The sequence below is a fragment of the Rhopalosiphum padi genome, chromosome 1 (genome assembly GCF_020882245.1).
Source record: "Rhopalosiphum padi isolate XX-2018 chromosome 1, ASM2088224v1, whole genome shotgun sequence".
Lineage (NCBI taxonomy): Eukaryota > Metazoa > Arthropoda > Insecta > Hemiptera > Aphididae > Rhopalosiphum > Rhopalosiphum padi.
Window position 1 is genome coordinate 27,326,570 of NC_083597.1, and position 60,948 is coordinate 27,387,517.

The 60,948-nt window shown below is 27.2% G+C and overlaps 3 protein-coding genes and 1 long non-coding RNA gene across 4 annotated transcripts; 1 reads left to right on the plus strand and 3 right to left on the minus strand.

Annotated features, from left to right (window-relative positions):
- Positions 1-7,000: 7,000 nt before the first annotated feature.
- Positions 7,001-14,105, minus strand: LOC132917973 (uncharacterized). Its single transcript, XM_060978997.1, has 3 exons — positions 13,873-14,105; positions 8,560-8,788; positions 7,001-7,467 (listed from the first exon to the last, which is right to left on the minus strand). The coding sequence occupies exons 1-3, from the start codon at positions 14,011-14,013 to the stop codon at positions 7,103-7,105; spliced, it is 735 nt and encodes a 244-aa protein (XP_060834980.1). The 5' UTR covers positions 14,014-14,105; the 3' UTR covers positions 7,001-7,102.
- An 8,432-nt stretch (positions 14,106-22,537) lies between these two features.
- Positions 22,538-44,437, minus strand: LOC132917035 (anosmin-1). Its single transcript, XM_060977551.1, has 7 exons — positions 44,051-44,437; positions 35,834-36,038; positions 33,852-34,172; positions 30,709-30,899; positions 25,052-25,181; positions 23,945-24,141; positions 22,538-23,593 (listed from the first exon to the last, which is right to left on the minus strand). Exons 1-7 carry the CDS (start codon positions 44,240-44,242, stop codon positions 23,468-23,470), a joined length of 1,362 nt encoding a protein of 453 aa, XP_060833534.1. The 5' UTR covers positions 44,243-44,437; the 3' UTR covers positions 22,538-23,467.
- On the plus strand, positions 25,307-28,864 carry LOC132917036 (UPF0746 protein DDB_G0281095-like). Its single transcript, XM_060977553.1, has 2 exons — positions 25,307-25,445; positions 28,185-28,864. The coding sequence occupies exons 1-2, from the start codon at positions 25,404-25,406 to the stop codon at positions 28,812-28,814; spliced, it is 672 nt and encodes a 223-aa protein (XP_060833536.1). The 5' UTR covers positions 25,307-25,403; the 3' UTR covers positions 28,815-28,864.
- Positions 27,147-28,191, minus strand: LOC132917037 (uncharacterized). Its single transcript, XR_009660237.1, has 2 exons — positions 27,957-28,191; positions 27,147-27,893 (listed from the first exon to the last, which is right to left on the minus strand). It is a non-coding gene; the product is annotated as an uncharacterized LOC132917037 (long non-coding RNA).
- Positions 44,438-60,948: the final 16,511 nt, after the last annotated feature.

Here is a 60,948-nt window from a genome sequence, read left to right on the forward strand (position 1 = left end):
TTGTATTTATAAGGCCTAACATCAAATCCTAAATATTGTGTTTGCAAAATTATATCATATAATGTAATATAATAATATAAAAATATTTGGGGGCCCCCTTAAAAAAAAATAAAATCCTAAATCCACCACTGAATAAAGTAATGGTGGTTAAGTGATGTATCATCTAGATTAGGTAGATTGTTTATGTGGTTTTCGGTACTACCTATTTAATATTATTTTTATTTAACTTTAATAACATAATAATATATTGTAGGTATTTAAATAATTAATTAATTAATACCTATTATGTGTATATAATACATATAGGTATATTGTGTGCGGAGTTACGGTGTTTAGACAAACTTTTATGCGGAATTAAGGCGATATATTATTATAATAAATGGCCACGATGCGTGTGCAGTTACAGTACAGAAAAAAATTCGAATGCAGCATAAAATTGTGAAAATATTAAGCGGTCAAGAAATTTGTTTTTCACAAACGTACGATTGCGAGAAAAATAAAGTTTACACGTAATGATATTCGTTATTTTTCGTATTAGATACTTAAAAATAATTTTATATATATAAGTATAAGAATATAATATTTTTCAGAAACCTATTAATGGATAACAAACGTGTATTTATAACATAATATATGGTTCCCACATACAATTTTGAATTAAAAATAGTCAATCTATTAATATTCTTCAAAGTTCAAAATATGGTGATATATTATATTTTCAACAACATTTTTCGAGCTTCTATACAAAATTTTATTTTTATACTATATTTAATCGTATTTTATAATAGCTATCGATCGACAGCTATAATGGTTTTAACAAAATTGTACATCCATATTGCTTTGAATTAAAACATGAAATATTATAGCTGGTATAATAATAGTATAATATGTGAAATCAGTTTAACGATTAGCTATTTTATAGTTTTAGAATTCAACATTATAGACGAAAACTGTTTTGAAGATTAACCTTATTACCTAATATACCTATTAAAACTTAAAATATATAAAAAGTCGACAAAACCATAAAAATAAAAATTTATACAATATGTATGGTTAGTTTACTAACTATAGGTAACTTTATAATTTGCGTGTAAACAACGTCACAAGTTCATATATAATTGTAATTTACGTCTGCTTAAAAAACGACTAGAAACGTCCCCATATCGTTAAAATATTCGAAACTATGTAAGACTGGAAGTATATGGTATATATTATACAAATCGAAGTAATAAAATAAATTGATTTTCCGTTGATTTTATTAAGTCTTATTGAATATGTGTAATTCATTGCAGATCGCCTCTGTCCATTCTTCTGCAGCTGCCGATAGTTCCCAAAACGAAATCGTTGCGATCGCTACAATCATAAAATATTATCATTTAGTTACATACATCGTAATAATAATGGTTAATCATAAATTCATAACACAGTAGGTACACTGCAGTTACATGCATATGTGCAATCTAGCTGGGAATGGTTACTCCCTAGTATTTTATAGGAGAGATGGCAATGATATAGTTTTACCCCTGTCTTTAAGCTCTAATTTATTGTATTACATTACAAGAGATAAGATTTTTTTTTTAAGTATAATGCTTGAGCTTGATTATTTTTCTCTGTTCGTTTTATGGATTTACCTATAATCACTAACAAGTTATTAAGACATTTAAATTGTATAGGTTATCAATACAGCTATACTTAAAGTAATATAGTCGATATAATAACGCTACTAATTTAATATTTTTTCATTAAATTTAATAATTTTATACAACTTGAAGTACCTACTGCTCTATATTATATACCCAGTGTTGACGTATGTTTTGATTTATTATCGATAAATTATTTGAAAGGTAGAAATTATATGTTCACTTCTTTCCCACTATATTTTCGACATAATAGGTACGTACAAAATATTTATCATAGAGATGTGAATTTTATATTAAAATATGTTGACGGATTATCAAATGATTTTACCGGTAGACTTCTATTATAAATTGATTAATGTCTATGAAATGTTGTCACAGTTTTTTATAATTAATACATTTTTTTAATTAACAAATAAATTTAATAACTAGATTTTATATTGTTTCATTAAAGTATTTTGTTTACATATTTATATAAATAATAAAACATAATTACAATAAACTAAAATTTAATAACCTGTTAAGGGTATATAATATAAGACATTAGGCTATTTTTTTCTAATAATAGAATATACAATTTTATATTACAAATATTTAAATAATAATAATAATAATAATCATAAATTAAAAATAACAGTTTACTATATCTGATCCAGTATACTGAATAGCGTAGCCTGTGACAAATGAAATGCCAACGGATTTTCTGTTTCTTAAACTTCGTTAAGAGAATGCCACAATCATATATGCTGTCTCCGTCTTACAATCATACAACATAGTAAATTTGCGTTCAAAGAACCCACTATGTATTGTTAGATTTATTACGTAAAATATTACGAATTTAAAATGCTCATCTCCAGCGTAACAATTAAAATATTGAATAAATCCAATGCTTAGTCACTGATAATGTTCTAACCTTTAACTTTGATAATACTTCAATTCATTCTAATATTAAAGATAACAACACATATAATGGATTCTGCTGAACGCAAATTTGATATGTTGAAGTTTTGATGGAGACAACACAAACGGATGTGGTGTCCTCTCAAGAGGGCCTGTACGTGACCTGTTTTTGCTTAAAACACGCCTTATAAGAAAAATTATCACGCCTCGTAAAGTGATCCAATTTTGATAATTTTGTTTTTTGGGTTAAAGAAATGGGCGTCACCGTTTTCCGCCAAAATCGACCTATCCATTTACCGCCAGTATAATAATATATAATTCCATTTTCAGTCACCACAAATTTCAGTTTTTATATTTTGGTAACCCCTTATTGTAAGAAATAAAAAATTATATTATATAATATAGATCACGTAGATAATATTTTCAGAATCATACTTTTTCTCCAGTAATTTTGACAATAATTTAAGTATTACTTGAATATGTTTTTTTTTAAAAATATTTTACAATATCCTATTTATACAATAAAAAAGTATTTATTTAATGTATTTAATTAATAATCGATTACCTACTTATTTTTTTTATCTCTTGTTAGTTGTTACTCCTTTAAAGTCTTTAAACTGTATGTATAGTAAATATATATATATATATATAAATTATAATTGATCTTGTACCGCGACGCTGTCCATGACAGTATTTATCTTGTCAGTTGTCTCTTAAACTTTATTAAATTTAAGCTACACATATTATTATTAACACATTCGTAAGTACATTTTTGACCTAACTAAATGTTATCATATCTCCCACTCCCAAACAAAAGTTACGCCACCGGTTACACGTTATCATTATCATTGACGTGTCCGTGTGTGTATCATTATTTTATTACATTATATTATTGTTTCCTCTCGCGAATATAGTTATTATCGGTCACGACAACGAAGACGACGACGTGCGCGCGTGTGTGAAAAAAAATCACGACGTGTGCAGCGGTATAGTGCCCATATAATATAATAATAATAATAAAAATGATATGTAATATTATATACGCGCGCAGCATCGCGCACCGGGCCGTACTGTTGTATTAAATATTCTGACGTTAACGTCGATCGACTGCGAGAGCTTGCTGTATAGCGCGTACGATCGTTTTTATTTTCCCCTTATTAATTAATTAACGTATCCGGCAACGGAACGGATACGAGTGCGATGAATGACGATAATAATATTATTATACACAACAACAACGAAAATAATAATAATAATAATAACACGCGGTCGTGTAGCGATATAATTATTATCATCGTTATAATAATAATAATAACACCAACGTAGTATATAGGTGGGTACCCGTGTAAAAGTACAAAAAATAAAACGTTTTTAATTATTGTGAGTTGGCCTTCTCTCCCGCACTGGCGGCGGCAATAATAATGTTCGTATGATGATAAATAATAATATAACAATATATATGATACACGGGTATGTATTTCTATGCTATACGTACATATACGGCGATCGCACGCGTTATTATATTGTTATTAGGTGCATGCAGTAGTTATATACGTGGAACGTGGACTCGTGCGTAACGCACCTTCCTCCGAGTATAATAATATATAGGTACCTGTACGTATCGACGATCAAATGGACCGCGCACAGCCTCGGTCGAGTCGTCTCCCTCGTTTGACGCCGCCGCCGCCGCCGCCGCCGCTTATGTCGCAGTTCCGGTCTCGGACGCTCGAGCGTACCTATATATTAAATTATATATTATAATATATTGAGCACCGCCGAATCGATACGTAAATATTTTGTACATACCGATATTTGTATTGAAACCTTTAAATTCCGAAGACTCTCGTTCGTTGAAATATGTTGACCGCTATTCGGAGGTGTTAGTTGTTCAGAGTCGATATTACTTATAAATATAATACAATTTTATATATCGAGTGGTCGCCATCGTATATGTCTTTCTCGTCGATTATATACTTTTTCACAAGTTTAGTTTTCTTTTATTATAATCTTTGATTTTGTAGACAGTTCACTGTAGTCGCGGGATGGGCACGTTTATTTATCATACGTACTTAAGTCGGGCGATCATTTTCACATGATTTTAAATCGTTAAAACAACATTTTTCTAAAAAAAAAAAAAAATAATAATATTTTTCTATTCTTTATCATCGCATTTTTTTAATTTAAATTTTTTTAATATTAACGTTTATTTTTAGTTCCTTATTCCAAAATACAATATTAATCGGAGTTCTTCGATGTATTTAAAATTTAGAGGAGTGGAGTGGACCGATACAGCAGCGAGGTACCCCGCAAAACGTTACGTCTGTCATCGTTATACAAGTGTCTTATCACTACGTTAAATGACCATTGAGTATATAACTACACTGTTATAAACTTCAAAGGAACTAATATATATATAATTTTTATTTTTCTGCATCGGATCAATGACGGAAGATGTCGTGTAAGATTGTGGAGGAGGGAGTCGTCGGCTACAGGGCCATTATACGTACACAGGCACTGCGATATAACGCATAAATATAATACATACGTCAGTGCGTCGTGTGCGCGAGTGTAGGTTATGTGATGTGTAATGACAAAACGAAAGGGATAATAAGCAGGATTAATGCGATTTCGGCAATGGACTCGCGGGCTGGTTCCCACGTGTCCCCGTCGGCCGTCTACGCGGCGGGTCGCTTGGCGGATGAGCGACGGGTGTTCGGAGAGGGGGTGCGGGGAGCGAGGGAAAGCACCTTGGGCAGGAGGGGCGGTCAGTCTGCATTCCAACGGGCAGGTCGGCCCCGTAACCTACTTATTATCTTCTTCTCGCATATCTATGTGTGTGTATATATGTGTGTATGCGTGTGTGTGTGTGTGTGTGTGTGTGTGTATATACTTGTAGTTGTACATAAGTACCTGCAGCAGCAGCAGCAGCAGCAGCAGCGGCAGCGGCAGCAACAGCTATATAATGTATATACCCGCGCGCGCGCATTATACGCGCTCCGGGCTTAATCGCCTCCCCTCTGTGTACTTTTTATTTCTCTGTAGCACACACACACACACACACACACTCATAAGTCATCGTCGTAAGTGGAACCCCGTTTTATGGGAACTGGATAGAATTTTATACACGTATAATACGTGTGAGTGAGTGTGTACGCGAGCCGCCACTCGCAGTGGTGTCGGAAGCGAAAGGAAGCCACCGCCGACAGGGGCTAACCGAATAACTACTTCCTCCTCTTCGTCCTCTATCGTGTGTGGTGTGTGCGCGTATGTATAACAACACGCCATTTGCGTACGAAAAAATGTTATGGAAAGTAAAAAAAAAAAATAAAAAACCTAGTATTAATGATCCATTGATATTATTATACGCACACATACACGCGCGCGCACGCTTGTCGGGACCACACGTAATATATATGTGTTGTATATACACAAACAGGTAGGTACAAGTATATAAGTTTATAATACGCACTGGTTTAGTTCACTTTGCGCGTACGTTATTAGCATGCCATTGATTAGCGTTGTGTGTGTGTGTGTGTGTGTATTATATATATAAAATATAATGTGTACAGATCAAACAAACGAGATCGCCGCGCGCGTTCGTGGTCCTCGCCTCTTCGGTGTAAAATAATTACTATCATTATAATAATATCGTATAGGTACATCCGTCGTTTTTTCGATAAAACCGTCGACCAGATTTCTCATTATTCTATAGTTTATATAATATTATTGTGTCGGTATATGTTTCGATCGGAAACGCCGAAAAAAGTCATTTCATCATATTATCATATTATATTATCGACTTCAAACATTATATGATATTATATCGTTATAAATAATATATTATTATGTGTTATATGTCATTACAAACAATACAATATTATAAGTAAGTCAAAATACTCAGTCGCCAAAAAGAAAAGCGCGAGCAACTATTTTATTCGTAGAGATTGTATTCATAATAAAATATTATATTGTTTGTATTGCTGTGACAAGAGTCCATTGTTATTAAACGCAAACCAACGAAATCTATATATTAAATTTTAATATTCAAATAGTTTGTACTTATGTATATAAGTAATGTTTCAAACGGTCTAATTATTTTCATTACAATAAAAAGACGCACGTCATAAATAATTCAAATTTTTGGGCTAGTAAGTGAAAACTAAAAGTAATAATGTGTTTGCATTTGAAAGAATGTATAATTGCACGTTGAGGTTAGCCTAACCTATATACCTACCTACCTACCTACCTCATATTATTAATAAAATATGCAACTATACCTATTATACAGCAGTATACTACTGAGGCCGTAAAAAATATTCTCGTCGCGGAGAAACGAAGAGTTTGAAAAGTATAAGTTTTCGACCGCTGTAAATTATAATATTGTTATTGTGTCGACGCGGTTAACTGTAAAAAAATATCAACAAAACGCAAGTTTTTGAATATAAATAAATAATATGCAAATGTCTAGACATAATAATTATGTGTATCGATCACGTTTTATGTATAATTAATTTTACTAAAATATATCGATATATTAATATGTTAACAGTATACAGTATCAGTAATTATTGGTTATTGGTATCGATTTCGATTTGCTGCTTATTGATTCGGTCGTTGTGCAACATAGGATGCTTGAAAATGTTACTCCCAGACCCGGTCTTCTTGTCGCCGGCCGTTTTCGTACCGTAGTACAACGGGATGACGGCAGGACTGCAATCGTCCTGAACCATAGGGAATGTGTACTCGAGCTGGACGCCGTACTTGGGCAATTTATCGTGCACGTAACTGCGCACGTTTACCGGCACCGTCCTGTCCCTGGACAACAGGATGCTAGACAAGTACCGCGGGCTGGACGGTTTCTCGGCGCAGTGCAAAAGCACCGCCCACGTGTCCTTACAGTCCAGCACGAACGTGTTGTAAACGCCTTCGTCTAAAAAATCACAAAATGGTCGCGTTTAATTTAATTTTTTTCAACTTGATTCGTCTGCGATTGAGCATAACAAAAGTATACTTAGACGTAAATATGTATAGCAGTTTAATAGTTTATTATTCAAGTTCATTATATTGAGTGTAAGCACTGCAAGTGAAGCGCAATTAAGATAACAATTGTTCTAAGTGAACTTTAGTCATCACAAAAATGTATTATTTATTTTTAATAATTAAATACTAATACGAGATTTCACCTATGATATTTGAAATAACATATTGTTATGCTAAAACGTGATTAACAATTTATGGTGAATATGATAAAATTTTACAATATCACAAATTTAATTTTAATATGAAAGCATATAAGAAAAATGCAGGTTGCTTAATTACTTAGGTGTTTTTAGGTGATTTTTGTGGTGGCTGAACTCTAGCCTATTGGAACATATGAGTAGATAATCGCAGAACATAGAACATGCAGAACTAAAGAATAAGAAAATGTTTTAAAATTGATCAAATATTATAATGTGGGAAATTAGGTAGAATCAATTTGTTCCTGAAAAATTTCATCAAGAAATTTCATTATGTCATTATACATTTACAATAATAAAAGGTTTTCAGTTCAAACGCTTCAAAAATTAGATAATTGTCATGAAGTGATTGATATTATATTCCTTGAACGAACTCAAAAAACCTTGAAAATGTGCGATATACGTATTAAAATTGATTTGGGGTAACAACTGTATAACTTACATCCAAAATAAAAATAATTATGAATTAATGCAAATTAATTCTTATAATTATTGGCTATGCTGTTTCTACGACATTTTTGATTAGAATCGATAAAAACAATTAATAATTGGTTCTCGGTGTCTATTGTTATGTAACATAAATTAAATAAAATATAACTTAAAGTTTCGACTAAATTTTAACTTTGCAAAGTTATGCAACTCACGAATAGGTAAAACTGTAGTGTACGTATATACTATTATTATGTAACACTATAATATGTTATAGACGGACGCACGTATTTTAAAACAAACTATTATGATATCATATAATATATTATGTTATGTGATATCACAATGTGCCATACATGGTGTTTCCATGTGAACCCAATGACCGGGATGTTCGAAGCTTGGTATATTCCACGTGATGTTGCCGGTCAGCATCTCGTTGTCTGGGTCGTCCGCATAGCTGTACGTAAAGTCCATGGAAATCTCCGGCGTGTCCGGCGATAGATTGAATGTCGATCTCATGCATCTATAGATCTCCACCTCTTCCGAACTTGCGTAGTACTCTATCACGTTCCACGCGCCTTTAATCTGAAAATCGTATTTCGTTTCACTTATTACAGGTATATTATTATTAATTTATCATGCATATTTTGACATAATATGCCAATATGCGGTATATCGATGTACCGGTGTTTATTTTCTGATTATTTTAGACCACCTATAATACTTGTACATATATAGATGTACAATAATAATGATCGTATCATAGATAACTACGCATGTATGTATGCCTTTTAAAGGTAGTGTTTAAGTCATTTTAGGTCTGAGATATTTCACAAAAACGTGCAACTTTGAATTTTTTATCACAAATATTGATGATAATAATGCATTGAGTGTTGTTTTCGGCATATTTAAGTTTATAATAGTATATAGTGTGTTACTGTAATGTAATTTATTACTCTGTATTTACCTATGCATAATATTGTACTATTTAAACATTTTTGTATATTTTTTGTACATGTAAAACAATTTTAAATACTTTTATAATATTAATGTAAACAATCACGCGTGACTTTGGGGTAGAAGACTTCTCGCATTCGCATGTTTGTTTTGCACTATATCACAAAAAAGACCGACTAAATACAAATTTATTTCATATTACAACAAATCCAAATTTGTAATATTTAGATTCCTTTTTGTTTTTTGAGGCATATTTCTTTATTTTTGGGCTTTTATGCTTATTTTTTTTTTTTTAAACAATATTAATTATTAAAAAAAATATTATTATATAATTTGAATTTTGAAGGCACTTACACAATGCACATTGCCGCGTGTATCTACACAATTACGCCGCGTACAAAATTAATTGAAATCAATTAAATTCAGTAATCGATCAATATAATTGACTATTATCTAATTAAAATGTAAGTTAGTTTCATTTAGATAAAATATTTTTTTTATTTGAGAATATCTAGTACTAAATATATCTAAATTAGATAATTATATAATCTTATTTTAAATGCTTTTTATTTTATTAATATTTATCAATTAAAGTTTTTTACAAAAAGGTAAGTGCATATTTTAGCTCTACCTGTAAAGTTGTAACAAATGTACGAAAAAATAAAGCTTATTTAAAAAAACAAAATCTTATTAAAACATAGAAATAGTTCACGAAACATTTCAAACACTAATTATTTAGGTAATGGTAGCATGGTACATGTACTTTTTTCCATATGCGGTAACCAAATTGGCGAAGTATATATAAGAGTGTAAGCATTTGCGTAAAATAATAAGATCATTGAATAAGACATTATTTTAAGTGAAATTTAAGCTTCCTACTCTTCCAAGATTGAAATATTTAGTTACGCCTATGAGTGTATGATGTCGATGTGTGTGTACCTATGTGGTAGGAATGAGGGGGGGGTACTACAATTATTTCGAAATTTCTCACTTAGGTATCTCTAAATGGTTTTTCAATCAATGTTGAATTAAGAATATTGCAGTTCATATGAAAACTATACACCTATAAATAACTTGCATGCATATTTATTATTATTATTTAAAACCACAATTTGTTAGAGCGGATTGAGGAAAAAATAAGAAGAGGGTTGAAAGATGTATGTATATTAAAATATGTAGTGGTCAGTGGAATAATTTCCCACAGTCCCATTTCGACCCATGTGTAGTGTGTACTATATGTATACGACGATAACATTTGACTGCACAGTGCACCGCCATATAATCAGTAACAGCTGTATGAACATTTGAATATCGAATTACGTATTAAACTGGTACACACACACACAAAAAAACGTTTAACACAAACGTTCATCAAATGTGATATATATTTTGAATTCACTTACATAATATTATATCGTACATTTGTTTTAAATAATTTTCTAATACGATTTTTTAATATAACACAAACCACATGTGCGGAAACTTATTTAATACCTATACATTATACCATATTATTATCTAATTTGGTTTCCTTACTATACTTATAATACTTTAAAATTATAATAAATTGATAACTGTTGACTGATAACTAAAGTCCGTATTTAAATACCCTGTGAAATTTCTTTTCAACACAATAATGACCTTAATAAAATGATCGAAATTCTTTTTATAGGCACGAAAATGCGTAATTGTTAGAGAAACTTACGTTTTAACTTTCGGCATTTTGACCCTTCTTTATCTTAGATAAACTAACAATAAAACATAAAATAAATACCAAAATTATAGGCACGCACAATAAATGCACTGTATAGGAATACTGGAAATATATGCGATTGCGATGTATTTACAAACTACAAAATTTTGTACTTAGAATGCATTGTTCTAGAACATCCAAAAATAATACGCTTTGCATAATAATCTGGTCTTGACTGATAACACTATCATCTATTATTTAATATTTATATTTATGGTATCATTTTATTATTTATTAGCCTCATTTCTCTTATTGTATAATTATTATAGATAAACGATATACCCAATAAAAATCATACAGATATACACAGTGATTATTTTAACAATAAACACTTATAGCTTCAAAAACTATTAAAGTTTTGTGCACTAATATAAATAAGTCATTACAAAATAATACTTTTTAATTTTTTGTATTATAGTAGTTTGGTAGTATGCATTTTTAATTCTATATTTATATTGAGTTCTGAGAATATAAAATGGAAGAATTATGTTTGTGGTTTTAACTTTCGCATATAATAATAGTTTTAAAATAAGTAGAGAGCATAATAAATATGTTAGGTATATTGTAAAAATTGCGTGTCTATATTTTTTAAAAACTTTTCCCAACTGTTCTATTTTTATATGTATAATTTACCCATATTATTATTATTATTAATATTTAATTAATAAGTTCATTATTGTATTTTATATACATAATAGTTAACATTTTATCATTTTCGTTAATATTACATTAAATAAAACAATTTAAAAAAAGTTTTTTTGATTATAAGCAGAACGATGAGTACATTGATATACATTGATGTGTGTGTGTGTTTTTGTGTATGTGTAATTTAAGTAATTATACTACTTAGTATAAGTTTTATATGTAGTCGATAAAATGCTTTAATGTTCAACACTGAGGTTAATTTTAGTAAAAAATTAAATCTTGTTTCTACCTTAAAGAGTTCAAAATTAAAAATGCCTAGTACTTTTTTTTATAGATAATTTAGAAAAATAAACAAAAAATTAAGTAAAAACAAACAAGAATTTTCACATGTTTATTTCTTTATTGTATTGTAATTATTCAAAAATGAATAATCGTAGAAACTTTAAAATGTCACCAATTTCTTTATATGATCATTTTTAATTATGTATATGGTATAATTTTCGAATTTTTTTATAAATGTTGATTAAAAATTATTTGCTTGGTAGAAATGTTTATAAATGTACTACAAAGCTCCTCATAAATTGTTAAATTCAGTTTAAAATTATCAAACATTTATTTTTATATATATTTTTTTTTATAAGAATTTTAATATTTTTTTATAGTTAGAAATTCATAAAAAAAATGTTCTATTTATAATTTATATCTAACATTTGAAAAATGAATACAAAATTCTTTATACATTTTTAAACCTGTATTTGGAAAAATGTTCTATTGGCAAGTCAAATTAATTTAAATGACCATTTGAGTTTGAAATTTTTATGACAATAGATTTCACCCTTATAAGTACTATTTCTTTCCTATTTCTTTCCTAATGATTTTTGTTTTATTTTGTTATTTAAAAAAAAATAATCCTAAATATTTGAATATTTAACTAAATGTTTATTCCATTATTTTATATACATATATGGTATAATTTTTTAAATATGAAGTAAGCTATTGGCATGAGTATTCATTGATTTTTTTTCTATAAATTTCAATTAAAAAAATGTTTGATGGTTAAAAATTTTTAAGCATTTAATATTAGATCTCACATAAATTATATTATTAAAAATACAAAACACAATTTTTTTTTTATACATAAATATTTGAAGTTCAAATTTTTACAAAATTTATTAATTACAAAATTACAATTAACGAGTATTTTGTAGTAAAGAATTTATGAAATCTTTAATTTTTATAGCTAAGGTTTAAAACTTTGAAAGCTTAATATAATATTCCTCATAAGTATTTTATTATACTGAAGCTAAAAATTATTTTTTATATGCAGTTGAAGAAATTTAATTTTAAATAAAATTTCTTATTTTTATAATAATTAACGATGTTAATTATTTTGTCATAAATAAAAAATATTATTCACGGGAACTTACAGCTTTGGTGTATATTATATTATTATGCGCTATGAAATTTTCGATTTATTTTAAGATATTATCTATTCATATTATGAATTTATTTTTACTTTTTAACGGTATTTACAAAAAATATGTTATTACTTATTACATTTTGAGTTATTTAAGCTGGATATGATGTTTTTAAATACATATTATGTTTATGGTAATATTAAATATCAATAATATAATAAATGCAATATTTTCGGAAAATATTATATCAACCTACAGTAATACTAAAAGTAATATAAATACCTATTTAATAGTATATCAAATATATATCCTATATTAATAGCTATATAAAAAACATATTATAAAATATACTAGTGTATAGGCTGACACTAGTCTTAACAGAACACAACTCCACTTAGAATCGTTTTTCATACAACATCATTCAATTCAAATGTAATAATGACCCATTCGACGCCTAATGTACAGAGCGATACCTACTTGCTTACCTTTTTTTATTTGTTTTTTATACCGTAACAACAGTCTATAGTTTTAATAAAATAAAATATTTTAAAGTCCTCTTCACTATGTCACTAGTATAATAATCTTAAACCTAATTAAAAGTTAATATCGAATAAAATCTTGCACATAATAATATATTATTCTAAATACGCACATATATTGTGTAATTTACAGTAAAAAAAATATATTATGAAACAATGTTTTTTTATTTTTTTTAATAAATAGGCACTATAAGACAGATTTACTATATTATTTAATGTTAAATGTTCAACGAATATTACTATCATCGGATAATACTTTACTGTACTTTGATACATTTTATTTTATATTATAATATTGTATATTTATTAGTGATGAATGGGAATACTATCATTTATCATATATTATATAGTTCTCACTGCGTCTAGATCACAATTGCTCCTGGCCCTGACTTCTGGACACTTCATCTCGTCATTTTTCGACAGCTTATAACACAACGTCGAGTGGCTAAAACCGACAATAATACAGAATAAAACTTTTACCACTTTAAAACACGCCATAATAATATTATACAGCGATGAATAAAATGCACTTATTAAATTGTATAATTCGTGAATAAACTGGTTCAACAACGCGGAACGTGTCGCTTTGGTGGTACATATTTTTTTATCAGTTATCTCCCGATATCCGGTATTCAAATGCGTACAATAATAGTAAATAATAACGTCGGGTCGATAAAAACAAATATTTATCACTATGTCCACATAAAAATGTCGACATTTCGTGTAGGTAAGCGATCAAAGTTTTCAGTCGCACAGATTGTAATATGTCATAATTTTTCAACAACACTTCTGAAAATGTATAGATACACGTTGACCTAGTTTTCGCGGTGCCTTAAAATAAGAACTGGAAACGAACAGGATGAAATTAATGGTATTTGTCTATGAATATTATTGGTGTGTATGTGTATGTTATTTTTTCGGGAGGCCTCTTTAAAAAAAAAACTGGTTCTGCGTTGATCATTAATTGGAATACTCGTTTAGAACACGGGGACGGCTGTGATATTTTTTTTTTTTTATTTAAAGTTTATTCCAGCTCATTGATATCGTAGTCAGCCAACAGGTTAGGTTAAATGTCCATTAGTATTAATATCTTGCTATTATTTAGTATATTATTATTACTTGCCAGTTGCCAGTAATGCACGCTGCATCCCTATATTACTACTGGGATTCGTGGTACAAATAAAATAATATCGAATTTCGTAATATTATATACGTTTAAGTACAGATGTTTGACGATAAGCTGCGCTGATTTAGGCTCAAAGAAGAACTACAGTCAACGTGACAGCATATGTGTGTGACTCGGAGAAAGCTCAGGAACGTTTTAAACACATGTGTGTGTGTGTGTGTGTGTATACACGAGAAGTTTTATTATGTGAAGGCAGTCCCCGAATAATATAATGTGATATATACGAACATAGTATAGTGGACAAGAGGTCACCACAGAGATGTAGACAAGTAGTCTCATCAATTCGAGTTTGTTACGGAATAATAAATATAATAATATAATAATTGATGTTGGTGGTAACCACGACGAAGGTTCGATAATTTATTAATATTATTATTGTAAAATTATAATAATATTTTTATAGTTATATTAATCATTTCATATTTTTATGAATTATGGAAATGTATGCTGATCACTTCCGGAAATACTGTTTAATAATTTAAACCTCATAATATTAAGTTGAGCGTCAATGTATACTATTTTTTTATCATCAAGACGACAATAACATAAATGTTTTAATTGAAATTAATTTTTAGATATCTAATTATTGTCATACGATAACACTATTATTTAAAATAATGGGATTAATCAATAATTCTAAAATTCTAAGAAATATACTATGTCGATTTTTAAGAAACAGTTGATTTAGACGTGAAAAATGTCTATACCTATACAATATTCGATGACATAAAAATTCACATTAGTAGTTAATTATGGTAATTATAGTATATTATCATTGATTTTAATTGCATAGATGCAAATTGAACTGACATTAATGAGATAAGCATAAACTATGGATTTTGTATTCCGAAGTGAGTTCCTATAGTACATAGTAGATAGGTACGAATTAATATCTACCTAATATTATATCTAAAATAGCATGTAATTAATAATGATTAAGTCAGTAGATACTAAGGTTGTCTCATGCTATGTTTCAACAGTTTTTTAAATTATATTACGAAAATCAAAAGTAACAATGTTTTTATTAGCTTGTAAATTGTTTACATGAAATGTAAATAATACCTTGAATACTATATACCTATATACAATAAATATGTTTTACTTAAAAAGATTTTTTTTGCAACTTATAAAATTTAAATCAACATAATATATTTTACTTATTATTGTTCACTCGACATTGATATATCAGATTAATTTCTTAAATTAATATTAATAGATATTATCAATACGCTTGTCTGTTTAGTGTTTACAAAGTTAAACAAAAATATTTTAATAGTATTTTGATTTAAAATATTTTTCAATCTATAAATATAAAATGTAAACATTTTCGTTGGGTAGGTAATACTAGGGAAACAATTCATTCATATAATATCATATAAGTCTCATTAATAAGCCCATTTGAACTTGCTCGTACTTAAAAAATTATTATTATTATTATTTTAAAAATTGATCTGTGTAGTGTCTTGCTTCTGTTATGACTTGTTAATATGGAAACTATATAAATAATGAAGTAAAAACAGTTTCAATAAGAACTATATTTAAATATTTTATAATTTTTTAGTTTATTTTATTTTTGAGAAAACAAACTTAATTTTATTTATATTAATTAATTTAGTACCCTATTTTTTAGTGGATGGACTCTTTTTTGCATTCTTTATAATATTAAATATCTTAAAAAATATTTTATTTTATTATTTAATTAACTAATATCTGTATAAAAGGAGTCATACAACAATACATTGTAATATCAGATCTATGCTTTCTAAATAATTCTTGCCATTTTTAATAATAAATAAAAAAGAAAAATAAAGAACTTTTTAAAAGTACGGCTATACCTGGACTCGATACTAACCAAGTAATAAAAAAATATTGAATTTTGTATTATTATCATGTTGATGACAAAGTTAATTTTGTATAGTTAAGCAACCAATAAATATATATTTTATATTTATTATAAATATTAAAAAAGTATAAAAACTACAAAACTATTAATTTATCGTAATACATCAATACCATATATATTATATTAAATATAAATATTTTTTCATTTAAGTTGCCTAGACGTATTTTAAGGGAAGTGGCCAAACTACTACAATTATGTCCTACTTTCTCAATGATTCTACTAAGGATGCAAGAATGTTCCGAGTAATTTATCCTCTTTCTTTTTTACTAAAATTGTATTTAAACTAAATTACATGTTAACAACAACTAGATTAAAATATTTTTTTAATAAGATCAGTTTAATTAATTACTACAGTTGCTTAATGTGTTTCACAGTACTCCTTATTTGTTTATTAAAATTTAACTGCTTGTCGTTTATGAGGTGTTGTTATTAATCTAAAATGCATCACTAAAAATCACAGCCGTATTTTTATAAAAAAAAATAAGACATTTATTTTTATTATAATAAAGGTTATCAGGATTATTTAGGTATCAATAAAAAAATTCGCATAGCATTATCGTAATAATAACTATATTTATATATCTATTAGTCATTTAAAGGATACAATAATATTAGTAAGTTAGTAATAAATTAATATTTAGAATAAAATAGTTAATAAAATAAAAGATAAGTACATGGCACTATGGTAGATATAATAAAACTTGTAGAAAATATTCTTACACAGTTTTAATTTAAAATTCAAAAGGATTATTTTGGTTTAGTATTTTACACATGATTGCTAAATAATGCTTAAAATTTATCCAATTCTTCCAATAATCTGGTTTTATGCACCTTATAAGAATAAAATTAGGATTATAGATAATAAAAATATTAAATATATATGTGTGTGTATATGGTATACTAGAATGGATAGGTTAGGAACAAAAATTAAATTAATTAAAATTAATTTTGATATTAAATTGATCAACTAGATATTGATAAATCAGGTCTTTTGTAAATTATTTATTAATATACTAGTAGTTATTTTAACAAAAATAAATATAACTATAGTTGCTAACTAAAAGCGATGTAAATTTGACATGAGTAAGTCCTATACGGTTATAGGTAAAAACGATTTTAGTAAAAAAAAATGGACCTACAAATTTAAAAATAACTGTTGCAAGCAAACTGAAATCGGTAAAATCGCGTTTTCTTTAAATTACCCACAGGCCAAAATAATTTCAAAATTAATTTTTTGACTTGGTGGTGTTCCACGATATTTATAGTTCTGGGTGGCAACTAGTTGCGTTCCGTGGTAAAAATTTCTTTCGAATTGCAGCCCAGGTTTTTTTTAGCGCATATGCGAATTTCGGCCCAAATTTTATTAATCAAACATTGTTTAAATATACAATTTCATATTACCAATTTTATTTTTTTTAACATTTCTGGAAACGAAATTTATATGTCCATCGATTACATATAAACTACGATTTTTCGCTCTATACATTTTGTTTTCATTTCATTAGCCGTTAGAAAAAAAGTAAAACACAATACAAATTAGAACTGAGATCTGTAAGCGGTGAAACGTTCTCGGTGGTAGAAAAGCGACGACTAAGATGTTCTTGGCATTTTGGTATCTACGTTGTACTGGCGTTATTAAACAGTCAACAAGTTATCAGTTGAGATGGAATATTATCTCGATATAATGTTATAAACCTATAGTATTATGACTGCTGACTGTAGTTATTATAGAATGGGGAACGATAATAATATATAGGATATGCAGACGTGGACAAAAATTAATCGTACCGCAATTCCGATTAGACCTTTTTTCCTATGTATCTTAGGGATGCAACTAGTATGCAGCCAAAGTTCTAGACACGCCCAAAAACAAATGACAACTATAGAAATGTTATCATATATTTTATAATATATATATATAGTGCTATCGAATTACGATTCTTCGAAGAATATTTATTTTTTTTATTATAAATATGTTTTAAAAGCAGCCAACAGATGTAAACAATGATGTTTAGATATGTTTGTCGTATTCTCATAGTATACGATTATAATTTAAGTAGGCAAATCAAAACATATTTTAGCCGATTATAACACAAATTATTTAGGTATTTCATTTTAGACTCATTAAGTGTGTACCATCTACGAATAGAAACAATGTATAAGCGTTTCTATATAAATATCGAGTGATTTTCCTTTAATTGTTTCCGTTTTTTTTTTATTCATTAACTAAACGTTGTGTCTAAAATTGATTACTAAAAGAAATATTACAATATTATAACTACCTACATTTTATTTTAAAGCACTAAAATATTCTAAGGAAAAGTGAATTCTTTTTAGTTCATCGTGATTATAGAAACATTCATAACATACATTTTTTATTCATGAATGTGGACCATAGGTAATAGTTATAATATAAACATATATAATAATATATACAGTGGCATGATTATCGAAGATAAACAACTCTGTTTAGTTAATATTCTATCTCTCTCGATCGGTTTAAAATTGTTTATAATTTATAACTCCACATTATATTTTCTTTAATTTAAAAGAACATATTTTACAATGAATAAATATAAAAATATCCACATAAAATATTACACATTTACACGATATACCCATAGTATGAATTCGAATTTGGTTACCGTAGAGTTATTAGTTTTTATCGTCGGTTATAATAAAATACCATCTAAAAACTATATACCCTAGTTATTGAGGAATTAAATTAAACTAATACAAAACATTTTTAATCCCATGTATTTCATACACACCTACAACGCACTATTTTTCTAAACGTAAATAAATCGATCTTATAGCGCGATCATTTGGTTGTTATTAAATTGTATAAAGTTTATGCAACTTACATAATAAATACGTATAACATAAACATACTTACAAGAAAATTAAAATTAAAAACATTGACGGTTTAAAATAATAAAATTATATGAATTGTCGAGGTTAACGTATCTATCATAACGCTGCAGGTATACCTGATTTAGATAAGAATCCAAATAGTAAATAACAAATAGTATATAATTTTTATATCTAAAAAAAATATTTTTCATAACATTGGAAGAAAACTAGGTTATTTAAAGACTAATAAAAAATTATAATTAACTATTCAATTGAAAATCTTAATTTGTAGCCTTTTAGTCATTACTTAACTTATAGAAAATTAATCATGTAATAATTAAAGTTATATCTTATTTTTTTTCTTTTACTTTATCTTATTTTATCTATTTTGTTCTCTTTTATATATCGATTTTAAGTTGTAAACAAGTAACTCATTTTCTCCACCACAAGCTATGCTTATTGGGGTAAATTAATTAAAATGTATTGTATTGTAAATTGTATTTTAATTTGATTTTCTTAATAAAAAAAATAATAAAATAATGTTAAATTCATACAAATTCTAGAGGAACCCATGAAGCTGTATTTGTAATCGTATGTCATAAAAACCACAACCTTTAGGTAAATCTAATACATAGGGTTTTGTAAATTTATCTACAGTCTAATAACATATTATACATACCATATACGTGAACTTGATATTTAAAATAATATTAAAATACTGACATGTATCATGAATTCATGACTATTCCATGACCATTATATACAACTATACAATTATAAGGTATACTATTTATTAATATTATATTATTTATGAAATGTTAATGATTTTAGATTTTGAGCGGAGTAATATAGTGTATATTACATAATATGAGTGTATTTTTTTTCATATTGTTCATAAATCTTCAACTTTAAATGTGGTGTCTGGTAGGAAATTGGATCTACTTGGTACTTTGGGGGAGAGGTCAAAAGTTAGTTATAATATGACTAAAGAAATTTAAAATACTTTATAAAATAATCAGAACTAATTGAATCGTTGTGATATTGTGGTTCAAAAATGTATAATAGTAGAGACCTTTAAATTTTTACCAAATATTTATACTATCATTTTCTACATGAGAAATGACTTTAAAAAAAGTTTGTATCTTTTTGTAAAAATACATTTTCAATTTTAGACATTTTATTTAGTTATTCTTCGCTTTGTTATATATGATTATTATTATTTTTTTTGTAAATAAAATACTAAAATAGCTTTACAATTTAATACAATATTCGTCATAACTTACTCTTACAGAAATTAAAAAAAAATATATTGTCATAATTTTTTTATTAGCGCGTGTTCAAATGTTGACAAAATTATCACGGAGATTTAAAAATTATTTTACAATTAAAAGTTCATACCTATTTTGATTTGATTTGATAATATATCAAGAAAATCCACACGATTTTGTTTTTGCTGGAATTAAAAAAAACTTAGCATGCAGCCTCGTATATTTTTGATGAATGATTAAAGTTAAAAATTCGCTGACATTGAATATTCACACGTAAAATAACAAATTAAAAGTATTTTGTCATTTTGTTGTAGTTAAAAAAAAAAATGATTGTACATTTAAAACAATACACCGTAGTTTCTCAACCTTTTAAGTGTCGCGACTCGCGACCCTCAAAATAAGTATAAAATATGGTACTTACATATATATTATTATTATTATAAATAATTATAAATAATAATATTTTAATATATTAGGTAGTGTAATCACTGTAATCTATTGTACTAGAATTATAAATAGAAAAATATATAAAATATCTTTAGAAACTTATGACAATGCATCTACGCTTAGAACCGTTTTTCATCTATAATAATAATATATCACTGCACTCAAATTTAAATTAGCCGTTACCAAATTAAGAGGTATACTGTGAGTTGTTATTTTAATGAATACCTACCTACGTTGTGATAGTATATACATATTAATTACTATAATATTTTATTTAATATTTATAATAACTATCAATTTTCACGGAATATCTACCATCTACGTAGGCAATTATTAATAATTATCATATAAATATTAAGAACATTGTAAAAAAGATCAGAGTTTAATTATTATTGTGATCCATAGTATTATGTAAACAAGCGTATAGCTTAAAGTGCTTGAACCATTCAAAGGTTTCTTACGGAATAAAACGAAAATAATAATATCAATATTATTTTGCATAGTATGTAATTGCTCTCTAGTAGATAAATATCCAACTACAACATGAAACTTGTTTTATTTTCACTTTTTTATTACTAGGTTACAGCATGTATAGGAGTATTAAAGTATTTGATTCAGTGACATATAAATTTAATAATATGATATATTTAAATACTAAAGCAATCAACTATGACTAATGTGGTGTTTAAGTTATTATGTTATTTTTTTTAGTTTACATTTAGAGCAAATTAGAAAATGAGTAAAATTTCGGTACATGTTAATTGTAGAAGTTTTATTTGGAGAGTTTTCTAAACAATGATCAAAGTAAAAAAAAGTATTGATCTTTTATGCAGTTGTTTTTACAAAAACGTAATCTTTGTTTTTGATAACACATTTCTGCTACTAAAAAGCTCCAAAAGTTTTAGCTTTAATTTCGTTTCACTAGCACAATACTATATACCTAATTATTTTCCTCTTACAAGAAAATGAACATGAATTAACGATCTTCGCAAATTATGAAATAAACAATAATAGCTATGTAACATTTAACAATTCAACTAACATATTATATTCTAATTGTGCAACAAAAATTATCTAGTTGTTTAAGTTTTTATTGATGATAACACTCATACTTTTTAAAAATAAATTAAATTGCATATTTTTCACATTATACTTTTTTTTTTATTGTTTATGTAATACATTTTCTTTGAATAGAACAGTATACAGTAGTACACCAAGAATACAAATGTATAATAATTGAAACAACAAATATTTATTATAATATATATAATGTATATTTTCCTTAGGGAAAAATTACCTTAAAAAAAGTATTTAAAAAGAAAACAATTTTAATTCATTGCTACAATATTAAATTATATCATTTCGACGTGATGATGATAGTTTTAGTAATTTAAAAAAAAAATAATATTATAATATTTCAAAGGATTTTTTTTAACGAGTGTGAATCGGTTTTATAATTTGTATTCAAATTTAAAATACATATTGCGATTGAGTAAAAAATACTCAACGATATTAGTAATAATTATATATAATATACATTATACATACAAGGTACACGTAAATGTCTAGGTAAAAAATACAAATACAATAAAATAAACAAATTAACTTATAAAAAAACATAGTTGAACATAGTTACAAACAATTTACTGAGTACAAAATAAAATACAAAAGTTGATGGGATTATTGTCTTTACAGTGTATTTAACTGGTAATTAGATGTACGATCTTCAATTGTCAATATTGTCTCCCGTAGAATAAAATAAAATATGATTGAATTATAATTATTATTATATTTTGTGATTATCACAAAAACAAACATCGTGTCTGCCAAAATCATACATTGTACATTGAAATTTTAAATAAAGAGTGACGTGTACTTAAGAACTGTAGGTATTACATCAAATCAGCTATTTACAGCCCCGCAAGTATAGTTAAACCTTCGTAGTAGGAACCTAAACGTTCATTTAAATACAAATTAATGTTCAATGTACTACTACTAGTACCTATATAGTATATACTTTGTATTGATCATAGTAGTTAAAAATAAAATAATAAATTAAACAGTAGGGGCCTACTGTAATAATAATAATAATAATAGGTAGTCTTAAAAATTTTCAATTATAATTTCACCAAAAGTATTAATTATATAATCTTAAAGATTCAAAACATTATTAATGATTAATGTTATATAATATATAATTATACGAGTTTTCACATGCAAGAATATAGCTACTTCAATATTCTTATTTTTCTAGAAAGTATAAATATAGTAACATTTATATAAGTATTTCAATTTTTAAAGCTTCAATACAGTAGGTGTAAAATTAAATGAACCCACGTATTTGGATCCATTGAATGTAGTTGAAACTATTATTACATATTCGCATTGTGGTTTTAATGAAAATAAATCAAAGTATGGCACCTAAAACAATATTACACGAAAATGAATTATTATAAATATAACCAATTAACATTTTATACTATTGTATTTCAAAATAAGAAATCATGAATAAAAATATATATTTCTACTACTTTCTATTACTGTAACAATTAATTTAATGGTAATTATACAATATTGCACATTTATATAAATATGTCTTATTTGTAATTTTTTATACTAACAATACTTTAGATAATTATAATTCTAAAGATAAAGTAAATGTATTATACAAAAGATATATATTTGATGATAATTAATATACCTATATTGGCTATATATTTATATTAATAATTAATATCAGTAGTGTCTAACTTAAAAAAATAAATTACTTACCGGAGTTCTTACTCTTAACGGTTTACTCTCGTCATTGCAATCTTTTGAAGACCACGACAATGTGTAGTGGAATTTTTTTAATGCCAAAGTAACTGGTCTCCAAGATAATCTAGCATTAATTAAATTGCGTTTGTCAGGATTTCCAATAACCACAATTTTAAGTCCTGTGATTTGTTTAGGATTTAATAATTTTTTTCCTGAAACAATAAATCAAAAAATGTTTGTTTTTATTCTTTAATTATATCATTTTTTAATTTTATTATACTTTATATGTATATAATATATAATAATTATTTAGTTTAATTAAAGCCCAACTTCCTATTATGTGTATTAAGAACTTGATATAAATTTAAAATATTCATTGAGAATTGAGAAATAAATAATATAATGTTGTATAAAACTATTAGTTCCTAATTTTTAGTTGGAATTCGACAAATTATTACAAGCATATAAAAAATGATATATTTTTTTGAAATTTTAGCAGGAAAATATCTAAGATCTAATAATAAAATGCATTTTTGTTTTAAGTCATTGATGAATATTCTTAAATAAATGATTTTATCAATAGTTACGCACACTTAAACCATTACTAAAATGTAGGTACACAATAAAGTTCAAGTAGCTGTTATTAAAATAAACAGCATTCTTATTGTTAAACTTGAATGAAAAAAATAATATAGAAATTATTAAAAATATTGTTTAGAAGATAGTTAGTATACTAAAGGTAATTGGTTTTAATGAAACTGAGTAATATTTATGCTTTGTAAGCCCCTAAGTATGTATTAATTAGTAATAACGTAAGTTACAAGTGAATTCAACGAGAAAAAATATTTGTTTAATGTCATCTTAATATTTTAATAATCATCAATTTAATGTTATTACATCAAATGTGTATATTAATTGTCAGTACTCTAAAACAAATTTTAGTTACGAGTTCTAGCATATAATAAATTATGGTTTAATATCAAAGCTAATAATATAAAGAGTATAGTATAAAAATTGAATAAAGTATTGGACAATAAAGAAATATTCATAATATTATACAAACACATTTTATTTAAGTGTATAATATGGTTAAATAGGTACATATATTACGTTTTCATTCACCTTTGGTTTTCAGGGTTGTTGAAGCCTTTTGACCAGCGAATCTTTTTCTTCCGAATTCGCTAATGGCTTGCACTTGAAGAAAATATTCGGAATTCGAGTTCAGCTTTTTGATTGTAAACCTCAAAATATCCTAGCCAGAGGGGGAAAAAAGTATATAATAATGTTTTTCATATACAGATAAATGACGTCATCGTGCGACAAAATAATAGTTGCGAAACACCTATCTTGTTACGTGGTCCATTAGGATAAGTCGAGGGTAGTTCTATTGTTATATATTGTTAAATGTAATACTGTTCTATTTATAGTGGAGGTATAGTTCGCAAGACTTCAGTTCATTCATTTCATTCGAACGATGCATGTTGTCTTGGGCAGTATTTCGATTTGGACATTATACGTAAGTACTTAAATTTTTTTAGGTAAATTTATGTAGATTGATTTTTTAAATTTCTTCTCATTCAAAACTAAATTTCAACAATTACTAAATAACAAAAATTAACCTCGAGCAAATCGTTACAATATAAATAAGTTCCGTTTGTTAAATTTAAAAGTGATCTTAAATTTCCAAAATGTAGTAATTTTTAAACAATAATTTAAAAACGAAATCTAAATACGACTAATACGAGTATGCATTTATTTTTTATAGCGAACAAAATATTGTATGAATTTCATGAATTTAAAAATATATTTGATATAATGGCATAGACTGTATAGTGTATACTGTTCTATACTCCAAGCTCTGTATTAATGATATATTCAAAATATGTATTTAACATTTTGAATATTTAATAAACAATTTATAATTTATATATTTATATATACATTTATATATATTTATTTATATATTTATAATTTTGATAAATATAATTAAGTAATCCTGGATTTAATTTAACATTGAAACTACCTTATGCAAATAATTAACAAACGAAAAAAAGAAAATTTCTATGATACGAAAACCAGAATTTTTACCGGCAAATAATTATACTTTCTGATTAACTATTGTCTATACTCTATTACAGCGGTGACCAACCTTTTTTAACTAGGGTCATAAAAAAATTAAAAAATTCTCGGCAGGCCAAGAGTTTAAACTTTTTCTTTGAATTGAATGTTATATTTTATTTTAAGCACATCTTAATATAGGTATATTAATAAATGTAATTATTTACTATATATTGCTTGTTATAAAATTAAATATAAATATTAAGTAAAAATATACGTAATATGATAAAACATAGGAAATGTTTTACAAATGTTACATTTTTAGAATACATATTTTTTTTAATTTTAATTACTTTGACGGGCCGAGTAATAAATGATCGCGAGCCATACTTGGTCACCACTACTCTATAATATCAATAAATTATGTTTTGAATAAACGTAGAAAATAGACCTTACATTATGCAATAGCGAACATTTTTCCAAAAAGTTCCTCGTTCCCTAATAAACAAACTTTATTTTTTACAATTAAACGTACGCAATAGCTTGAAACAAACAAATATCCGTAATAAATATAAATGTTCAACCATTAATTTTCTATTTTTTATTTAAAGGGTAGGTATAACTAAGTATCTATCTAAAACAAAGTACTACACATCCCGCTCATTTGATGTCTTAGTTTATTTCTAATTTCAACATTTTATTGAAAATCTGTTCAATTATTTGTGTAATCAAGCCATGGACGGGAAATATATAAAATATAAAAGTCAATAAGGTACCTAGAGATTTTGTTAGTTACTAAGAGAAATCAGCTAAATATATTTTTGGGGAGTTTTAATTAATTTTATATTTTAACACCATTTTTTTTTTATAGTTTTGCTATATCACATCATTCACATCAAAAGTTGATAACAACAAGCGAACGTATAAATAAGGTTATTTATTTTTCGTTTTTTCAATGAAATTTTCGGCCGTCTAACTCTGAAGACTAGTAGAGCGTTATATAAATATAATGTGTAGGATTGTATAATATAAGACGGTAGATGCCTGTGGGTGGTAACGTCCTAATAAGACCCATCACGATATAATGATCGTATTTTCGATAATACTACCGAATACTCGTCTGTCGTCAGGCATGCATTAAATTCAATACGGTGAGATATTCCTTAAATCATTTATAATAGTTCCATGTATCTTATGATTTATAAAAGGTTGAAAACAATTTAAAATCAGACTTATATTTATACCCATTAAAGACATTTTCTATTTAGGAACACAATTTGTACATTCGTACAATATTTATAATATTATAATATCATATAAGTACGTTCAATATTGTTATATTGCTTAATGCGTTTGATAAGAATAATTTATAATCAAAATAATATTAACACTAAAATAATTACTGTAATACAAAAACGAGAATTAATAACTTTTTTCATTGATATTTTAATTTTAAAAATCGAATATTATTGTAGTTTCTGTAAAGCATCATGTTTGATGATCCGGTAAATTGTATTATTTTTAATTTACGACATGCAATAATTAGTTTATTAAATAATTATTATAAAATAAATTCTACCTCATTTAAATTAAGTTTGGTACTTACTGAAATCTCTATTTATCATTATGGTATAAGACAATAATAATGTTCTTTATTTTTCATACGCCAAAATCTACTTAATCTCTAAAATTTTGCAAATTTGTTGACATTGTTATAACTATTATTATAATATATTATTATTATGTGAATGCGAATGGACAAAATATTCACTAAATCTACCACTGCCAGTCACAAACGCATCTATTCCACCGTGATCACTATCCGATTTTCTTTTTTTCTCGACGATCTTCAGATTTATACCATTCCTTTCGCTTCCCAATTTGCAGCGATTTGTTATCGCTATATCTGAAATACGGGCTGTCGTCATAAAATTTTTCTTTTTAAATTTATCTGCATCTTATTCCTCACCACGTTTGCTTTTATACTCCGTCCTTTTTTATTCCCCATTTTTTCATACTACCAGCTGTTCTTTCATTTTATTTTCGGTTAGGTTATTAAGTAATTTCCATTTCAACCATATGGTAGATGACTCTCAGGTGGTGAGCTTTCTTATTCGTGTCCTCCCCTAGCTCTGAATTATGTAATCTTTACCCCCTCCCCCTATCACAATATTAATGCAATGATGTTTTTTGCCAGGCGTTGGTGTCATGCGTGTCAGTCTCATGTCTGTCGATGGCAAAAAAAGTGAGATGGGAATTGGTATACGACCCGATGCCGAACGACGAGTCGTTCGAACGGTTCTCCGCCGCCGACCACCACGCAACCGTCAATGTGATTCAGCAGCAGGACGACCAGCAGCGGCAGCGAGACGAGCAGCAACAGCAGCAGCAGTTGTGGCGTCACCGAGACGAGCAGCAGCAGCAGCAGCTGTGGCGGCACAGGGACGAGCAGCAGAAACGGCACCACCACCGCCAGCTGCAGCAACAAAAGCGGGATGAATGGCAGCAGCGCCGCAGCAGCAGCAATAGCGGTGATTCGCGGTACGTCGATAGCGTGTCAGTGGCGGCGTCCGAAGTTTGCAACTGCACGCAAAGGACAACGATTCACCGGCTAACCCAAAACCACTACCCCAAAGAACTCCTGTCGGTCACATGCAGCGGAAACTGGTGCAAGACGGCCTCGTACCTGGTGCCGGTGTTGTTGAAATCGAACACGCAGCCAGTCGAAAACCAAGAAGACTTGCCGGACGAGTTGCAGCAGAATGTCAATCACTGGAAGTTTGACCCCGTAAGCATCCCGGTTGCCTGTTATTGTTCAATTAAATAAATGATATTTTTGCCTTTGACCTATATTATACCTACATTATAATAGACCAAGACGTGTAATACGATATTTTTACCATTTCGTTTTATCCTGCATCACCCACCTCCTCGTACTAATTTAACCTCCGTCTGGTGCTCTAAGTACATTTTACAATAGACAAAGGTGGGCGAATAAATGAAAATAATTGATTCAAGTAACAAGTTAAGCGAATGCAAGGTTGTTAAATTAAAAGAAGTTAATATTAACAAACAATACATTTTACTTTACTCAGTTTAAAAAAAGTTGTTCTACATTTTTAACAAGAACATGAATTATATGAAAATAGTCCATACATGTCATGTATAAACTCTTAAGACATAATAAACAATTTTATGGAACTTTAATCACCGTCATCATTTATTGGAATAATATATCATAATATTTTATGCGTAAGATTACGATTTCAGCTTAATTTTAAGTTTTTTTTTCAATTTTTAGAATCTTGTCAGCGGTCGTATCGACCACTGAAAGTTCGACTTCGTAAGAATCCCCGTAGCCTGCTTTTATTTTATTAAATAAAAACAATTTTTTATTTTGTTTGTTTGCCTTTGACCTATATTATACCCATAATATAATATTATATATACCCAATATATAATTATACCTATAATATACCAAGATGTATAACACGATATTTACGTCGTTACGTTTTATTATGCATGTATATATATATTTAGATGTTTCTTAGATGGAGTGAATCAAGATGGTGGTTCCAACATGCACATCGTCGTGAAAGTTTGAACCCCGTCGCAGACGAAATCTCTCTGAGCAGGGATAACTAAATAGTAACTGAGACTTCCCTCCCAAAAAAAAGAAAATACCCCAAGTAATGCGAAAACGCCTAAATGGGTGCCTAACAAAATAGTCTGTCCAACAGAATATCAAATAAAGTCTTCGGGTAGCCTGATAAAAAGCCATACCATATTAATGAATACCTATATGGTCACATTTGAGTATATTTATGATAAAAAAAAAGTGGGCAAGTAGGTGACCGCTTTGCTATACAGTATAGTGTTGAGTGTACCTCGTCTTTGAGTAGGTCACTGTAATGGATGCGTTAAATTTGGATTCATCAATAAATCGTTGCATACTAAAAACAATTTTGATCGGAGCTATTACTAAATATTAAATTTTTTTGTACATTTATATTGCTTCTATACATCTATATTGTTCAAAATTGTTTAAATATTTTTGAAATACCAATTGTGTATAGTGAAATACAATAATATACGTAAAATGTAAATATTTCAAGTATATGCATACTAGTATACTCGTATAGTCATACAAGTATATTACGTATACGAACAATAATAGGCCGTGTACCTGGTCTCGCGTAAATCTGTTTGTAGTTCACTCTGTGGTGGAGGGGTTTGCAGGTTTGATGAATTACGTGTGTAATGGATGTGTATGCGTGTGTACATATGTACTTAAACCAATAAATAAGATAAAACAACTTAACAACTAAATAAATGATTACAGTATTTTACTGTACATCGTTGTATAATATAAAAGGTTGAATTTCAAATAGTACACAATAATATGGAATAAATCACAGCAACACGTCAAGTAACGTAATATTGTCTCTATGTATTACGTAACAAATCAGAAAAGTTCACTCAGTGAGCGCGCTAATTAAACGCATCTTGCAAATACAACGCACAGTAAACTATAATATCCCATGTATGATTTTAAAATAATTTGTTAACCTTTACATTTTAAATACTCCAGCCCACTTCACCACCTCCTCTACCTGGCCGCGCGACTCAATTGTTAAAACCTTAGAAGTGTACCACGACAAGCCGGTGATATACGGTGTACAATATCGCAATAATATTATATTTTGTGTTTGTGAACTCACTGCCGGGACCACATTCCGTTTGTGGTAAACGTGCGGTCCGTCTCGTACGCTGATGAACACTTTGTACTTTCGCACGGGCAGAACGGATTCGGCGGGCGGCTTCCACGACAGCACACACTGCTGGTACTCCTTGTTGGTCCATTTCAACGATGACACCGTCAAGTCCTGCGGCGGCCCGGGCGGATCGACGTCTGCACCGAAACGAATACAACATATTATAATATGTATATAATATCATAGCCGGTAATATACGACACACACATTACTACATCACGACAATATACGAATAGCAAATAAGTAACATTGGTAACAATATAAGTATAATTATAGACGAACACAGTGGCGACGCTAAGGGTGTGTACAGACGTGCCATTGCCTTACCTGAAAATATCTGGCCCGTAAACTGACCCGCACTGAAATTTTATGAAAATTGAAAATTTTAAAATGTACATCAAAATCTATTTGTTATTAAATATTCTTCGTTGTCTTTTATTAGTGTAGATACGAGGAGAAATATATAAATGCATAATATGCAAACACAATAAGTAATGGCATCGATGATTTACGTGATGTGATTGTTAGTGTTATTAGGAGGAAAACATTAAAGTAAATTAAATTTATACTTCAATGTTTAATGTAAGTTAAACCATAAAAGTTAACGTGTTCAAATGTATAACTTACATTAAACATTGAAATATAAATTTAATTTACATTGATGTAGCTAGCATTTTATTTTATGGAGAAGGTTCTAAAGTGATAATCATATTTTTTTAAACTTTTTGAATGAATGAAATAATGTATTATTTATTAATCTAACAAAAATGTAGTTAGGGTCTAAAATCTAGAGCCCATAGATTTCTTCTCTGGGTACGATTTTGACAGGGAGTGTGAAGGAAAAATTGTACACCTTATTATTAATGTATAATATATAGTATACGTATTGTATTGGCCCTACACTAAAATTATGTGCCTCAAGTTGGTCCAACTATGTATAAAATTCTGGCGCCGCCACTTGTCGAACACGTTTAATAAATTCCAGTAAATAGCTTGGTTGTATTATAATATTATGTCCGTTCTGTTATCGTGCGATTTATGATCTGAAAAATGTTACAGTATTTAAAAAAATATATATATTTCAATATATTTTTCTCTATAGTAATATTAATTTATTATTTTATTCAAAATTATTCAATGTGGACAACCCGGCAATGGAACTTATAGGTATTATAGTTTTTGATATCAATTTAATAGAAAATATTATTATATTATATTATTGTTGGTATAATTTAAATGTTAACATTTTATTTTTAAGGTTGAATACAAAATTTTTTTTCTGGCACAGTTGCCGTGGCAGCTAAATAATGATAGCTACAATAAATTAGGTATAGAAATAATAAATACAATATAAAAAAATATGTGCCTAACATAGTATTGCACATATTATAAAGTATTCTGCGCTGCAACACATAAAAAAAATCTAATGAATCAATAATAAAACATTAGTATAGATTTTTAAATGTTACGGCGTTTTATCTATAATATTATTTTCACATTAATTTTAAAACGATAATAATTGTTATTGATATCGAATAATATAAGTTACATTAATACATTCTGTGAGACATGAGTAATATATTTTTTTAAACATTAAAGACATAATTTGTTAGTATATCACACCAATACAAACAAGAAAAAAACAAAATATACCAAGCCAAATTTTGCAATTCGGTATAACAATTAACAACATATAAATATATTATTTCAGTACACGCGCATCGAGAATTTATGTCGATATAAGCATCATGTGAGTACTGCACGTGTAAATGAAAAAACTGTGCATTTTTTTTCCAGTTCTTTTTTTAGAAGGCGCACGTGTTTTCAATAAAGTTATGTATAATAATATACTGTGGGTACAACACGTATTACAATTAATCGATGTAATAATTATTATATGAAACCCGTGATACAAAATGATGATGTTTGAATATCACGTTAAATATTAATGATCGGATAAGATTAAAAGTGGGCGTAATAGAGACTATAAGAAATGCACTCGGATCTAAAACCAAGTGTTGGTCGGTTAAACGGATCTTAATTATTGAGGAATGTTTTGATTTTATTCATTTAGTATGATATCAATATGTTATAACTTGTAAACACTTATAAAACACTACATTAGTAATATTAATATATTATTCTATCTACAAACATATTATTATTAGTAGAAGTTCCAACTTAATCATTTGAAAACTTCAAATTTTTTTGAAATCAACAAAAATCTATCAGTTTTAACTTCTCCAACGATGCTATACGCTTAATCTTTGTCACTCCTTACTTTTAAATATGTATATTGTTTACGTTTAAGATTAGTGCCGTGCATAAACGAAATAAATTAAAATCATTCCGAGGGACAGTCAGTCGTTAACTTTTTTTTAACTCGAATGAATTAAGAATTGGAACTCTGAACAGCGGACAAAATTCTAACACCGGCATCCTGGATTTAGAGATTTCACCAAAAGCTAAATTTACTTAGATTCCTTATCGGGATAAGCTTACCTTATCTGTATTAAATCTAGATAAATTCCAAATTTTTTTAAAGCTACCATTTAACATAAAAATAATAGCTATCTATACATAAATTTGCTTGATTATCCAAATTATTTAACAATTATAATTTATAAATATTTATAATAATTATTGTTATTATTATTTTTTTTTGTATAATTATTCTTAGTAATACTTCATTTAAGCTAAACTAATATTGGTAATATTAATATGTTATCTATGCATAGCAAAAATAAAATATAAAATGTTATTAATACATTATTAACTGTTATTAAAACATTAAAAATAATGTTGTTTATTGTGTTTATCAAGAATAATTAGATGTAAAAACTAAAAATGAATGAAATTTAATTTCTATTTTGGTAATATATTTAATATTATTTCATTATTATCAACATCTAGATAATTTAAGAGTTTATTTATATCTCCCTATTTGTAAATATAAAAAAAGCTATCTGAGCCCAACCCAGTGTTCACTATAATATAATAATCTTAATATATAAATATATATATATATATATATAGCCGGGTAATTCAACTAGTAATAAATATGTGGTTATACCCACAATTGTACTTACGCGATCCGATGTCGATAAAAAACGGCTCGGAAGGTAGAGAGTAACCGCTGGTTCCGTTCTCATTGATAGCCGCTACGCGGAACTGGAACCATCGTCCCGGCAAGTGCAGCTGCCTGAACTGTTCACGTATCCTGTCGCTCCTGGTTACCATTGCCCACCTAGTCATACGTTCTGGTACGTACGTCACGCCCACGTGGTGCCGTTCCTGAACCAAATACGTGACGTGACCTACGGTTGTGTCCGGGGACGGCGCAGACCACTCGACCGCCAGCGCCTTACCATAGTCCGATACTGCAACGATTTTTGGCACATCTGGTAAACCTGTGGGCCATATAAATAGTGTGTGATTATGAAAGTGCACCAGGTACACGCTATATAGTTAGTTATATTAGTATATTAAAACGACTAGATAGCAATAGAGTTAAACCAAATTCAAAAAATTGGACAAACATTTTATAATTTAAAAAAAAAATCTCGAATAACGATTAGCGAAATGACAAAATAAAATGTTGTTCGCCCATAAATTTACTCTAAAATAATATGTACTTCTCTAATAGTCGGATACTGGTGTCCGTTAGATCCTATAATATGTGTATAGGAACCAGTCCTTTAAAAGAGGTCCTTAAATACATTGTAGTAAATCATTGTTAAATTCGTGCAATACGCTCAAAATTCATTATATTTATCACCGTCCCAAAATACGATAATAAATTATTATGTACCTAATAATGTCATAGGAGTGACCGGTTTTTTTTATTTTCGATGCACTCATACGACACGTTAACTCGAGTATAGAAGTAGATTATACATGTGCAAAATGCAAATACATCAAGACCGAAATCACCGTGTCTGTAGCAAACCCGTAAAAATAGAAAACGAATAATCGTATCGGTGCCAAAAACGATATAATATTTTACGATAAATTTTACGGTATATTATTATACTATATACAGGGTGGTTACAATTTTTCCACACATGGAATGCATGAAGCCATGAAAGTAAGATTAGGTTAGGTGGTCCTGTAGTCTGTACATAACGATAATAGTAGAAATGAAAATAATATTAAAACAGTTTTGACTATTAGCCACTCAAAAGTTTTAGCAGAGGGGGGATTCTTGTTACTCAAAATTTCGAGGTATCAAAAACCTTAACATTTTAATAAAATGGAACATCGACTGCGTTTTTGCATAATATGGAGTTTTTACGATATTTACATTTTTTAGCAAGTTATAAATATGTATAATAGTAGGTACAATTGAAAAGAGCTATAAAGGTAAATTGGGTCTGCGATAATATGTGTACATTTTTAAAGTATTAAAATGTGAATACCCTAAAATCCCTGTGTAAAATCAAAGATAATATTTATACCTTCAATAACTTTGATAATAATCGATCATTCACTATATTATAAAATAAGTTTAATATACAAAATTGGAAGTGTTGAACACAAATTTACTATGTTGTACATTCGTAAGACGGAGATAACACGTGCGAGTGTAGCGTCCTCTTAATACCGTCAGTCTTTTTTTCTTTTTTTTTTGTGCCGTTGTAACGCATTTAACACTAAAGACTGTTACACGGTACCTACACGGATGAACTAACAAACGAATAGAAAACAGACGGCAAATAACTATAACTATAGTAGGTACTTTGCTGTAAATGGGGTTTAATTTAACGAATCAGATAACGTCTTGGTCATTTGCCATGCGACAAACTAAAATATAATGTTGCTAGGAAAATTCAAAACATCTAAAACTTGACCGATTAATTTTTGAATCAATGAGAGCTTATATTTTAAACTTTATCATACCGTATCATAATATAGTGTTATGGCAATATTATTTGAAAGGAAATTTTATTTAATCGATATATCGATAATTTTGAGTCATCAAGGTTCGAGTTACCGAGAATCGACTGCACAGTATTATTATAATAGCGTGTGGTGTATCATAAACATATAATAACATAGGTAGGTAATGTACCTGGACGGTGGTCAGCTAAGCCGACGGGCGGCTGGCATGTTATTCCGCAACTGTGCCGGCAGCACTTGTACTCGGCGTGACAAAAGTCGTCGGAACTGCATTGCTCCAGACACGGTCGGTCCAGCGAGGCGACGCTGTCAAGGTCGCCGACCGGACACTCGCCCGGCTTATTAATCCATCGTTCGTTCAGACAACCGCTATAACACTGCAAACAAAATCAAAACAAAACAATAAAAACAAAATATTTTAAACCGCGATTATTATTGGATACCTACCACGCTTACCTATTGCGACACTCGTAAAATGTTATATGCTAGGTTAATATTATTATTGTTGAGTAAAGGTTAGGATGTATATAACATTACCTATACACATACGGAAAACAGCGCAGTGTCAGCAATATATTATGCTTTAAAATGTAATTTAATATATTATATACAGAATGGGCCATACCACACCTCGCAGTATACACATTACTAATACCTTATTAATGTAACACACATTTTCTGACTTGAAATTAAAATTTGAATTATTTGCTTAGTGTTCAGAGTTTTGAAAAAAAATGGACGCTATACTTCTTGTTCTTTGATTTTGACATTTTTTTTATTTATTTTTATTTTAAATTATCACAATAATATGGTGTATGTAAAAATCGATACGATGAACTTATAAACTCGTAGATCATATAGTACGCACAGGATATGTCACGGTAATTTGCATCTACTGTGGAGTCAAACTTTTAAATTTTTATTTATATTTTTTTAAATATTGAATTATGGCGAACCCTGTAGCAGCGTATTAACTGAAATCGACTGACACCTATATGCCTATCCATATAGTCCACGTGGAAACCTAAAAATCAATCACTCTGTACACAAAGCGCATCATTGTGGTACATACATTAACACATACCACCTATATATATACACACACACACGTATAAATATATACAATATACTTATTTTAATGGACACGACGGACGATGTAAAAACGACTCAGGGGCGTCAGCGGCTAATAATGCGGTTGTGGCGAAGCCCGTTCCGTTTTTTTTTTTTTTTTTTTATAACCCCGTCGTTGTAATCGCGGAGACTATTAACTATATATTATATACAATATACATATATTTATCATTATTTATTCGTATACTCTTTAATACACCAATAACACCAGACGCATATTTTACATGCCACCGCGATTTTTTTTCGTTGTTATTTCTACTTTTTTCCCCGTCAATATAATAACACGCGACAACATTATAGTGTACGTTTATAAAAAATACCAATACATATAATGCCGCGTGCATAGACTAAAATGTACAATCAATCGATTTTATTTACTAAAAGATAGACACAAAAAAATTATGAAAAATATAACCACCGTGGAAGTGTGTGCATATATATATAAAACATACGTGTTGTGCTAAGCATTATTATTTATTATACACGGGTACCTATATAATAATCGTATATTATACATACTACAAAGTAATATACAGAGTGATTCAGCAAGCAGCTAACCCCCTTTTTCTTCTTCAATACCGCAGTTATTTAAAATATAATTTTTGGATTTTTTAAATAAATTTAAAGATGTCATATTTTAAAATTTTTGAGATTTTTTATTGGTTGGGTTAGATATCTTCCCTCTCTTAAAAACAGAAATTATTTTAGATCACTTTCATGAAAATGTAGACGTATTAAAATCAAAATTTGAACGAGTAGTTTTTGACTCATTTAATTTTGTTTATTAAGGTTAATAGGTATTTTTTATATTTTGCTTAGTGGTATCACAATTGAAGTCGGAACCATGATACTTTGGAATAATAGTTCTATAATAATGAATTTGTATTAGAGCTATGGCAATTTGGAAATGTAAGTAATTTATAATAATCTATTAATATTTATCGTTAATAAAAATGGTCCAAATACAATAAATACTATAGATCCGATATAACATTTATTTTATATTTTTGTAAAATTGTTTTGAAAACTAGCCACAAAATAATACATAGTAAAAAAGGGGGATTCTTATTTAAAACCCAGAATTTTGTATCGCCACAATACACTCTTTAAAATATAGGTACTTAAAATATCCAAAAAAATTGAATAATTTCATTATTAAATGAAAAAATGAGGGTGAGTCTGTTTAGTGAATATCTCTGTATAGTTACATACATCCACGAAGACGACGAATACTACATTATATTATAACGACAAACATATTGTGCTGACACAACATATTATTATTATATATATATAAATACACGGGATAATTTTTTTTATTATTATGAGCCAGCGATTTTGCTAAAGATTTTAATAGTGAATTGGTTTTTGGTTTTTTTAGCCTGCATTATTATTTTATATCTATATAATATGCACATTAAATCGTTCAAGATTTCTGGTTACTCACCAAGGTTTCTTATTTTTTGTCATTGTGATTTTTTTAAATGGCAACCTACGATTTTATATTGACGTACTGTACTATTTATAATAGTCCCTAATATAATATAAATATAATATAATATTTTAAACATAATTGTATATTTTACTAATAATATTATACAAGTTAATTATAGTCAAAATCCTGTTAACAAAACGATATAAATATATAAAAACATTTATGTAACTCTATATGACTATATAATAATTAAAATATAATATGTACCTACAAATTGCCTTGGCAGCAATTATTAATTAAAATTTTAAACTAGGTACCGCAAAATTAAATTAATTGTCAAATCTATATTTCTATGACGTTACATGATATCTTTTTAACGAATAATTTGTCAACTCTAATTTCTAAATAAAGATAATGTGTTAATGATGAGTGTTAACACTTTATCAATTGATAAAATAAATGAAATTTGACTATGAAAAAATTAAATTATTGTCAATCATGGTTATCATATATACTACGTATTATTAATTTTATTTTTATTTTTACTATGTTATTATATCAATTCTAGATATAATCCTCTAAACTTAAACTGAATCACAATCTGAGAATTTTTAACTCTCATAAATTAAAAAATTATCTATATTATTTTAATTTTACAATTTTTCAATAACAAATTGTATAATGTATGTGTTTTTAAATTTGTATGACCATTATCCGTCAACTCAAACTTTCACCGATCATATAAATTCAAAGATAAGAAATCATATAAAACGGTAACAACAATTTTGTTATTCTCTACAACTAATACAATATTTACAATTAAAAAATAATATCATAATTTATTTTTAATAGACAAAAATTTAGTATAAACATTGGTTTATCGATGGCTTAATCCAATAAAAATAACTATTTCTGAATATTTTAGATAGGTAAATCATAACTGTTTTATAACAATGAATTAATATTTTGAAAATATAAATAAACCCAATATAAACAGTACAGAGTTTACGAAATATACTTTTATTTACAAACACGAATCAGTGTTTTTTTTAATCTAATATACTTTTAAAAACAATTTAATTTGATTTTAGAATTTGTATTTTGTGAATAATTAGAAACTTATTTTTCCTAAACTTTTTTTTATCAACTACCTACATCACATTTTTCAAATATTGTTCGTAGTTCGTAATTAATTAAATTGATAAATAAATTATTTGATCAATAATTTACAATCAAATTGATCAATTCAATATTTTAAAATTATAAATGTATATGGTTATCACTTATCAACAACTTTCATATATCATTATATTATGCTGGACATTATTTAAATGTATGTTTTCATAACATATCATTATATTTAGACATAGAACTCAAATGTATACAATCCCACAAAACAACCTATTATAATAATACACAAAACACAGATCACTCCCTATTGTAATAAGCTTTTTTTTTTTAATGTCAAATTACTGCACTTCATTTCACAACAATTATATTATGGTGCATGGTCATTGCATATATTAATTGGCTCGTATATTAGCTATTAGGTATAGCATATTTTAGTTCTGGACAAGTTAACTAAAGTGTCTTAACTATCTATTCCTTTAACACTAAGGTACGTTAATATTTAACAAAGTAAGTTAAGTTTAGTGTTAAAAGATAATTTCGATTTCAACATCGACTTTAATTTTAATATACAATAATTATACAAATCGCTTACACACAAATAATTTTTTATTATGTTATTAGAAAAATATAATAGTAAATATTGTAATGAGTAGGTATACAAAAATCTGGAGGTACCAGGTAAACTAGTTATATATTTTTTTTCTCAATAATTGTTACCCCTATAACTGTTCTTATTATATTCTAATATTCTATGGATTTTCAATAATTGTACTATTATTATAAATTATTATTTATTAATCTTGTACCACTATACAATATTCACTATATCTATTAATTATTTACTTGTTACCTATAAATTATTTTTATCATTATTATAGAAACCAGAAATAGTGCGAAACAGTGAAACTCTTCGACAGTACAATTTAGTAAAATTGGTTCTTGTTTAGAAAACATGTGAAACAATATAATTTATAAATCATATTTCTGATTATTTGTTTTTAGTAAAAAAAAAAATTACAAAAGACTTAATTAACCCGGAAGTTTACTTCATATCACGTAATATTAAAACAAAGTAATTTGTTTCAAACTTATTTAAAAGTAACTTAACTTTAACTTTTTACTCATTAATGCACAGCTTTGACGTATTTATATTTTATACCAATCTTAATAAATTATTTTTCCTCTAAAAAAAATCAAATAAAAAATGCACTTTACCTGGTAAAATTATAAATATCTACAACTTAACTCAGAAATCACAATTACAATTTAACCTGACCAATTTCTTTCAAAAAAATATAAAATTCTAATAATATTTTCTAAATTAAAATTCAAAATTAATATTAGCTTTTAATTATTGTTTTAGCCTATTTACTCAAAAAGCAATTACATTTTTTTTTGTTAAAAATTGTTATTTACAATTATTAGAAGTATGATTATAATAATATAACATAATATACATTATACTAATTGCTATTTATATTAGGTTATTTTAAATTTTGAAAAAAATAAATACATTTGTATTTCGTTTTCCGAATAACAATTAAATCATAATTTATAATACCACTAGTCAACATTATATACTAAGGTTAGGTTAGGTTTCATTCGAAAACAGCACAATATATAAATACCTATGTGTGTTTATTTTCGTTGTGGTTTAATGCTAATGAACCGATTTCCAAATAAATTCTTTTGTTATTCGAAATCCAAGAGCTATTGTATGTTATTTTACAAAAATGATACATTCCGCTGAAATTCCATGTTGTTATATTATGTTCATACATCACTTCATACTGCAATGTTTTTGATAGTTTGTTTGCGGTATACATTTATTTTCGAATAAAAACGCTATGTGTTTTACTATATTTCTAGTGTTGTCATTTTACGTAAAATTATATGGTTTTTCTATAAAAATGTACAGGTGTTTCGTTTTGAAGAAAAAAAGTTATGGTCACGTTAGGTATTATTGATACAGATATCGGACTTCAGAGAGAGAGAGGACGTATTGTAATAGTATATTTTATAATGCAGTCCAGTCTACAAGTATTGCTTACAAATAAAATTTTACGTAAAACCCAAATCTGTAATTATATGACGTAGTTACCTACCTTGAGTTTTGAAATTGTTTGACATCACATCATAATATAATGGGTATATTATAAAATGTACCTACTTTAATTATTCATTATACAGACTTGTTAATGCACAAATAATACCTCGCATAAGATGTAATATTTTGAACCGTTATGACAAGCAAGTAAGCAACAGAACCAATATGATAATACGACAGAAAATTTATAAATTATTTTAATGTATCAAACTACAATCAAAACTCATTAGAGAAACTATAATAATTATTTTCGTCATGCGGTACACAAGTTAGTACTTAGTATTATAGTTAGCTACTTCACTATATCAAACAAGTGATATTAGTTTAAAAAGAACACAATTCTATACCCTTTTTAATGCCTACCCATTTAAGATAATATATTATATAGAGAAGTTTAATATATATTTCCAGTGACCTTTTAATTAATTTATTAATGCGTATACAGTAGCTAATGAAACATTAATTTTATATCCAATTTATGTCAACTGATCAGTGATGACAATATTTAAAGAAGAAACAAGGTTATTTATTTTTTTTTAGGTTCACCTTTTACAAACACTTATAAATCGTGGCAAAATAAAATATAATTTATATAGAGTATATGGACATAGTAATCAAATATAATGAATCAAAACATTCAAAACACAAAAACATGATAATATTATTCTTATTTCTTATTAATTTTCTATGTAATATTTGGAATATGCGTCAAATTTTCAAAACTAAAAATAAGATTCGAGAAAAGCAAAGATCAGCTGCTAACGAATTTCTTGTCAAGAAAAAAAAACATTATAACCTCTTTGGTGAAAACCCTGACAAAGGACAACTATAAATATCCTTCATTTCTTTAACATCGAATTCAATCGTTTGAATCGTATAAATCGTATATATTATATAGAATATAATAATATTGTAACAAATCGACGAGAAAGACTGTGGATAGTGGATACATAGGTGCAGTTGTTTTGTTTTCTGAAATTGCTATGATATGCAATGAATAATATAAATAAGTTATTATTACACCGTTATGGATATATGTAAGCAGGCACACTAGAAACCGATCGCATTGCTCACGAGTCATTTCGATAAGTGTTATTCCGTAGCAAGTGATGGGATGGAGCACTATGGGTGTTTGGTGTATTAAACGGCGCAAAAAAGAAATAATACATATCTAATACAGTGCTGCAGGGTTGGCCGTTGGGTAAGTTTATTTTAATTAGTAATTAAGTAATTTACTCGTTACTCAAATTAAATTATAATGAAATTATTTTACTTTTTAATTAGAAAAGTAATTACGTTAATTTTACGTTAAACAAAAAAAACTATTAATAACCGTCATTCAACGAACGTTAGTGGAATTAGTACGTAAGTATAATTTCAAAAATATTTTTAAAAATAAATTAAACATGAATAAAATAAAATATAAATATAAAATGTTTAAGATGAGAATATCTTATCTTTAAAGTGCATAATAAATCAATAAATTCACTCTAATTTTAAAAATAACAGGTTCAAATGGATTACTGTGAATTTAGAATTTGGAGTTGTACGTTTATAAGACGAAGACAACACATCATGTGGGTCCCTTTAAGAGGATGCTACACCCGCATAAGTTGGCTCTGTCTTTCAAATATACAACACGGCAAATTTGCTTTCAGTATAGAACCGATTTTGTGTAGATTATTGAAGTGAATTTACTAATAAAAAGACTTAAAGATAAAAAGATTATTTGTTACCTTTCGTCGGTGTTTTACGATATTTTAATTATCAAGTGAATAATAGTATTACCTATTACTAAAATATAAAAATGCTCATAACTTGCTTAAAAATTAAAATATCGTAAACACCGATGACAGATAACAGATAATGTTCTTGCCTTTAAGTTTGTTAATTCGCTCTAATAATTAAGTTAACAACACAACATTTGTTCTACTGTTAGCAAATTTGCTATGTTGTACCTTTATAAGATGGATACATGCGGGTGTAACATTCTCTTAATAAAGTAATTAATAAATATAAAACCATAATAATTTCACATGACACATTAATATAATTCCGTTTATTTAATAAACTTTTTTCGTAATTTACAGCGCAATTCCAGGCCGTTGAAAACTCAATTATAGTGTGTTAAAATTAAATATATTATTTATTTATGATGTAAACCCAATACCCGTATCATATTATATTAGTATGGTCGAATAAAGCCATCCGGACGACCCCAATCGTATACCTATTGGCTATCAGTTATTCGGTACCCGTAACCGATGGTCGCTATACCTCTACCTCTGAATAATCATATTTTTATTTTTTAAATTTATTGATGAAATCAATGGTAATACTTATAAACGCTGCAAACCCAGCTTCATAGCCATATCGTCTGCCGTGTCTCGTCGCGTCCAAATGTCGAGTTTGGTCTGATTTGTAAAATTTTCCGGGAGATAATGGTTAGTGAATTGTATACACGGTATACCACGATTAAAATGACCAATCGCGGGATACGATAAAAGGCACACGGCATGACAGACGAAGTAGCTGTTAATCTGTCTTAATTGTACGTCAGCGTTGGTGTGTGTGTGTATACGTACTTTGGGCTGTTCGGCGGCGATCTGACGATAACATTTGGCAAAACAACGTGCGTCGCGCATAGGATCACCAATGGATGCAGCTATTGCATCAGTGGCGGCTGCATAAGTGGCGACGGCAGTGGCAAAGATCGCGGTCGATAAGACGAGGTACCACTGCAACGAGACGGAAGACGATCGTGCGCGGCACTTCATGATGATGGCGTAGTCAAAGTTCAGGCGCTATAGTTCGATGCGTTTCTGTCGCGGTCCAAACTGGTGTGCGCGTGCATCGGCGGTGTGCGATACACGGCGGCTGCAGCCAATAACCATTCGCGACGGCGACGGATGCGTTAGCGTGTGTCGTCGGCAGGTATTCCAGACAACAACACCACCACTACTGCCACCACCACCACCGCCGCCACCAACGCCGCCAACGCCGCCGATGCCGAAGACGGCCGACCGATCATCCAACCCACCCACCCACCAATCCGCATCGTTATTATATTTGCGTGCGTGTGCGAGTGCACTTGCTGAATACTGCTTCAAGCGCGGGTGGCGGTGTCGGCTGCAGAGATTACGGCAACAATAGTATACAGGGTGAATCATTAAACGTGCTCAATTCCATTTTTTTCATTTAATGACGAATTTTTCTTTATGAAATTTTGAAATATTCCTATTTATGGACCATCTTTTTTTAAATGAAAGCCCCTCGTTTTCCTGTAAATTATTTATTGGATAGTATTTAGAAAATTTTAAAGTAACTAATATTGAATCTAGAGGTTATTAAACACAGACCATCTTTACCAAAAGTTATAAATATTTATAGATTAAAATTAATTACTAACATTTTTAAATTACCATTGCTCCTATACGTCTTATATATCCCTTTCTAACACATTATCATAGACCTATTATCCTTGAATTTACTAGGTAAGTAGGCAGGTACATAAAAAGTATTAGAAAAAAAAATTATCCACTCAATAATTTACAATAAAAAGGGGAGGGTACTCATTCGAAAAACAAATTTAATTTGTATAACACACTCTTTAATTAGTACAAAGAATCTCAAGAATTTAAAATGTAGTCTTTAAGTGTGTTTAAAAACTCATACAATTAAAATTCGAATAAATTCATTATTAAATGAAAAATGGGGTTGATTGTTGAGAATGCTTATCGAATCACTCTGTATATTATGGTTATTTTTATAGTTTATGGTACCGACGGTATTATAGTCTCGTGCCTGTTATTTATGTGAACGAGCATTTTTTTTATTTTTTCAATATACCTCCTAATAATATATTATTGTATATTTCGTGTATAATAATATTAAACATAAATTAATGTATTGCACACGTAATATTATTATTACCTATGTATAACGCACCACCACCACCACCACTGCCGCTGGCCGACCACATATTATTATTATCAAAATATTATATGGCGCGCCGCTGCTCAACAAAACATTTTTTCGTGTAAACGGCGTCGTTTGGTTTGATTTTTTTAAGTATTGGTTATCTATTTTAATAATTAATAATTTAACGTCGTAGGACATCGTCCATAAAACGATGAGAAACACGCAACCGCGGAGACACGACAAATGCGCAATAATAATGTGTTCGTGTTTTCTATAATAATAATGACCGTATTATACTACATAGCGACCGTGTTTTGTATTCGGTGCACCACAATAATGATTATTATATATTTAAGACCTACACATTATTATTTTTCTCATATATTATAGGTATATAGAGAGGTATAAAACACGTATTTTATCTCGAGCCAAATCTCGTGTGTGTTTTCGATGTACATATAGGTTTGATTGCTGATGGCGAAAAAAAATTGAAAAATAAATAGAGTTGTGTCGAAAATTATGTACACGACGCGCCTGAAGAAAAACTCAACGATATATAACATATTATAAATATAGGAGGCACGCACCCATAACACATAAGTACGTTATTTTTGTGGATCCACGCAAACCCAATATCAAAATACATGAAGCGTATTTAGAGCAATAGTATAGATATATTATACACGTATATTATAATAAAAGGCCGGCTGCAATAATTATGAATCGGGTAAAAAATTTGTATAGGTTTATCAAAAAATAAACGATTGAACATAACTATAAGTATATGCGACCGTCAGAATTCAATGCAATAATATTTTAAATATATATATAATATATAAACGTATTGTATAATATATACTGATACACTGCCTACTACAGCAGCGGTGCCTCGAGGTATTTTATATCTACCTACCTAGTATGTATACTATTGAACGCCGCCACTCCTTCTCAAACTATAGAAAAACAAATTCGGAATTTTTAATAACGTACCTACAACACATACACAAAAAGAGATACTATATCGTGCCCTCGAGCAGGGTGTATGAACAGTTTCTCCATATTTATATAATATAAGGTTCCTTTGTTTGCAGCAATACCCTTAATTCGCATCCGATATATTTCCGTCTTTGAATGAATCGGATAGGAATATAACAGGACGAGATACATTCATCTCGACTTTTTATGTACATGTGTACATGGGTACAACCATAAAATTAACCAATCTGGCAATCTATATCTATTCGTACGCCTCCTTAAAAATATTTTATTTATTGATTTTACTATAATTGTATACAGTGTGGTTTACCAAGTATGCTCTGCTCTGTTTTATATTTATTTAAATTCTTCTTTTTGGAATTTTCAAATATACCATTACATAAAGACCATATTTTCAAATTATTGAGATTTTTTTACCTCTTAATAAGTGTTATGTGGCGATACAAACTTTTATTTCTCAAATGAAAATCCCCTTTTTACTGTAAATTGTTTAGTGCTTTTTTTTTAAACGTTAATATACTCGAATTAGATTTCAAACAAGTAGTTTTTCAGCTATTAAAATTCTTATATTGAAGATAAAAGTTCTTAAAAATATAAAATAAAGATTTACAATTGGATCTAACATTATAATTTGATCATTTTTTTTTTTAATGTTAATAAATTAATATGAATTACTACAATTCATCATAGCTCCCATATAACCTAATATTTTTAGTATACAAAGTTAAATAATACAAAAAGTACTAGTTTAAATTTTAATTTAAATACGTCAAAATGTTCAGAAAAATTATCTGCTAAATTATTAACTATAGAAAAACAAAGCTTTCATTTGAAAACAGAAGTTCGTATCTCCACAGAACACTTCTTAAGTAGTATAAAAAGTCTTGAAGTATAGTTGAAAATTCCAAAAATTAAATGTTGAATAACTGCATTGTCTGCATTAATGGAGAAAAAGGGTGAGCATGATTGGTGAACCAGCCTGTACATCATTATAGAATAAGCTTAAATATTCTTAGTCTTAAAAAAATAGAATTATACAGTATGTACTAAAAATAACTTCTGGGAAAATCAAACGGGACACGTGTACCAGGTACCTATAATCAATCTACTATAATAATATTAGTAAAATAAATGTATTTAATAGCTATATCAAAAAACGTATTATGAAATATACTTAGTGATATAAGCTGACAAACGGTCTCCATTTAGAATTGTTTTTCAAATACAATTCTACATCATTTAATTCAAATTTAACACATCCATTATAGTGATAAACTCGACACTTAACGTACAATAGAGTGGTTCCAAGTTACCCATAAATTGAATTGAATTTTTAAGTAATATATTATATCATTAAATCTTATATTTTATACATTAGTTTGGGTATGAAATTTGATAAGATAAGAGCTTTAGTAAAAATATGTAGATTGGGATGACTGTAAAATTAATATTTTAAATAACTATGTAGGATTCACAAACATTTGTAGTTTTATTTATATTTGCACTTTGATCAGTCCACAAATAAGGCAGAAGCTGCATTTTCGCTAATTTAATTTTCAACAGTTTAATTAAAAAACTTAATTATTCTGTTGTCGGATCGTATGATAAAATTATTTTAAATATTAATAAATGAATCGAATTGACACATTCAATTATAATAGTAATTTTAGAAATTTTAACGGATGTCATCATAACGATAATGTCAATGTATTTAATGTGGAAAAGTCTTAAAATTGGCAGAATTTCCACTTATTCATCAAAAGTAACAAAATAAAACTAATGAAGTTTACATTGAACTTTTTCATTACCTTTTTATGTAACCTCTGGCGGAGTTTACAATCACCCGTCAAACGCACGACAATCATCTCTTTTATTGAAAAATTAAATGAAAATAAAGAACAAAAATAATAAATATAATTTTTAATAATTGGTACCTTCTACCTAATGTGGTCTTAAAATTATACAAAAAAACTTGTATAAAATGTTTTTTATAAGTTTTTTAAACATCTCACATATAATACTCTATTCAATATTTTCAGTTGAATTAATACTTTGAGTTTGACATATCTGCTGTATAACATAATATATTATAGATAAGTACATAATATTTTGTTCAAACACATAAAAATTTAAACATCTGTAGAACATATAATAACATACATTTTCATATTATATTATGAACAAATTTTTTTTTTATATTTATAGGTAAAGTTAACTAATAAGTAATAATAATAATATTATTTATATTAAGACTTAAGAGTACCTACGCTATACTCCCATTTGTTGTTTCCGTTTTACAATGCGTAACACAACAAATCTATGGTCTGCAGCAGTTCACGTTTAACTTCACTAACTTTAATATTAGAGTGAATTGACCGACTATAAAACTTAATGTTGTTCGTATGTTGGTTTTTACTAAAACTCAATTTTGCATTTTCTTTTGCCTAAAAAAATAGTGTAGTTTAAAAATGCTCATAACTCACTTAAAATTTAAATTATCGTAACCTACATATGAATACATATAAAGTTTTCTAAATTTCATAATAGGTCATAAGACGTGAACTGCTGAGCATAGATTTGCTATGTTACACACTTGTAAGACGGAGACAATAAATACAGATATAGCGTCCTCTTAAGATGAACAATTCATGTATGAACAACTTGAATTATATATTATTTAAACGCCCTGTTTCTCCCGCATATGACAAGATAAATAAATCATTAATAATCTAGATAGGTATATTTTTATCTTTTATATAATCCAGGTCAATAGGAAAAAACTAATAAGTCATCTAAGATAAATAATTAAATCATCTTGATAAAATTTAAAATTCAAATATTTATATTATTAATGATATTGTAGTGCATAAGGTAAATAGGTTCAACTGTTCAAGTACTTAAAACCGGTGTCCGGTGGTACAAAATAATAGTGACTTTCAGGATGACATTAGAAATAGGATTATAATATGTAGATGAAAAGAAGTGTCAGGTATTTTGTGTGACAATAGAGAATTCCGTCGAGATAAAAGGTAGATTCTATAAAAGAGTTGTAAGGCCGGCCGTGTTGCGTGGATCGGAATTTTGGTGAATGGACAATAAAACAGGCGATTGTAGCAGAGATGAGAATGCAATATGATGGATCTGTGAAGTGACACTAAGGGATTGTGGCTGACGGCTGTATCACCAACTGTAAACAAAATGGTTCGGTCATCTTTTAAGAAGTTCCTCTCCTCATAATGGTTTATATAAAAATTAATGGGTGAAGTAAGAAGAACGTAATAATACATACATTTATAAACTAAATCCCTTCAAAAAAAAAGATTTGTTTGTTATATTTATATTTATATTTATTCTTCAAGAAGATACTTTATATTGTTTAAATTCAAAAATCATTTATTTTTTATTTATGACACATGTGAAAAACAAACCTTGGTAAGATTTCATTGTATAATATATTTTATTTTAGACCCAAAGAATTTTGTACATACAAAATGAATAGTATATAATTCTTATAAATTAAGTCACTTAAAAAAAACTATTAACATTTTTTCGTAATTTTAAGGTAAAAAAAAATATGACAAAATAATGTTATATATTTTAAGATTTTACTTTTAAATCATAGAATACATTTCTTATTTCATATTCTTATGAAAAATATTTTTTGGTGTAACTAAATTCAATTTACCTATAAAATTCATAATTTGAACAAGTAGTCTTAATTAGATATAACTTAAAAATATATAAATTTAAATAAATTATAGCTGATTAACTACTTGTTCAAAATTTAGTTTTGTATATTATATCTTCTTCTTTAGTCACAGCCTTTAAGACCATACTGTTAAAGATAAACTTTGCCACCTATCTCCCTGTCCTCCGCTGCTTCTCTCCAATTGGTACCAGGCTCCATCCTTTCAACTTCTCTCTTCACAGTATCTTACCATCTCAGCTTAGGTCTACCTAAGCCCTAAGGGTCTTTTTCCCGTAGGGTTTTCTTCAATCACCCGTTTGTCTAAAGTACTCTGTTTGCGCCAAGCATGGCCTGCCCAACTTAGTCTTCGTTTGGCAATATCTCTCTAATTATATCCGGCCTCTGGAAAAGTCTTTGGAGTTCCTCATCCTCATTATGTAGTTTTCTCCATTCGTGGGTTTGGCTGTCAAAGACTGGGCCGTAAATTGTCCATAGAACTTTTCTTTCGAATCTTATTAGTCTCGATTCTTCTGTTTTTCTCAACGCTCACGTTTCCGAGCCGTATAGAACAATTCGTCTTAATAGTGTCATATACATATTTATTTTTAGGATTTTAGATAGGGCTTTCGATTTCAATACTTTTTCTGATCCATAATATTCTTTATTAGCTTGTTAATACTAAAAATAAAATACTCTTCTTCATAAATATAAAAATTGTATGCTGTCATTCTAAAAAATAAAAGGAGGGAATTATGCTTTACTGTAGTCTGTAAGTACCTACAGTAGATATTGAGTGTATCTAGTCATAAAGTAATTTACTATAATGTATACAGGGGCGGCTTCAGAGATTTGGTTGTGGGGGCTAAATTATAATCATAATATCATACTATAGCATATTTATGTTATATTATAGTTTATTTATATTTCCTAGTATAGACAATAGGTCTACACACTTATAAAAGGTTCTATAATAGTCGATCGTATAATATGTTCTTTTTTATGATTTTGTTTTTAACAACACATAACTCTTTAGAAATATGGTCTTGGTAAGGGGGCAAAAATGAAAATTTTGAATACCTACAGTTATATGTTTTTAAATTACAACGAAATAACAAAACATTTTAATAACAGTTTATTTTGCGTAATTGTTCCAGTTTTTCCCGGTTATTAAGAAAGATGGTTATTTGAAATTTTTAATTTTGACAACCCAAAAATATCTAGTTATTTTATCTAAGTTGAAAATCGAAGCATTTTTTCTACTAAAAACCATATATATTACATACATACACAAAAAACACACATTATTGTAAAAGCAATACATTAATTGGGGTCTAAAAAAAAAAAAAAAAAAAATGATAGAAATAATGAAACTAATTTTTTTTTAAAATATTATTTTTTATATCTTACAATTTGGTAAAAAAACATTTTAAAAATGTTGATAAGTTTACTAAATAATAAATGTCTTGAATTAAAAAATATTCTTATATAGGTAATATTATAATATATGGAAATACAAACATTTTACAATAATAAATCGCATTCAAATATTCAAAAATATTTATTAGTAATTATCTACTAAAATTAATAATATTTATATACTAACTACATCCTACGCATATATTATACATATACGTAAATATTATTTTTTAGTATTCATTTTAATATATAGTATATGCATACACATTTATAAATGTTTTTATATCTACAATGCATTATATTAAAAATCTAGGTATTTAATATTTTTTCGTTAAAATGCATAATTATATATATAATATATATATATATTATAATTTATTATACATACATATTATAGCCAATTATATAAGTAAACATTTATAAATATAATACATTATACACGCATACACTTATAACATGTAAATAATAAATAAAAACAATTTCAATAATTTCAATAATAAATTTATTATTATGTAAATAATCTATATTTGTTTAAATACTTTTTATATTTTAAACCATTAAGTATGAATATTTATAACCTACCGATTGAATTGATATGCTATAAATTATATCTATTAACTACATAATATATAACCTACACTTACTATAAGAACTAACATACATAGTACAAGTACATTAGTACCTACTTAATTACAAAATAACCGTATAATCATATAATTTCAAAATATTTCATAAAGTAAATAGTAATACAAAAATAAATTAAAGACTTTATTTGTCAATTTTAATTTTAATTAAATATAGGTGGTATTTTAGATAAGCTTTAAAATTAATGTCCCAGCCTACTAATGCTCTTTATATTATTATATTATTATGTATTAACTATACATTATTGTAAAAAATGTGTTAATAATTAATTAATCATTCCAATAGTTCTTGAAAAAAAATTTAAAAAAAAAAACAAACTAGTTTACCTTATAAACAAAGAAATTTAAAAACTTGTATTATATATTTTATTAATAATACCATATTTTATATTATATTTATTTACATTACTCCTAAAACTAATATAGATATGTAACTTAATTTACAAAACATTTATTTTGGTATCAGTAAGGCGTAACTAAACTTCTTTAAGTATACATTTAATGAATCAATGCTAATAATATAAAATGATAAATCTTTTACTCATTTTTAAATTGAAAAATATTCAAATATATTAGAACTATTAAAGTAAATTAATAATCTAAGTAAACATAACTAGGTAAATTTTAATAATAATAATAATAATATATATTTGCAAACAAATGTCAAATGACATATGGAAAAAGAAAAGTTTCATTAAACAATACATGAAATAAGTTTGTTTGCTCACCTCCTATATAAGCACAGCTTTTGGTGAAGGTGAGAGGTTCTATTAGTCGTTACATTTAAATACTAATAATATGTAGTATGTTCCAATAAAAAACATGCGAGATTTATCATTACAAAATAGAGTTAAACTAAATTGAATACAATAATAAACATAATTATGATATGATGATTATACATTTCTAGGTGGTAATTGCATGTCATCTAATATCTTTATAATTTGAAAAGGAAAACAAATAAATTAATAGTATACTTAAATAAATAGATAAAATAACAATTTAAAATATGGATAATATTATAAAACGCTTAAAATAAATAAAGTTAGGAAATTTATTAATATTTATTTGTAAGTTTCTACAAAGAGTTATCGCACGATTTAGGCAACTCTTCGTGCCAAAATGCTTATTAAAAATTGGTGCATTTATATGAATATTTTTTTTTGAGCCTAGTATTATAGTTATGACAACAATTTGTAAAATATTTTTTATGGTAATAGTAGGGTGCATTTGTTAAGCAATTTATCAAAACTGAGTACATTAAATTCTTTATACAAAAATTCAGTGTTTGTAAAATTAGACAAACTTAAAATAAATTTAATTATCTTATTTAAATAAAATAAATAACATATTTCATATTTTACATTACATCATTTTAAACATATCTAAATACTAAAATTATACAAAATTAAAGAATTCTTCTTATTAAATAATTATTAATGATTTATTTCATAATTTGTATTGAATAACTATTTAACTGAATGACATTTTAAACTTTTATAATAACAAAAGTCTTTAAACTGGTACACAATTTGGTAAATGGATTGTAAACATTTTTAATAAAAAAAAAAAAGGTCCATCGATATATTTATCACTAAGACTTACATAGTTACGTCCTATACTATAAAAATACATTTCAAATAATGTTATATTTATTTATTTTAGCCCTTTGGCTTTTTCATTACCTATAGTTTTATGATACTCAATTCATAAACAATAATAAACAAGTAAAAACCAATAATTAGAGTATTATTTTTCAAAAACTCAAAACTGACTGACAGGAATCATATGAAAAGGTTGAGTTACTATAGTCTAGCTGACTTCACAACCAAAATATCAATAAAAACTTCTGAGATTTCCTGGATAATAATCTTACCTTTGAATGTTATAATTGATCAGTCAATTCAATCTAATTTTGAAAATAACAGAGTAAAATGGATTATTATGAACGAAAAATTTTCTTTTGTTTTATGACAGTCTTCGCAAGCATAGGCGTATGCACAAAGCGTGTAGATTGTGCCTTAGCGCGCCTTGCGATTTTTCATAGGCCGATACACCCAATAGGTACCTCAATAAAATTGCCATATGTTAATTGTAATAAATATACCTAAATTACCAAAGCCCACTTTAGAATTAAGTATATTTTAAAAGCTGTGTGTACTCTGTAGTTGGAAGTTTGTATACAGTTTAACGTGTAAACGTGTAAAGGTATTGTATATTAAAAATCGTTATAAGCTAATTGTAACTGCAGTGTATATTGAGAAATCAATTATTCAATGTTTTACTTGTGAGTTTTGATCACGATTTAAGATCGATTTAAAGGCTTAAAGCCGTGGTTGTGATCATCTGTTATTGATAGCAATAGCATTATAATATATTTTTTCTTTTTTTGATATTGTATTTTAACTTAAATATTTAACCCTGCACCACGGTACCACGACTACTCTCTTGAAAATGATGTGTAATGTAAACAACTTGTATTTTTCTATTATAGGTATGTATATTAAAATTACATTAAGTTTAAAAAGATCTAATAGTTTTAATATTATAGAGGACTGATAATAGTTTATGGGCACTAACTACTTTTAGAGTCTGCACACATCCATGAGTTTATTGATAATCAACTAAATAAGGAATAAGTCCCTAAATAAATAATAATTAAGTACCACTTTCAAAAAAAGTAGAAAATATTAAATCTTACTTATCTAGTCTTACTTCAACACACACTTAACAAAGAAAACATAGAAGCAATACACTTATATTTCCACAATATAAACTTAAGGAAAAAATTGTAAATAATTTAATTTTGTTTCATTTATATCCTATTATATATGTATACATTATAATCTAAAAGTAGACTAGCTAATAACCACCACTTTTGAAGGCTTAACAGATAATTAATAATAAAACTTAAAGTTTTACAACGAAACAAGCATAATTTATTTAATACTTTAAAGTTCTCAAATAATCATATTGTTTCAATTTAAAAAATGTAGTACCTATAATTTAAATTGTTTAATAATAATAATAAAAATAATGATAATTAATAGCAAATTAATATGCTATCGTTGTTTTGTGTAAATATATTATTTTTTTTTAACAAAAACAACCTACGGTTATTTATGGTAATTATTTAAATATATTATATGTATTCCATTTTTTCCATCATATACAAATATGTTTAGTGTTCAAACACTTGTATTCAATATTTTCCCTCATTAATAATATAGATAATTTAGCATTAACACCTATTCATTTTTAAACGGAGATATTCATACACTCTACTAATGATTATCATTTGTAACATTAAAATTATTAGTTGAATACAAATTATAGTAATTCTCTGTATATTATCCACATTCGTAAGTCATAGCTATGAATGCAAATATTAAAAATGTTAGTGTATTTAGTAGAACATGCCTACCATTTAACAAATATAGTATGCGCTATTAGTTAAATTCCTATAAATATTTATATATTGGTAAATTAAATTTAGCATAAATAACTCGAATAACAGTTGTTACGACTTTTAAAATAAATTCTGATATCAATATACTCACGTTATACATTTACATGCCGATTTTTAAAATTAAGAAACTGTAAGTATTAGTGTATAATAGGCTAATAGTTATGTTGTAGTAATAATGTAGTAATATAAATCGTATAATATAATACAATAAAAAAAGATACACAGACGCCTCTATATCTGAACATGGAATAGGTTTCGTAGTGATTAAAGATGACATAATCTTTCAACACAAACTTCCAAAAGTCATAATCATCATAATTTCCGCCGAAAAATACGACATCTATGAACAGGTAAAACTTTCTAATTCTCTAAAAGAGTAGAATCAAAGATTTAATATTAATCAGTGATTTCCTAAGTGCCCTATAAACACTTGAAAACTAATCCTCAAACAATGAAATAACCCTTTGAAATTTAAGCATAAACATCTAAACAAAAAAAAAATTGAATTTATGTGGGTACCATTCCACAATGGTATCGAAAGAAACGAAAAAATTGTAATAATATGACGATTACGCAACGAAACCTATTATAAATTCTACAATGAATGACATATAGGTACCCACTAACGACATTAAAAATTTGTTTGGTGAAAAAATCTTTTCATCTTGACAAAATCACTAAAATTAAATATCAACATTAAACTCAAAAATATTATAAAAAATTTCACACCCCTACCAATTCATACCGACGACAAGACATTGAAAACATCGCAATCACACATTCACATGCATCGGAATCAGACACCATACTTCCTCACACAGTCACACACTCATATTTAATTATTAATGAGTCTCAACCAATATACGACACATGCCACAAAGGATTAATCATCAAACATAATATATAGTGGCACAGTATACTAATAATAATATATGTACTATATATGTACTGTATGTACTGTATATCCAATATACTCCAATACGTGCTGACCTGACTGTGCTACTCAACATAGCGTAAGCGCTGAATGAAAGCCAAACCAATAAAATAATAGCATTTTTAAGTACCACAAAAATTATAAATTTGTTCATATTTAAAAAAATAGTTTTTGAATGATTTAGCTAAACCTTCAAGAATAATGATTTATATTTATTTAATTATTAAGAGGCAAATAATTGTATACCTACATAAATCACGAGTTTTTTGAAAAAATATCATACGGATCAATAGATGATACTTATTTTTATGAAATTTATCTTCTTTCTTAACGAACAATATCAGTTTATTTATTAGTAAACTAATAACAGAAAACGATAAAGGAAATAAAAGAGAAAAACAAAATTAATAACAAACTAATTAAATAATAAATATATGTATTATAAACTAACAAACTAGGTATAGCCCCGTATAGATATCCAATGTTTTTTTAGATAACAATTAAATAATTAATAACATACTACAGAAAGCATACGATACTATACTATACATACAAATATACAATATCGTTCAAATCATTACACGATATTATTCAAATAATTCAATAGCAGAGATTTTAATTATAAGACCTTAATTCCACAATTTTTATAATGAACAATTCTAATGCCCTTGTACCTAGCTAAACCTTACAACCAGCTATTTATATCACAATTACCACATTAATAATATATCTACTAAATACATATCTACTACAATCTTGGATTACAATTACTAAATTACCTATGACTTGCAGAAAACTACTATACTTACATGTAACTAGCAAATTCTGAAATTACTTAACTTTTATTCACAACTACTGTAATTAATTTATCAACAACTGTAACTAATTATAAAAACACACATTAGACATATCTAATATATTTATGATATATATATATGTGTACCTACATGCATATACTGGGTATAAATTCACATGGATAAAAAAACAACACAATAGTGCAGTTAGATTTAATAATTATGAATTCAATACTTAAATTTAATAATTATTGTTTGTAATCATTTAAGTGCATAATTGTATATTACTTATATTTTATTCGTAACTCGTAGATGTATAACGTGTACCTATTTTTGTACACGTAGCATACTATGGCTTTACTACGAACGCGACAAGTTTACCTTTTTATCTGCAAAATACGTAACGCGATTACGTTCCATGAAATATACGTGTTGTCCTTTTAACAATTTTCCAATATATTATTTAAAAAGTATTAATACATGGCAAAATAAATACTTGTGTTTTCCCAATATGTATAAAATAAAGGTAAACAATTTTCAAAACCGATAATCCTATAATAAGCTATAACACAATAATAACCATTAGGGCATAAGACGGCTAGGTATTTAAACTACAGTACGTATGTCATGGGGCATAATCATGTTGTATTTTCTTGAAGGTAAAAAGTTAAAGGGGGCACAATATGTGACGAATTTACATTCAACAGTTTTTAAATATACTATGTTTTATACAGTAAAGTAAATACCTACTTGCACCAACATATAAAATCATTAAAAACACAACTAATTTTTTTACTTGTAAGTTGTATTATAGCCTATAGGTCAATTTACTGTATAATATTATTTATTAAAGTTAACAAATAAAAATTAGTTTTACTGAACGAAGTTTCTGTTGTACAGTTCGTTTGTTTAGCGGCGACAATACATGCAGGTGAGACGAATTAATTTACTCTTAATGCACCTTTAATATAATATTTTTATGAATTTTATCTTCTTTATCCAAATACTTTGGTTAATCTTTTGTGGATTACCTATTTAAGGATAACCTTTTTCAATACTATGATTTTTAAATTGAAAAAAAAATCATTGTAGATGAAATTATTAATTTTAAATCCTTAGTATATAAATTTATGTTTATGAAATTACAAAATAATATGCATTAATATTAACTAATTTGATATAATTTTTTCCCTACTTAATTAATACAAATATTTTGTGAATCCGTAACTCTGTATGTACCGTATTTTCGCACGGTCATTCAGTTCTTTGAACATTCTCCAACTAGTATTTGCTTAAAACATTATTCTTTAAAATTATTAAATGAAGTTTTATTTAAATATGACAAGTGAAATAAGTATTGTATATAGTAACTTATGTTCGGAGACCGGAGTTAAATTGTTGAAATAAATCGTATACGCGGAGTTAAGGTGATATATTATAAAATGGCCACGATGTGTGCGGTGCACTGGTTTATTCATCATTAATTACTAATATTATATTTATATTTATTTATGTGTATAATTGAATTGTATAAACATAACTTATTTTTTTAAATATTTCAGCTTTTTCTGATCTATGAATATACATAGCTATATACATTTTCAATTTTAAGGTTTTTTCTGTATATAAATAAAATAGATTTCTTTATAGGTTGATGAACAATATTATGCTAGGTTAAAAATTTTAAAAATTCATTGCGAGGTTTCTTATTATAACATTTTTTTTTTTATAGACTTCGACTTCATATTTTTACAAAATTAAAAATTCAAGTAAGAAATAATAATTTTAATTAATTTGTTGAAGTTTGAAAAATATTATTCCAAGTAATTTTTCACCATCATATTATATGCTTTTTCAGAATATTTGGAATTATTTTAAGCTAATTTTTATTATTATACTACTTTCCCACAAACTTATTTACATTGTTATATAGGTTTATCCGGTACTAATAATAATAACTAGGTAATAATTTCTATGAAATTATATTATAATAATATTATTAGATTACCTATTATACGTAGATAATTCGTTTTAGTAAAAATTAATTCAATCTATAATATTACTAATAAAATTAATTATACTAATACAAAAACAAATAATATTTAATAAAAAATAATCAAGAGAAATGTAGGCCGACAGACAGGACGTCGACTCACAGAATTGTTTTTCGTAAAAAATCATTGAAATTTAATTTAAACTTTAAACATGCATAACAATGACGAGCAAAACTCAACACCTCAGCAGACCGACTTCCGCAATTTTTGTTTTCAAATGATTTTGTTTTAACAGGTATCTAAAATATTTATGGCATATTAATTATATTTTTGTATTAAATTACTTATTGTCAGATTATTGTAATTGATATATTATTATTTATTAACGTTTTACCATTCAATATTTTATACAATATGATTTTTATTGCCATACAATATTCAATATCTTTATCTATAGGTTTATATATTATGGTTTATGAGCAAGGGTTGCATCTTGTATTGACATATACATATTCATATTATATATTATATAACATACTATGTAGTGTACTATTATGCTTATGTGGTATAATATAAAAGGAAAAATAATAAATGTATCTGCCTACCTATACAGAATAGGTAAGTATTTACAGAATTATTATTTTTAATTTTACGATATAAAATAAATGGTTAATATATCTATATTAATAATCATCGCATTATAACTTATGGAAAGCTAGAAGAATTATATGTAGGTATAATATGTGAACAAAATATTGTTTTAGTTAATCAATTATACAATTAAAACACTATAATTTTATGTATGAATCAATGTATTAAAAAAAATATTATTTATAACATGATAACCAGCAATGGTATCGGTATGTTCATTTTAAAAGAAACTATATAATATATTATATGGTATGCGGTGTAAAAAATATGTCACATACCAACATTGTACACCAGCAGTCCTGTTCCACATTTAAACATATTTCTTTAAAAATAAACTAAAATCAATTTAAATTAACTAAAACTTTATGAACATAATTTATTTTAAATAAACTTTGAGTGGATAAATGCCTAGTATAAATAATATAATAAATAATTTCGAGCAAACGAAATGTTATAAAACAATATAATTCTGTCCAATCTTTACCATATCATATACTTTATGATATCTTTACCATATTTTATACCTTTCGTATTGTTTAACCGGTTTTTGTATTATTCAATTATATTTAGTTCGTATTTATCTACGAGTATTATAACTATTTACGTATATAATTTTTATAAATTTACCATTTTCCTATTTTATCTAAAATAAAACACAATATAAGAGAGATGTGCATAATAATATGATCTTATACAATTTTTATTTTAGCTACCTACCTAATTTTATTACTTCAAAATTTAAAATAATGAAGATTAATATTAACTTTAAGCTGTTCATCGATTATATAATTTATTAGTTTTATGTATATATACCGTTAAATAATGCAATGCAGGACCAATTGGGCAACAGGTAAGCCAATGTACTTACCTATAAATAGGATATGGGCAATATGATATACATATACCAGTCATACTCAGGACCGGAAATTTTTAAGACGTACGTATAACAGTATAATATAAGTAAGCACTTATGAAA

Bases quoted from the DNA above. Each gene is read 5' to 3' on its own strand.
- LOC132917973 (XM_060978997.1), bottom strand. From the start codon at position 14,013: ATGGCGTGTTTTAAAGTGGTAAAAGTTTTATTCTGTATTATTGTCGGT. The intron at 8,789-13,872 runs GTGAGAACTATA...TACGATTTTCAG, and splicing joins GCAATTGTGATCTAGACGCA to ATTAAAGGCGCGTGGAACGT. The intron at 7,468-8,559 runs GTATGGCACATT...GTGATTTTTTAG, and splicing joins GGTTCACATGGAAACACCAT to ACGAAGGCGTTTACAACACG.
- LOC132917036 (XM_060977553.1), top strand. From the start codon at position 25,404: ATGCATGTTGTCTTGGGCAGTATTTCGATTTGGACATTATAC. The intron at 25,446-28,184 runs GTAAGTACTTAA...GTTTTTTGCCAG, and splicing joins TTTCGATTTGGACATTATAC to GCGTTGGTGTCATGCGTGTC.
- LOC132917035 (XM_060977551.1), bottom strand. From the start codon at position 44,242: ATGAAGTGCCGCGCACGATCGTCTTCCGTCTCGTTGCAGTGGTACCTC. The intron at 30,900-33,851 runs GTAAGTACAATT...GTTTCGGTGCAG, and splicing joins TTTTATCGACATCGGATCGC to ACGTCGATCCGCCCGGGCCG. The intron at 25,182-30,708 runs GTGAGTTCACAA...CCCTCTGGCTAG, and splicing joins AACGGAATGTGGTCCCGGCA to GATATTTTGAGGTTTACAAT.